We start from the raw sequence: 52,605 nt of genomic DNA on the forward strand, positions 1-52,605 counted from the left end.
TTTAATCTACCAATTATTACCAACAATAATTACCAATAGCTAAGACCCAAATTTATTTAATTTTGTGCCTTTGATTTATCATAAACATTTTAAAATATTTTAAATCTAATGTTTTGATTAAGTTATATTTTTACCTAACTTAAAAAATAAGTAAACATATATATTGGCACTTATAATAACCCCTGGAAATCCTTTTCCCGTGATTGTCTTTACCCTCAATTGTTTCTTCTTTTGTGGTCATATTTATACTATTTGGTAATTAAAATGTCCTCTCAGATAACACTTCTCGTCGATTAACATTTATTGATTTAATCTTTTGCTATAAACAAGGTTCGAATTTTCAGTGTTTTAAATATTGTACTAAATTGTCTATATTATAACCAAAAATTAAATGGGAAAAATTTCAAATACCTACTTACATATTTTTGTATTTATAATAAACTATTATAACAACTAGTGATGCACAACGATATTAAACCAATTTCACCAATATCGATGTGACTAATTTATCGAAAATACATCGACGTTCAATATCATTTCATTAGAGTTTTCATTTTCTATATATTTAAGTTTTGACAATTAATCAATAGCAAAAAATGATAAACACTAACAATAAGCAATACTTCTTTGAGTTATTTAATAATAATTAATAACTTATAGTTTACTCGATAATATAACTATAATTTTAATTAAATATTTAATTTTTCTACTTTTCCGTCAATAATTTTTATGCTTTTCTTGTTTACCTATAGTAAGTAATTTAATATGAAAACTTTTTTTTAATGTCTATAATTCCAAAAGAAATGCGTTAAAACAATTATAGTATTATATTGTTTTTAGTTTTATAAATTATATGGATATCGTTTGTTATTCGATATCAATAATTGAAAACATATCGTTGTGCAACACTAATAACAACTACCTTATTAGAATTTATAAACAAAGAAAAATGTAAAAGTCAAATTACGTTATTTTAATTATAAAAAAAAATTAAATTAAAAAAAATAATAATAATAAGGAATCATTTTCGAACCTTATTATTATAATTTATTTTTAGTCAAAAAATGAATTAAATAATTTAATTGATATTATTTTTGTAACTACCTATTCTACTTTTTATGTATAATTTATAAATCAATTCAAAACAATGATTTAACACACGCACACGTTTGAAAAAACCTACGACTAAATTAAAAATATTTTGGTGATCTGTTTACAAGCTACAATACAAGGCAAATTTTCAAAGTACCTTAGTAGTAATTTTAGTATTAAATAGTCATTTTATATTAATTCATAAAACAAATTTAAACGTTTTAATAATTTTTAAATAATTATTTGTAAGTTGTAAAAATAAGAAATTATGGTGATATATTGATTTTTAACTTTTAATTTATTGGTACGTAATAGTTTAGGATAATCACAATTCACAATAGTCAGAATATCAGATAAAAATATTATAGTGAAACATAAGTTTTATGAGAAAATTATCAATTTGATTATGAACCTATTATCAAATTGCATGTCTATTATTTTAATATGATATGCTTTGTAAGTACTTTGCCCTGTATTATGAGTAAACAGCTAAAATGTGAGAATAAAATAAATGGTTTATCAATAACAAATAGAATTCAGATATGAAATGTAAATATAACCTATGTAGTAACGAATTCTACCAAACAATGCATTTATCGACAGGATTCATTCGAGATCCAGGCGCACATTTATATGCTTTGGCAAAGTCATCGGAATTCGACAAGGGACCCCAAACTCGTGTGGGCCCAGGCGAATGTACGGAGGATCTGACTTTTGTCAGTGCGTCTTCTGGTCGCATTGAACCACACCAAATTTGTGCGTAATTTAAAAAAAACAGTTGGTCGTGTGACATTGCAATGCCAGGAAGTAATGGTTCTTCTCCATGTTTGGACACCCATTTCTTATAAGCCTGAAAATAATGTATTGTTTTTGTAAGTTTTCCAGTACACGAGTATCTAAGATATGAACGTTCATTGTGTAAAGACCGTCAACTCACTTTTTGATAATAATTTTTATATTATACATTAAGATTTTAAAAATTTAAACGTTTTATTATTGTCTTCTGAAAAGATTTCGGTCTTGACACTCAATACACAACAACCGTCCTTATTATAAAATACGAATTGTAAATTTTTATCGCTTCAGGTAGGTACTACTTATGAGTTATGTTTAATATACGCTCATCGTAGTATATATTTATATTATATCATTTTCATCATTTATATACTTATATAACGGGTTAACATAATAATTATAAAGTTTATAATTATATATACCCGGAATGACTGTTTAAGTCCACCGTTGTCAGCTATGTTTTCGCCTTGTGTCATGCGTCCATTAACGTGTAAATTTACTTCTTGCATTTTGTACTTTGAATATTGATCCACCATACACTGAGCTTTTTCCCTGAACGTATATATTGTTTTAGAATCCCACCACTCGATCATATTACCATTTTTATCAAACTGTCGACCTATAAACGGTAATTTAAGTTGTGTTAAAATATTTGAGTAATATTAATCATCTACAAACGAAATATACTTAAGTATGAGGTACTTACCTTTATCGTCGAATCCGTGAGTAATCTCGTGACCGATTACTACACCAATCCCACCATAATTTAAAGATTTAGGAAAATGTTGACTATAAAATAAAGGTTGAAGAATACCAGCAGGGATGACTAATAAATTAAAATCCAATTTATTATTTATCATATATTTACATATGTTGTAACTATTTACTATATGATTTAAACTTACCAATATGATTTTTATTCGGATTATAAAATGCATTAACCACTGCAGGTTCTGTTGACCATTTATCTTTGTCAACGGGTTTTCTTAGTCTTTCTAAATTTTGATAAGCATCAAACTTTAGCACATTAAATACATTAAGAATAAATTGATTTTCCGTTACATTCAACTAAAAAATAAACAAAAATTTGAAATAACAAGAAAGATAATTCTAAAACGACTAAAATACTTAAAACTTACCATAGTATATTCTTTTTCCAACTCGTCTGGATCTGTTAATACTTCTGGATATCCAATTCGTTCTTTCATAGCATCCGCCTTTGCTTTAGCCACTATTCTTGTTTGTTCGTCCATCCAATGGTTTTCATTTAAAAGTTCATTGAATGCTTCTCGAATTGATTGTATCATATCCATAGCAGTCACCTTATCAAAAAATATATAATAAAACACTGTATATTTTCTACTTCATACTGTAAAATACATTTTAATTTAATTTTTGAAAACGTTTATGTTTTAATCGTACTTTACTCTCTAAGCTGAAATTATCTCTTATAAATAAAGCGCCAACTGCCATTCCAAGTCGCTTGTTAGTCCAATCTACACAATCTCTCCATCTACTTCGTTCATTGAGAATTCCCAATAATATTTTCTTAAAATTTAGTCTTTTATACTGAAAATCATCAATCATATGCGGAAGTACAGTGCTTTGAACTAGTCTCCAGATAATGTAATTATGAATAACCCTATATAAAAAAAAAAAAAAAATGTTTAAATATTTAATAGTATGTTTTAATGAACCAAAATATAGTAGTAGCACATTAATTTTTAAGTTATTTATTTACCTTCTATCAGTTTTTTTTATAAGATAACCGAGTTGTGTAAAGTATGACATAGCATAACTAACTACAGGTTCCTGATCGGAAAGTTTAATTTGCAAAATAGTTTTCAGATATAATTGCCAATCAAATTCTGGAACTTGCTTTTGTAAATCTTTCAATGGAAGTTTTAAATATGTGCCAGTTGTGTCATGCCGATCGGTTTCCGTTTGAGTAATCTAAATATTATAATAATTAAACATTAAACCATTTTACAACATAAAATTATAAATATTAAATGTACTCACATTTGCTATTTCAATTTCAAATTCAATAATTTTTAATAGTTCAAAAGGCGCTGTTGACTTATTTGCCCCTAATAACACAGCTACTTCAGACATATATTTATGATAAGCTTGTAATGCTTCAGCACTACTGTCTTTTAAAAAATAATCTCTGCTCGGTAATCCCAATTGCATTTGATCCAACTAAATTTTATAAAAAAAAAATAAAAAAGATAGTAATTACAGAAGTAATAATATGTTTTAATTAACACTTGTTAAATAAATGCATAAATGTATAAGCCAACACGTCAATCATATTATATTATTTTCTACTTGTTTGTTCTTACTATGTAGATGCGACTACATTAATGTCTTACTTTTTTCGCACCTGAAGGATGTTTACAGAAGAGTTTTTATCATCTGGCCCAACCCATGGTTCAATTATGATTCCTTCATTGAATTCTTTTTTTAATCGACCAAGCAAAACTTCAATACTATAATCAGGTGGTCGCCAATTTGTTTCGATCACCGGCCAGCCTCCAATTGACTTTAAGAGCTCACGGATAGGTAAGTCTCCGATATATCTGATTTGAGCTAAATTCAAGTAGGTTATGTTTAAATTGAATATCTATTTAGAATCCGCTAAAACAATTTAGTTAAGTACTTACTAATATTCATGCATGATTTATAAAATAGTTTTGCTTTAATTGTTGCTGAACTGTCAAGTCTATTTACTGATTCTTCTAGAAGTCCTAAACAAAAACAATACGTTTAAAGATACATATATATGAAAATATTTAATACCTATATGACTATATTAAGTATATACTCTACGTTTTAATATACTACTCAAATCATTGTATCTTAATAAATATCCATAAATTAATTACATATAAAGTTATTTATTTTTTCTTTATATATTAAAATTTGAATTTCAAATTTCTATAAAAAAAAATATTGTTCTATGTATTTTATTTTAGATATTTTTAAATGCTTTTAAAAAACTAACCTTTTAAAATAACTTGTAATCGATCAGCAAGCACTTCAAATGTATTGATACTGCTTTTATCTTCAGGAATTAAATGCCTTTTATCCCAGGTACCACAAGCAAATTGATAAAAATCATCACAAGGATCTGCAGTTGGATCCATCGCTGACAATAATGAAGCAGCTATAAAAATAAATATTGATTAAAAAATATATACCTAATGTTAACACATTATATATCATGTATTTTTTAATTTAAAAAATAATAATGTGGCACAATAAATAATGAAATAAAATAAAGTATTATAGGTACCTTACATAAAGATAATAACATGAAAGTACATTTTTTTAGAACAAAAATATTTTAAAAGTTATTTTTTTTTTTTTGTCGCTATATAATTAAATACAATTAACACAATATATTATAAATCATATATTTTCATATAGATGCTGAATACCTATCATATTAAATAGGTAAAATGTAATCAATTAAACTACTCACATTAATTTGCTAATAATAGTATAATACAGCTTACATATTAAGGTATCTACTATTATCTACCAGTTACTACATATTACACTATATGCAAAATCCGTTATGTAACGTAGTTATGTAGTACTGCAATAAGGGTATATTATTATCATGGGGTTTTGAAATGGACACAATATTATTCCATTATCGTATGCAGAATAAATAAATTAAATTTTTAATACTATTATATATGGTAATTATTTTATATTTTAATATCACAGTTTCCAATTATACGTATTTTTTAACGATTTATAATACTTAAAAAATATGTAACTTTTTTAATTTTATGGTAGAGTACATTCGTAATTACCTGCATCATAGTTATTTATTTTATACCTTAATTGGCATAGTATTAATTATATTATTACTTAGAAAAATAAGAGTACTTACTTGAAATTTAAGATACTATAATTTTATTTTATATGCATTTAATTTTATTATTAAATTTTAATTGAAGAAGTAAAAGCGTAAGACAGCAACTGTAAAATATTAAAATTATTTAAAACAATGAATATGATTACATTTTTAAAAAACCAAATCTACAAAATGTACATCTGTACAATTTAATAATATAATAAGTATAAAAATTAAATTAGTGATTTTCCACAGTTAAATTTCTGAAAATATGCATTGTAATATTGTATAATTAAAATTATTAAATACTTGAAATAAAAAAATCGTCTTGTCAATTGACTTTGAAAATTAAAGTAACTTAAACTATTTAAGAATTCGTTTTAAAAGTATATCAAAAATAATAAAATTTAATTGTAGGTAAATTATAAACTAAATTTTGTTAAAATACTAACTCAATGAATTTGAAAAAAAACATTAACGATTATACGACATTTGATACAATTTATAATAGTTACAAAATAACTAATAACACAGGTTTTTAAAATGTATTTATTTTATTTTTTTTTTAATGATCAAATTAGATATACGATTTGTCTAATAAACAACGTATATTATATAATAATTACCTGTCTTAACGCATTCTTCTTTCATACATACACCAGGTTCATTATTTGAGAACCAGTTACCTAGAATAATTAAACAATTATACACATATCTTATAAATATTATTTAAATAATTATAATAATTAGTATAAGATGTCGTTGTTATTGAAAATTGATTGATGATTGTTTTATTGTTAATATTAATAGTGTCAAGGTCGATTAAAACCGGTCGCATTGATGTCCTATAGGCATTTTTAATGATTAAAAGTTGTACAAGTCATAATATTATGAAAGATTTTGACAAATAATGTTCATTTTATGCACTTGATACTTGTTTTTTCGAACAATTGTCAACATTGTCTGTTTTGATTTAATACTTTATAGATATGTATCAGTATAACCTTATAGGTTATAGCTATTTGTGGTTATGCTTTTGTAATTTTTGACACTGGAGCCTGGAAGCAAGGTTTCTTTATGTCGTTTATAGTAATATATTTTAAGTACGAATCGGGGGATAATCATTTTTAACGCTGAATTATAAATGAAGGTTATTTTATTTACTTCCGTTAAAATTGTTTGAATATTATAAACAAAATGTAGACATGCTATACACTGCTATAGGAGCGACCATAAGGGTTGTAACAGTAAGCCTTTTTTGTCATGATAACTTTTGAAGCAATTATTATCGCATCACAAAAACTAATAAATTGTAAACATGTATATTAAATTTTAATTTTAAAATATATAAGTTTAGCTCAAATTATATTAATTTTATTCTCACATGTTCAAAATCACAATTTTATTTTTGTTACATAATATTTAATTAATAGAAAAACTGTAAATAATGATAAAAAAATTATACAGATATTTCCTTTAGCTTTCATTCAAAATTTGGAATTAGAATTAGAAAAAATTTACTGTGATAAATTATTATATATTTTTACTGATGAAATAACTTAATTTATTAGTTTTTATTTTGTCAATTGTACGTATATTGAACGATTAAGTTAATTGGTTAATTGATTATAACATGTATACTAACTTTTACATTTTTGATCTTTAGCTCCAAATATGCATTCTATTTTCACAAAGAAATATACTAGCGAGGCAAGTAAGGTGAAAAACACAGTAAGACAAACGAAAAGTACTAGTTTTTCCGTATTTGTTTCGGGAACTAATATCCGGTAACATGTAGAGCTTGTTTTATGCCTAGGCACTTGCATAGGACTAACGTTGCGGACACGGAACTTGCTCTTGGATGGTCGTTCGTCAGCTGATGAAATCCGTACATCTGGTAAAAGTGCTTTTTGATACTGTCTCCCGAAATATCCATTGTTTGTAACCTCATTGCCTTTTGTGTTTCCAACCTCTAAATCATCATTACATGGTCTGAGAGGAGACCCTTCTTTGCACGTTGTATTCGTAGGAGAATTATTCGGCATCATGATTTTTTTCAATTTATAAAAATCCCATTTCGTAATTTATCCAACAATTAATTTCCATGTATGAAACATTCATTTTAATTGATTACGTGTTATTTTCGTGTTTTCATAATCCGTTTTCTAAAAAAAAAAAAATATATATATTTGAAATAATATTCAATACTACAACGGTAGTATAATTTTAAATTTAACTTGATCAAAGAATTGAAAAATGATTATTTACCCTCTTTGGATCATTAAGTAATTAATGTACTTATCTTGTTGAAAAAAATTTAAAACAAATTGTATAGGAATTATAACTATCAATAAACGTTTGCATAGAATATTAAAAAATCTTAAAAAGGGCCATGCAACAACTTATAAATTTAAAATGGGTTATACGTATACCTTACCAAATAATAATTAATTTGAACGTTAAAAAACATAGAAAAAAATGTATTCTAACTTAATTATTTATTAATAAACGTCCATAACCAATCTATATTTTACTGATTTTTTTCAAAATTCATACACAAGTTAACATTAAATGATTTCTTCAATACTGAATAATTAATTAGCTAGGTATGTTAATAGTTTAGTTTCTTAAATAACAAAACGTAGTACAGGATTAAAGTAAACCAAAGGTTTATGAATGTTTTCAATTTAAAATTATTGACACATTATTGCATTTGCAAAACAATTTTAAGCAGAGATAAGTTTACCAAAAATTAGCTAAGATCTTATGAGATTCAGTTCTCAAAAACTTCAAAAATCAAATATTGTAAATTATTTGATCAAACATTTTTTTTTTTGATTTTTTTTCGACCCTGTAATCTCACTAGTATTATTATTTATCATTCTATTACGCGCGCGCACACATACAGGCACACATGTATACATGTATAAAGTAATGTCCTTGGCCAAAAATTTGAAATAAAAATGTATTTTGGTAATACAAGCGAATATAAGAATTATATTTTTAACTGATTAATTAATTATTTATTTTTTTTATGCAAACCAAATATAAAACAGTATTATATAATAAAATAAAAATAATAAATTATGTTTCTAATATTTAAACTAAATTATTCAATAATATTTTAATTTCAGTTAATTAAAATAAACAAAATGTAATATTTAAGTATAATATTTTTACAATAATAATAAACATACACAGAAAGGAAAATCACAATTTTTAATTGCTCGAATAAAATAAATTATAAATTATAAATTTGAATCTTCAAATATCATAAAATAAATAGGTAAGCCGTAAAATAACTAACTTAACTTAAGTATTATACACTAATATGCAGGTATATATTTTTGAAATATAAAATTGTATGCATATCATATAGGAACTTAAAAATGTTCAAAAGTTAATTTGTATATTATATTCTAAAGTATGAAAACTTTAATAATAATATTTTCATTTTTCATAAAATATCGAAAATAGTCCAAATATCTCTAGAAATATTTTATAATTATTTTATAAAATATTATGTAAATTTTAAATAATTTTAACAAACTATCTTTCTTAACACTGGGTATTTTTAGCTCATGAATAATGTGTAAATACTTGTACATAAATTAAATATATGATATTATTAATGACATTTTTAAAAACTTACTTCACACTGTTAATAGTCGTCTAAAATATATGCACACAATTAGTTTACAAGTAGGTAAGTGTCTTATTTACAAGTATCAGCTTTTTGATATCTTACATAAATTTTTAACAAAAATTAAACACTCTCCAAGCGGGTAAAGAAACCGTCGAGAACCTATAACTACACTAGTATCCGTTTAAAGAGACGAACTGCTTTATATACGAGTAAACTTGATGAAAAAATAACACAATACTATACCTAAGTATATTATCATTCGACAACCTTCGACTACTTTCGCCACGGGCACGCGCTTCCTTTTTCGCGCTGATTCTTTCTCACGGGTGCCAATCAATGCCTACTTTCCTGAGAAACACACAAATTAGTATAATTGATCAACAGCTTCCGAAAGACTTCACACCACCATACAAATAGAAAATACGACATAAACATTCGTTTACACGATATAAATTTATTAAATGTATAGATTTAATCGATTCATTCAATACATTCAATTAACATGACACAACAAACAAAACAAAAACTACAATGTTAAAATAATGGGCGTTTTATAAAAATTTGAAACAGGTAGCATGAAAAAAAAAATGAAACCAGGATGCTGCACTGTGTCCGGCGACAAGGATATGCAATCAATAAACACCACAAGAGCTAGTACGTAGTTTCGCTGTATGATACTAGATAGGGCTAAAATTATAGAAACAAAATATGCAGAAAATGAATATTAAATAATTAAAAAATTATAGTAGTTACATTTGAGTACATTTTGGTACATTCAACTGTTGATACATTTAAACGTCCAACTAAAATATATTATATTACAAACTTATATATTTAATACCTATATATAATATACATGTATATAATATATAATATAACATATATAAATATAAAATATTTATAATATATAATATACATGTACATAACTAAATAACTTACACAACTTATCAAACATAAATATTATATTTATTTATTTAGCTAAAAATAGAGACAATAATAAAAACCTCTATACCTATTATGATTATATAAATCTTATTATTCCAATCATAAATTGGTAAATAACTAAAAATAGTTTTAAAAAATACTCATTATTTAATATTAATATTTTTTTCTTTTACTCACAATATTAATAATATCTATTATTTACAGCAATATAGCAATATCATTGATTTTTCTCATTTACACCACATGCAACACACTTTTACTTAGTCTTTGTAATTATAATGAACTAATCACTAAAAAAAATATTAAATATATCGTCAACCGTCGTAGCTCGGTCGTATACCTGTAGGTTGATTTTTATAATTTTATGTATAATCACGTACGTAATAATTAATAATCAAAAAATTGTTTTTGTTATCCATAAACACGTTACATATTAAAACAAGGAAATATATGCAATTTTGTTGCATATTGTGTTTTAAGAACCAAGGTTTAAAAAAATTGTCAATTATAAACTGCAAAATAATCACTTGTTATCTATTCATTATATGAATCAAACTAAAATAATGCCATGTGTCATAAGTCATAACCCACATGTTCGTAAAGTCATAATTTTATAGATTGAAAATTGTAATTATATTTTAGTTCTTACACTTGATACATTTTATTATTTTAAAAAATTCCTGTTTAAAATTCTGAAATTGTTTTGTTTTATTTAATTTTAAGGTAATTTAATTTTTTTAACAGCATAAATAAAAGTAAATATTTCATAATCATCACTTGAAATATAAATCTTATAACTTGGGGATGGACTATACAAGTGACAAAAGACATATGTATACCAAAATTGTATATAAATGTACATTATAATTTACGTAGTGGAATACGCTGACGAACACGACTCATATTACACCTGATAATAAATTTGGCATATGAAACGTTACGGAAAACACCAAGTATACTGTATAACTTTAACTCCGGTGTTATAAACAGACTTATAATAACATAATACATAATATTTGGCTATTAATTACTGTGGAAAATCTATCAAAGATATACTTATATTATAAGTGTTTATCTTTTTGCGTTTTCTATCTACAATTGTTATAAGTACTTACTTTATACATTTTTGTATTGTACATTTAATTATGTTAAATTGATATTCTGTACCTACTTTGGGCAGCGCTCAAAATGAATTTAAATTTTTAAATTTTAAGGTTTTTCCGTTTTGCCAGCTACTTACAGGTCATTGCTTGTCCTCGTGATTACTCTCTTGTTCCCACTAATTTTGGTTTAGCTGCTTTTGCTGATCGCCGACGTTATTTTGGTAATAAATTTTTAAAAGACCTACTGACTGGTATTATAGATTCTCCTTCTTTACTTTCCCTATTTATATTTAAAGTTCCACAACCATCCTCCCGCTCTACTGCTATGTTTCATATACCTTTTAGTGCCACCAATTACATGAAAAATAACCTATAAGACTTTGATGTCGCATGCCACCGCAGACCGTACCTATAACTTTCTAAATGTTTAATTGTACACACACTTAAAATGTATTTCTATTGTTTTGTATTTAATATCATCATGTAATAATTGTAATTTTTTTTTTTTTTTTTGTATATCTACTTAATTTTATAAAGCGCTCAGCCCGTTTAATTCATAATAAATAAATAAATAATACCTAACCGTAAAAGACATTACCCACCATAAACAATCTTTATCAAACCTTCCATCATTATTATCACAAGCTAACAAATATTTCATAAATTATTTACTTTAAAATGTTTCGGCTATAAATATGCGTAGGTACCAGGTGGTAGGGAAATTACCCGTTTCCGCCATCGCCCGTTTCCGCCAATCTACCTGCTATGGAATAATTATTTTAATATATTCCATATTTTTGGTAAAAAATAAAAATCTTTATAGTTCACAAATCCTAAATTATATAATAAAAAATATATATGCATCGTTGACTTTTACTTTATTATTGTATTTATTATAACTATGACAAAATATTATGTATTTATTATTTACTTTATTAGTTATAAATATATTTTTCAATATTTAATGTCATCATATAAACCCTGTACAATTATTTCAAGTTAAAACTTAAGTATATCGTAAAAATTAATACAAATTATTATAATTTTACCATAGCAGGTAGATTGGTGGAAACGGAAATCAAACCTTTTTTAAATTGGCGGAATCGGTCATTTCAAATTTTGGCGGAAACAATACATGCCCGGTGGTAGACTTTTGTAAAAAATGCAGGTAATAGGTACACTTATTTGTTTTAATTTAATCGATAATAAAGCGTGGTTTTAAATATTTTTATTAAGTTAGTTATTTTATTATTTATAATATATTATATTTTCCTATAAACATATTACATATAATAGTATTTTTGTCTAAAATCAATTCTAAATTCTAATTATTATAAGATAAGTACATGTAAGGACTGAGTAACACCGTAGGCTATGCCAAATGACTAACATTTCAATAAAATCAACAAAATACATTAAACATTGTAGCAAATATTTTTTTATTGATCTTCATCTGTTAAACTCCAAGAAATTTGATATAATAGTTGAAATATATCCTCCCCTCCTCAAAAGTCAAACATTGATATATAACTGATACAAATGTATTATGTATCTATAAATACATTATTTTATTGAAAACCTCCAGAAGAGTAACTAAAAGCTCATTCTTAAAACATACCTAATATTAAATATTTATAATAAAACTATTTAAATATAATTATTAGATAAATTAAGTTTAAATGTTGCTAAAGACAAAATACAGAGATAATACATTATACGTTTATACATATTAGTATATTACATATATAATTATATGAAGTGTGACATTCTTTTATAGTAATTTTATATTAAATATTTCTCATTGTAAAAATAATAGGAATATTGTTGTGGATTGATTATATTGAGTATAGAATACAGATAATCCTTTTTTTATAGCGTTTTGAAATATAAAGATAGTTTTTGAGGTCTGTATATTATTATAATGATCAATTGTATTTCTATTTTTTAGTACGGCTGACTCAAAATATAGTGATTTTATTGAAGTGATAAACTAGTAATACATATATAGGTAAGCTAATTATAATTTACATATAAATTATATCCACGAATAAAATTATGGTATTAAAAATTTACAAATATTTTATAAAACTTTTCTGATTAGAGTAATAATATGCTATCCTATAATATTAATACTATTATCAGTATTATCGGATGTCAAACAGTTATTGTAGATAAGTGAATTGTTCATAATCCACATTTATTTAAAGATACATATTTGCAATTATAATTATGAAATTCTTTGATTTATTAGTAGAAATAATTTATAGTTATCTTAAGAAGATGTCGCCGAAGTATATAACGTTGTACGTTTCGATTTTACTAACAATGTTAACTTTACGTTCAGAACAATACTTTTTTGTCTATTATTTTTGAAATTAGAGTGAATTGACATATTATAAAGTTTAAATTTAAAAATTAGAATATTAAGTATTATGATTAATAGACATGTTAAATTTTCCTATTTATAATTCTCATAACTTACTTATAGATTAAAACATAAAAAGCATATTTGGGGCTATGGGTACTATTCTTACATTTAAATTTCATAATAGGTCAACTCACTCCAATATAACAGAGGTAAATAGATTTTTCTGAACATAAAATTGCTATTATAGTGGCACAGAGACACACATTCGAAATACGATGTCCTCTAAATGGTACTTTGTACGGTTACATAGAAAAATAAAAAGCATAGATAGTTTAGATAGACATATAGTGTTTGTACTATTTCAGAAACAATTTTATAGTTTTCCATAATTTTTACCTATTCTAAATTTAAATTTAGGTTAAATAGGTAGGTACATCCGTACGGGTGCTGGATAATAATATAGTATAATTATAGAAATCAAACATAAATAAATAGTCATTAATATCATTGCTTATAATATTATGTATATTATACATATATACTTAAAAATATTGATTTTTATAAATTATGAATTATATTATAGAATTTCAAGTTTAACGTTAAATGTATGGCAAAATGTTTCAACTGTTTCAAGTAATCGTTGATTAGTTATTATTTATTTTCGTTATGTGTATACTGTGTACAGGCTCTCGCACATGTTTAAAAAAAAATTATGTTTTAATTTCGTGATTTTAAATTTTAAAACTATTCATAGTGTGTGTATGAAATATGAATAGTGTACCTACTCTGGTTATACTCTCAAATGTCACCAAACTAATACTGGTCGCAGCGATTACAATAACTGTAAACCCACGCGGTTGATCTTAACTCGTAAGTTTTGGATTATCTAATCTCATCTCTAAATATATATTTCCCAGTTTATTTTTACCGTACAAAGTGGTCAAGGTATGAAAAACAAACAATATATAATAGTGATAATACCAAGTGCTCGCTTAACCCAATAAATATATTGTCTATTTGTCTTAAAATAATATAATATATTAATGTATATTTATAAGTACCTACTATATACTTCCTAATACGGTTATCGATTGGCGATGTATGCTATGTACATAAAATGTGGGACATAGGTAGTATAAACGTAAAAACATTAAGTTAAAACAAAATCAAAACATTAATTTAAATAAAACAATCAGTTGACCAAAAAATAAAGAGAAAAAAATTTATTATTTAAATAAATAATAAATTAATATAAATTAAAATCGTAAGTAATTTCCAATGAATTTTAATTATTTTAAAATACTATTTTTTCCTGTATTAACACAATAATTACGATTTTGGAATATCTTATGGATAATTTTACGTTTATAAAATTATGATATAATTATTATTTTCTATTCGAGTCGCAATGGCATTTCTGTACAGTTATACCAAGACCTTTCAACCAGATACAGTTACCACACTTGTATTAATAAAAAATTATGGATGATTCTCTTACTCCAGTCAAAGGTTCGGCGGGGTTTACAGAGGGGATGACTCTACACCTCTACCAATCCCACCCTCGGTTATGTACATACATTTTCATTAAAAACCAAGACTGAGCGATCGATAATCTGTACAGGAGCATCTGCCTTTGCTCTCTTGGCCTCTTTTTTATTTTGTATCATGAGCTATTTCGTTTAATCATAACTCTTATGAGTATAAAATTGATTCCATTTTTAAAAATATACTAACCCAATATTTATACATATTGATACAATATATTAGTATAATAATAGATAAGTAATCAATTTGATTTCAAATAAAAATAAAAAATAAAATAAAATAAATAATAATTAATAGTTAAATAAATTCAAATAAATAAAAAAATAGTCGTAATAAGACGATTTCAGTTTAAAAAAAACCACATAATTACCTACATTATTTTGAAATTTTCCAAGTTTTAAACTGTGTATTAAATCACATTTATTTTTTAAAACATATGATACACAATTACATTTATAATTTCAATACCTAAAATATTTAATAAATCTATTAAATTCCATTTTAAATTGTTATTAAAATAAAACAATCAACTAACAATTAATAAAATTAATATAATAATTACAGTATATTTTTTCGATATTTTAAAGTAATTAAATAAAACTTTTTTTACAATAAAAACTACACGGTTTTATTATTTAAATGGATAAATATATTTTAATATTCAAATTACAAATATTACCACCATTATTGTCAACGAATTATTGTTAAATATTTTAAATTATATATTATATAATTATATATAATATATATACATATTATATAGTATTTACAACTTATACAACGATGTTCTTTTCTATCTTCCTTAGTAGGACTTACTATATAATACCAATATTTAACTGATTTAAAACAGTAAAACTGTTACTTTCATAGCTTTCTGTATTATACTATTTATACTAAATTATAGAATTCATAAAATAAAACGAATACAAAATAATTGGAGCTTACGTGCCATATTTTTGATTTCAGTTTAAAAAATATCTAATAACCGTGGATATAAAAATTGCAAACTATTTAAGTAACATACCATAGTACTAAAAATATACATATTTTTTATATAATCGTGTCACTTTTCAAACTAAAAAAATGGCGAAACCAGATTCATTTGATGACACAAATTTATTATCTATAGTGTTATATAGAAATTTGTGGTTAATCTATATTTAAATATAAAACCGATAAATAAAATTATTATATAACAGATAATATCATAAATTACATAAATTCATTAGCTTTATAAATAAAATGTGTGGGATAAATTCCACCCAACAATGAAATCCTTGCTTTGTATACTTGCAAATTTGCGTCTTTTCCAATAAGTCCTGTTTCGGCAGAATATATAGTTTTTCTACTTTTCACGTTTCAGATTTCTAATAGAATAAACTAAATCTAACCTGGTTAGTTCAAACCGACAGAATTGGTTTTATCACTTCATATGCGCAAGGATAATGATAGATGATATAAATATTTTAATAATAATTTTAAATTTTAATTGTATATTTGTATTTAAGATTAAGCAGTATTTATTATTTTATATAATTCTGGAGTTAATGATACTCGCAATTAAATAAATAAATAAATCAGAGTCATTGCTTGTGGACAATTGGGGTTACAGGGGTCACGTACTCACGTGCCACCTAGGAAATCTTTTTTTTTAATTATTGGATATTTAAATTATGATAACTAATATTAACATTATTAACAGTTATAAATATGATAAATTATCATCTCGATTCTCGGCCACAAGTATATATTATATTTTCTTTGCCAGATGTTGTAATAAAAAGTTTAATCAATTAAATTGAATTTTAATAAATTTTTGATTAGGTAGGTACCTTATTACTATATAATAAATTTATAAACACAATAAAAAAATGAACTTCCTACAGTTCTCAGAATAGTGAGAACTTAAAATCACAAAGCTAATTATAATACTATTAATAATGTTTGTTCCACTTACTACAGTATTATCATTTTTTTTTATACATATTTAGACGAATTACTTTTTTTTTAGTGAAACGTTTAAATATAGTAAAACAAAATCACTAATCAGACATTTTAACTTCACTATCTTGCCTGTTACCTTCTAAACTTCTAAAGTATACTTTCGTAATATAGTAGATACTATATTATCTTACTTTTTATACAGATGAATAGATTATTTAAATAAAATTGTGTATACATCCTACATATTATACGTATTTAAAAGAGAATTTGAGTTATTGCGAATTAAATGGAATATAGAAAAAATAGAGCCATCTAACCATAGACAATAAGTTATATTTATATATTATCTATGCATCTAACCCACTTACCCACTGGATGCATTAATATAATATAGTACTATTATGTTGCCCTGAATATATCTTTCCTAATGTTATATTTTATTTTCACTAATAAACCAATTTTGATTATTATTTTAAATTTGAAAATAAAATTACATTAAGTACTTAGATATATCGTTTAACATTTTAAAAATTAATATTAATTATAAAACTAAATAATCCCGAACAAAAAAAATCTGATAATGGCCCTGATATAATTATAACGATATACCTATGTATCGTATGTTATACTTATTTCTTCATAATTTTCTCAGTCATATATCGTCATTCCATCACACTATTTCACTCTTCAGTGTTCCTATTTACTTCTACTCCCTTAAATAAGCTTAAAATCCGACGCTGAAATTATCTCAATTTTTTATCGCTAAATTGTGTGTTTAAACAATTTTTAGGACGAAAAACAGAATAACATTATTTCGTATCACCTACGTGGTATTCTTTGTTACACTCAAAATCTAAATATTGATTTGAATGAGTTTTGATACTTGGTAAAATTCGTTGCAGTACTCATAATAAAATATGCTTCTGTATTAATTACATTAAATAAATATGTACCAATAAATGGCTAAATCACCATAATGTTAGTTCAATAAATGGGAAATATTATATTGCTTTATATAAGCTATACATAATATAATACTAAATAAACTATAAGTCTATAAATATATACTATATTATATGTATTATTATTTATTACTTATTAGTTAAATTATAGAACCTACAAAAGTTTTTACTTTTTATTGTGTTAAAATATCTCTAAGTCTTAAGTATTTTAGCCACAGTGCCACCTCAACAATCTTTTAAAGTTTCAAATGACCACAAGTTCATGATGACAAAAATAAGATAATAAAAATAAAAAATTTTTATAAATCATCATAACAATATAAACATTTGCAAACTAAAGTATTAATACATAGTGTACATCGCGCATATAATTATATTATATTTTAATAGAATAAATTAATAGTTATTGTTAGTTAAATATATCGTTATGAATTTCAGTATTAAGTTTAATATTTATTTCAAATTACCATATTAAGGAAAATATAAAATAACTAATTTAATAAGTTTTAAAAGTTAACAAGCTAAAATAATAATTAAATGGGTCAGTTGCGTGTTTAGAATTGTGCGTGTATGGTGGAGAGGGGAATAAATTATACTATAGTTCGCCAAAACTCATTGGCTATAGAGGTGGAATCTGCCCTACTCGCCCTTAAAGTTGCTTTAAAACTATGATAATTCAACATTATAAACTCAAAATATATTTCCTAAATTATATAAAGCCCGTTAAACGAAAGGTTAAATACTTTTTATTAGAACAAAATAGTATACTACCTATTACAAAATATATGTTACTAATTTGCAAATTTGAACATTATGAATTTTATTATATATTTATATTATGTAAACATAGTCATATTCATTAACATTCATAATATAAAATCCTAATTTCAATTTTTAGATTCTGAGCAAAATATTGAGTGTATTGATTTTATAAGATGTGTTTTTTTCTGTTTGTCATCATTCATCACCTTTTGAGGCAATAAAATAGCTTGGATATTAAAAACGGAAATGGTTTCTGCCACTTTCTGGTACCAGATTAGATCTAATTGATATTTTAAGGATTAAAAGTAAAAATTACAAACTATTTTGTAGTTAAAAATGCATAAAAACTTTTTGTTTTTTATGTAAGTTTTGAAAAATGAATACAAGATTCTTCATAAGTACCTAGTTCATACTGAAAACATAAAATCTAAAAAATATATAAAGACAATTATATTTATAGACGTTTAAATTTCAAATTTGGATGAAATAATTTATAAAAACAATAAATAACGATTTTAATTATTTTGTTAAAATTTAAAAATATTATTCGTGGCAACTTAAGACTTTTACGTATTTATAGTTTATTATTATAAATTTTACTACACGCAATAATATTTTTTTATTTATTTTAAGATATTAATATATTATCTATTTATACCTATTAATCTATTTTTACTATTTTATGGTATTTACAGAAAACTGTTATTACATAATACATTTTGAATTATATAAGTTGATATGATTTGATGTAAATATTTATTATTATAATAAATTCAATGTTTTCGGAAAAAAAATAAATCGACCTTAATACTAAAATTAAAATAAATTATTTAAATAACTATTTAAAAAAAAAAAACATATTATCGTGAAATATATTTGGTCAGAACGTTTCCATTCAGGTTAGATTTTTCGTGTGCAACGATATATTGTTGAATTCAAATTTAACACACCCATAACTATTACAGTGACCCACTGGACACCTTATGTACAAAAAAGTTGTACCCGCTTATTTACCTGTTTAAACTTTTCTCACGAATAAGTCATTCATTTGGTATAATTTTGATATTCTAGTGACATACGACATACCAATATAAAGCAAAGGCAAGTGGCTACCATTTTTAATACATTTTCCCCTATACTCTATAGGCGGGGTCGTTTGATCAATTGCAAGGCTATAGCCTACATTCAGTTATTATAATTATACTTTATTATGTGGTACCTTTGTACCTATAAATGTAGCAGTGATGGGCTGAAGCCGGATTTTTAAAAGAAAGCATGCGTTAAGTCTAGTATTGCAGACGTTGGTCGGCTTCAAAAGACACCATAAGGATAACCAGTAACGGCAGTAACTGACCAAGAATGATATAAGGACTGATGGTTTGTAAATCAGCACATGTCCTGTGGCTCCTGTATACCTTCGTAAAAAAAAACACATATGTAACGCCTTGTATTCCCACTGGGAGCTCTGGAATCTGCCAGGTTAGTAATCTCTGCGATGAACGGAGTCTCCAGTCTCCTCACTCCTGTGTGTACCACAATAATTGTTGTATTTTCGATTATTTTGATAAACGATGCTGCATAGCTGCAACTGTCAACTGTGCAAACCGATAAACGGATAGTTTGTACTGTCTGTTGTTTGATTTGCATACCACGACACTTTGTATGGTTATAAATTTATAATTAGCTAATAATAATTTATCTCGGACAATTTATACGTTAAAAATAAACTGGGTACTACATTTTTTTTAAAGAGGTACGATTAAATTACTCAAAACTTAATCAAACTCGCGTAATCAATCACGATTGCAATTCATATTAATTAGGTGACATTTATAAGAAAACACTATGGACACTTTTAAAACCACAAAATAAAAATGCAGGGTTGTTTTGTCCGTTTGTGTCACTGCTGTCAGTCTACATGGCGATAAATACAATATCTATAAGGATTTTTATAGGACTATCCATAATGTTTAAGAAAATTCACAAATTGTAAATAAAGGGGTATAAAATTATAAACATCCTTGGCGTTTTTATCAGTTGACGGAATATTTAATAAAATAGTTATATATTCAATTTTTTCTCAAGATCTGCATCCCTTGATTTCTTATTTTGATAATTTTATTCTATATAATATGTTAACTGAATAAATGTCCGCGTTTTTTATTTTTTCTGTATGACCGTATAAAGTATCTAACAACCGTACAAACACTACAAAACTCGTGAAAACAGTTCACCCCCGGGCCCGGGTAATGGGGTAATGGTTTCTAACGTGAAAAAGTATTTATACATGTAAATTTAGAATATCCTATGTTTGTTTTTTCAGACGTTAAGCATATGGGCATTACCTAATAAGTTATTATTATCTTTAACATTTTGTCTATAAAATATCGCCAAGTACTACAGACTAGTGTTTTTTCTACATGATAAAAACATTCATCTGTATTACGAATACAATAAATTTTAAAAAGGTCGATGATGAATATAAACGAATAATACTGAGTTAAATAATAATAATAATAAAATTACTTATATATTTTTCTTATCGCGCTTCATACGGGCGAAATTCTCTTAATTTGTGTTCTGCCCATTGCATCAGCGTTTAATTTATATTATTAGGTACTGGGCCTGAATACCACTACAATGATTTATGTGTTTTTAGTGTTTTTACCCAGATTAGTTTTAAGAAATATAAATATAAATCTATTATAGGTATTCTCTATATTTATTGATATGTACATTATAACTATAACAAACAACAATTTAAATATAGTGTAATCAGGTTAGGTTTAGTTACCTATATAAAAGTAATACGTTTCTAAAATTAGGACACTGTATGGATAATGCACACTATTTAATATTTATTCAAGAAACGAGTATCTCCTAACCATAAATAAGGCCATAACTATTAACTTATGAATTTATGATACATTAATACCACTATTCAAGTACCTATCTAGTAACCTATCTATATAAAAAAGACACGAGGGACCGGTGATGTGACATATGGTTTAAAATCGTCGGCCGATAATAAATTCTCGATTATGTTGAAATGTCAAATGATATGATTATCATCATGACGATTGACGAACACACATTATTAAAACGTGATTGCGAGATGGGGAATAACTTGGTATAAGTTACTCAGTGATATCGTCATAAAATACTATAATGTGTAGGTACCTATTTAATTTTTACATAAAATATATTCTGTACAATTTTTAGTATTTCCGAAAATACTATACTACACTATAGCAAAAGGTCTATGCCCTATGAGGTATCTATACAGGTAATCTTCCTGGCGATCGTAATAAAATACACGCGGAAACGCATGATAACGTAGGTATGCATTATTCACACGGTCTCTGATTATTCAAAATACAAAATAATTTGTATTTTTGTATGTTATACCTAGTTGTTATTGGCGCTGTCGTCGATGCAGGCGCTCATTAGAATTTAGCGAGAATCCACAATAATATCACTACGATAGCGTTATAGCAATATGGCATGTCCGACCCGCGCGCATTCCTTCCAAATCGAGTCGTATCCGCAGGCTGCAGTTGGACTGCGACGATATTATTAGGTGTCGCGTTTTAATGTAAAAAATGAATACCGAATAACGGACAACGAAATCGTTTTGTGCGTAACTCGGCGGCGACAGGACCTTGGTTTTCTATATTTCCATAAACAATATTTTGTGGACGAATACCTATGACGGTTGTTGTATCACGCCACCGCAGCGATAAAATAAAAACGTTATGTTACATTATTATTATTATTATTATGTACACAGCGTATAGAGACGTCGATCCTACCGAACGCAATGATAATAATCGTGACTAAAGAAGTTTATTTAGTCACGATATTATTATTAATAATAATAATAATGAATGCGATGCGATCCCGACTCGTAACATCGCCCGGATCGGGAGCGCGAACCATCGGCCGGAGCAATGGCATGAACATTGAGCACGATATTAAAAAAAAATCTTATACGCGATTCCCTTCCTTTTTTCCTTGGTTATTTATTTTTTTTTTTTTTTCAGTCTCTTTTCCCCGTAATAATTTTTCCCTGTTCCCCACCACCGACGCCGCCACCGCCATTTGCCGCTCGCCCACCATCGCGTTGCTCGTGAGTTCGCGTACAACGACGGTGTACGGTGTAGCTAAAGAGTAAAGAGTCGACACAAACAACACCGCCGCGCCGCCGAACCGCTCCCCCGCGCGCCTTGCCACCGCGATCAGTCTGGTCTTGGACGCGGTCGTTCCGAAATCGTCCACCACCCGAAACCGCGGCGCTGTTTTCCACGAGCGCGCCGCCGTCCAGAGCGCAGGCGCACAAACGCCGATCGCGTTTTTCCCCCCGTGTGCGTACACCAAAGACAATAACCAAACAACGCGAACCGTCTACACCGCGATATTACGCTTATATCGTTTATTATTATTATTATTATTAATTTTTTTTCGTTTCGTGTTTTCCGTTTTCGGCGTCCACCGCCGTTCGCCGCCAACGGCTGTCGCGTCGCCTTACGACAACGATAACGACGACGACGACAACAACAACAACGGCGATAAACCACAACAAACCGACAACGACGGTGCGCGTGTTGTTCCGAGTACGACCGCACGGCATTCGCTGTTCCGTCCGTCCGTCGCGGTGTCCGCGTCCGATGGTGATATCAAACGTGCACAGCGGCGGCCAGTAGATCACCGGCAAACGCGATGGCATCGGACGAAGAAGTCGAGGAGTCTTTCACCGGTAATAATGCCCGGCGCGTACTCGGCCCTGCCGACGACGGCGGTTTTTTTCGCCGCCGGTGTCGTCGTCCCCGCGGCGCGCGCGTACCGTCCGCCACCGGTCCGTCTCGTCGTCCCCCCGCCCGCCCCCGCCCGTTTATAATCGGCTCATTAGGGCCATCGGTTTCGCGAATGGGGCCAACCGTAAACAAAATGGTGGAACGGTGCCGCCGCTGGATTTTTCAATACCGCGGTCGATATTGATAAATAAAAATAATAATTACATAGATCCATTTCCGATATCATTTACGTTACCCGGTACCCGCAAGGTTCGCCTCGTTACCTTTCCGATGCCCTCCTACCGCCTAAAACGCTCAATTTTTTTTCTTCACTGCTGACGTTTTGGTTTCAAAGTTTATAAACTCACACGAGTGGAGGATTAAGTCGAGGGATCGTTTTTACTTTGGCTCTCTCGCGAACCGGTGCATTTTTTGTCCAAATGCTTATCAATTCATCATTGTTGGCTGACAAATCCATTACCCAACTCTATAGTTTGATATCATTATTTTGCTTATGACTGTGCACATAATTTTTGTATTCTTGTTTAATTGGTTATTTACCTACTCGAACATTATTCTTGTTAGCTATAAGACATCAAGGAATAAATTATATTCAGATTTTATTTTGACTGATAAAATCATTTTTAATTTCACTATTTATAAATAATAGTGGTAATTTTCAGTGATGTATAAAAACACCTAACTATATATTTATGTTTATGTAAAGAAGTACCTAGCTTAATCAAAATATACTTAATGCCTATGCCCTTTAGTCTATACTTTAATTACTTAAGTACAGGCGCGGATCTAGAAATGAAATAAGTGGGGGAAGCTAAATAAAAACATGTTCTTCAAGCACATTAAAGCATAGATATTAAGCATACATTTTGAAATATTTTAAGTAGTTACCTAATACCTAAGGGAAAAACTTCACCTCCCAAAGCCCCCTCCCCTTTGTATCTGCGCCTCCTTTGACAATATTACTAACATAAAATTAAAGTTAGGATACCTAACTTAGATAGGTATTTATGTTGTTTATCACTTGATATTAAATAAAATTCATTTTATTTTTAGAAGAATATGATGAACCATCGAGTCGGGTAGAAAACTCATTTGATTCTGAGGAAGAAAAACGTGTAGAGGTTAGTATTATCAATTAATAATTTCCAATACATTTACTTTTAAATAAGTTCATACATTTTTAAATAGATACTTTATATTTATATATTAATTATTTAATTTGTTTAGGAGGAGGATGATGAATATGATCCTGATGGTCGCAAAAAGAAACGAGGTAAAAAGCGTAAAGCAAAAAGTGATTCTAAAAAAGAAAAGAAAAGGAAGAAAAGAAAAAGGGGTGGAGATAGTGCTGAGGTATTTGTTTTATTAAATATTAAATTTTAACCTAAGTTAATAATTGAATATATTTATTTTTATAGGAAAGTGACTTTGGTAATTTTGAAGAAGAAACTACTGCAGCTAACGATTCAGATTATTCAAATCGCAAGTCTAAGAAATCAAAAAATTCATCTTCTAAGCATCATCAGCCTAGTACATCACAAGATAATAATGGCAGTACGGTTTAATTTAATTTTAATTTTGTAAAATATTAGATAAAAGTTATTAAAAACTACTTTTTTTTTTACTAATTTTAGCTGGAATGCCATCAGTTGAAGAAGTCTGTCAAACATTTGGTTTACAGGATGTTTCAATTGATTACACTGATGCAGACTATCAAAACTTAACCACTTACAAATTATTTCAGCAACATGTTAGGCCTATTCTTGCAAAAGAAAATCCTAAGGTAAGAAATTTAATATTATCTCCGATTTAGAAAAGTATTATAACTGTTTTCCTTTAGGTTGTGATAGCTAAAATGATGATGTTAGTTGCTGCAAAATGGCGTGACTTCTGTCAACAAAACCCACATCAAGAACAGCCAGAATTTGAAGCTAATGAAGAACCTGAGTATCAGCCTAAAAGTTCAACTTCCAGACACAAGGTATGTGTAGTGTATATAAAAAAAATGTAATTATAGTTTTAAACTAAAAGTAAATATAACTACAATATCCATGTTCAAATATGTACACTTAGGAACAAAAAAGATTATGGTACTTTTAGTTATTAAGTTTCATAATATGGCTTATTTTATTTTTCAGTCAAGATCAGTGGATGAACTAGATGAATTAGAAGAAGAAGAAGAAGTAGAAGAAAAAAAGAGCAAAAAACGAAGTAATCGTGCTAAACGCAGTGGTGGTGGTAATAAGAGAAATTCACAAGGATCTACATCTAAAGTTCCCACATTGAAAATTAGGCTTGGAAAACGCAAACAAGCAAGTTCTGTTAGTTAAAATTAAAATTAATTTCTGTGGAAATTATGTCACTTATATTTAGATGATATGTTTATAATTTATAATTTATTGTTTAGGATGATGATGCAGAAGGTGTAGGAACTGGAGACACTCAAGGTGATTCTGATGCTGAATTTGAGCAAATGCTGCAAGAAGCTGAAGAAGGTGCTGCTGCAGAAGCTGAAGTGCCAGAAAAAAAAGTTGAAGATCCTGATGCTCCTAAAAAGAAAGCAAAAACTAAAATTGGTAATAAGTCCAAAAAGAAGAAAAAGACTAAAATGACTTCCAAATTCCCAGATGGTAGTGGTGATGGGGAAGAAGGATATGAAGTAAGTTCATAATTCTATATTGTTATTTAAGTGTCACTACTTTTTTTTTTTAAATATTAGACAAAACATTAACATATTTAATAATTTTTACATTAGCAAACAGATCATCAAGATTACTGTGAGGTCTGCCAACAAGGAGGAGAGATTATCTTATGTGATACTTGTCCAAGAGCATACCATCTTGTATGTTTGGATCCAGAGTTAGAAGATACTCCTGAAGGAAAATGGTCATGTCCACACTGTGAAAGCGAAGGTGGACAAGAACAAGAAGAAGATGAACATCAAGAATTTTGCAGGTAAATAATCCTAGCCACTTAAAAAATGAAAACTTCTTGATAAACTTTTAATTAATACATTATATACTATTAAAATAGAGTATGTAAAGATGGAGGTGAACTTTTATGCTGTGATTCATGTCCAGCTGCTTATCATACATTCTGTTTGAGTCCACCTATTACAGATGTACCTGATGGTGATTGGAAGTGCCCTCGATGTTCGGTAAAGATGAATTAAAATCAATTAACTTATTTAAACAATTCATATTAATAACTTATTTTTAATATGCAAAATCATTAGGCAAAACCATTACCTGGAAAAGTATCAAAAATCTTGACTTGGCGTTGGAAACCATTACCAGAAGACCCTAATAAACCAGCTGATGAACAAACTGAAAAGGTTAACAGACGACGAAATAAGCAACAAAGACAACGTGAATACTTTGTGAAATGGCAAGATCAGAGTTACTGGAAATGTGACTGGGTGTCTGAAGTTCAAGTAAATATTCCTCATAATATTGAAATTTATTATTTTAATATTTAACAATCAAATGTCTTATACAGATGGAAGTTTTTCATCCAATTACTATTCGAAGTTATATGCGAAAGTATGATATGGATGAACCGCCTAAATTAGAAGAACCATTAGATGAATTGGACAACCGATGGAAAAGACTTCGTGAAGTTGGCGGTGATCAATCTGCATTAGAAGAAAAATTCTACAGGTATTACCATTAAATTTGATACAATTTTGTTAATTGTTCATTCTATAAATATGTATTTTTGTATTTTAGATATGGTGTAAAACCAGAATGGCTGTTAGTCCATAGGATTTTAAATCATAAGCATTTAAGAGATGCACGTATGATGTATTTAGTTAAATGGCGAGACTTGCCATATAGCTTAGCTACATGGGAACACGAAAATCCTGAATATACCGATTTAAAATCATTCATTGATTATTATTGGGTAAATTTTATTATAAAAATTATATATTTATAAATAGGTAATTATTGATTTTAAATAGGAACTGAGAGCATCATGTGATACATCAAAGAAAACCAAAAAAGTGAAAGGGAAAAAGGGCAGTAGCAAAAAAGATTCAGTTGAAGATGAAGAAACACCTAAAGCAACAATGGGACTTACTTGGTATGTTATTTAATATTTATTATGAATAAAGGGCTGATGTTATTGCATTTATTAAGTTTATGTACATGTTTTACTTTAAGTTATGTTTTGTTGTTTAAGTGAATTCAATTTTATTTAAAAAAAAACTTAATGAATTTACTTGATTATTAAAATTTAATTTTCTTATTATAAACTATAAGATGAGTATTTAAGTAATATGAAAATATCTACATTTTTTTTTTTTTTTTAATTGAGTTTAATTGTTAATAATTGTTAAAATGAATATCAAATGTTACCTATTAAATATACTAATAGTAATCAATTTTTTTATTTTTTATTTTTTTAACATGTATTTTCAAGTTATATAATTTAATATCATATCTTTATTATATTTATTTTTAGTCGCAAATTTGTGGCAGCTCCTGATAAGCCAGTATCAGATTTAAAAAAGAAATATGAAAAGCAACCTGATTATGTAGTAGATACTGGTATGGAATTGCATCCTTATCAGTTAGAAGGTTTGAACTGGTTAAGATATTCTTGGGGTCAGGGCATTGATACAATATTAGCTGATGAAATGGGTCTTGGCAAAACTATTCAAACTATAACATTTTTATATTCTCTTTATAAAGAAGGACATTGCAAAGGTCCATTTTTGGTAAGTAGTACAAGAATATGTAACATATTTTTATTGTATTATTTATTTTAATTAAATTTTAGGTGAGTGTGCCACTATCGACACTTATTAATTGGGAACGTGAATTTGAAACATGGGCACCAGACTTTTATGTTGTCTCTTATGTAGGAGACAAAGACTCTAGAGTAACAATTAGAGAAAATGAATTTTCATTTGATGATACTCGTTCTGGTGTACGTTGTAATAAAATAAAAGGCGTAGTTAAATTCCACGTATTACTTACAAGCTACGAACTTATTTCAATAGACGCCCCATTGTTAGGATCAATTGAATGGGCTGTGTTAGTTGTGGATGAGGCTCACAGACTCAAAAGCAACCAGTCAAAAGTAATTAAATAAAATATATACATACCTAAATTGATATTATTAAATTTACTTTACATTATTGTTGTATACAGTTTTTTAGACTTTTGGCTGGCTACAATATTCGTAATAAGCTACTATTAACTGGTACTCCTCTGCAAAACAATCTAGAAGAGTTATTCCATTTATTAAATTTTTTGACGCCCGAGAAATTTAATGATCTAACAGTTTTTCAAAATGAATTTGCTGATATTTCAAAAGAAGAGCAAGTCAAACGTCTTCATGAAATGTTAGGACCTCACATGCTTAGAAGATTAAAAGCTGATGTGTTAAAGGTATATTTTTGTTTTATTTGTAAGAAACATATATTATTAATTACTATTAATACAATTTTAGAATATGCCTTCAAAATCAGAGTTTATTGTACGTGTTGAATTATCTCCAATGCAAAAGAAATATTATAAATATATATTAACAAGAAACTTTGAAGCTCTAAATCCAAGAGGTGGAGGACAACAGGTGTCCTTGTTAAATATTATGATGGATTTAAAAAAGTGTTGTAATCATCCATACTTATTCCCTGCTGCTGCTCAAGAAGCTCCAACAGCTATCAATGGAAGTTATGAAATAGGCGCTCTGACTAGAGCAGCTGGAAAACTAGTTTTATTATCTAAGATGCTTAAAAAACTCCAAGAAACAAATCACCGGTAAATTAAATATACTGAACATTATTTATTATACATGACTATTAATTTGTTATTCGCATCACTAATGTGAGCTTAAAGTAATAAAATTAATATTTAAACTCGTCTAAGTTGTTTAGTATTCTAATGTCAGAAATAATTTATGTATAAATTAAGTAATTGTAACATTAATTTAATCAAAAATATTTTCAGAGTTTTGATATTTTCTCAAATGACAAAAATGTTAGATATTCTTGAAGATTATCTTGAAGGAGAAGGTTATAAATATGAACGAATTGATGGTTCTATAACAGGAAATCAAAGACAAGAAGCAATTGACAGATTTAACGCTCCTGGTGCTCAACAATTTGTATTCTTGCTTTCAACCAGGTATTTTATAAAAATACAAGTTAAAAATAACTTAAAAAATGTATATTGTACTATATTGTCAGTATAGTATTGTTTTACCTAACAAATTTTTAATTGAATTAATTGAATGGATAGTTTGAAACAAGATAAAATGTTTTTAACATTTTATTAGAGCTTGTAAATATTTACTTATGAATAATTACAAATTAATGTTGTATGTGAGTATTAAATTTAATATTATTTTTAAAGGGCTGGTGGTTTAGGAATTAACTTGGCAACTGCTGATACGGTTATAATTTATGATTCTGATTGGAATCCTCACAATGATATACAAGCTTTTTCAAGAGCTCATCGTATTGGTCAAGCAAATAAGGTAATAATTTATTTTATACATGTATTTTAATTTTTCTAATAATTTCAGTATTATTATTAAATTGTATTTATTAAACCTAAATTATATATATATTTTTATTTTAGGTTATGATATATCGTTTTGTAACAAGAAATTCAGTTGAAGAACGAGTTACCCAAGTAGCCAAAAGAAAAATGATGTTAACTCACTTGGTTGTTAGACCTGGTATGGGAGGAAAACAGACTAATTTTACTAAACAAGAATTAGACGATATATTACGATTTGGAACTGAAGAACTATTTAAAGAAGAAGAGGTATTTATTATTAATTTTTATATAAAAAAAAAAAAAAAAAAAATTAAACCATTATTTTAAATACTAGGGTAAAGAAGAAGAAGCTATTCATTATGATGACAAAGCAGTTGAAGAATTATTAGACCGTTCCAAAATTGGTATTGAACAAAAAGAAAATTGGTCAAATGAATATTTGTCATCATTCAAAGTGGCTAGTTATGTTACTAAAGAAGAAGACGAAGAAGAAGAAGCTAATACAGAAGTAATAAAACAGGAAGCAGAAAATACTGATCCTGCGTATTGGGTTAAATTGCTTCGTCATCATTATGAGCAACACCAAGAAGATATTTCCAGAACATTAGGCAAAGGAAAACGTGTCCGCAAACAAGTTAATTACAATGATGGTGGTGGTGTTGTAGATTCAACACGTGAAGATACTACCTGGCAAGAAAATCTGTCTGATTATAACTCTGACTTTTCTGCTCCATCAGGTATGATTTCTGAAATAGGAAACCTTTTTTTTGTTTTTGATATTTTCTAATTTAAAGATGATGACAAAGAAGATGACGACTTTGATGAAAAGGATGGGGAAGCTGGTAAAAAACTCAAGCGTAAACCTGAAAGAAAAGAAGAGAGAGATCGACCTTTGCCTCCATTATTGGCTAGAGTGGGTGGAAATATTGAAGTAAGTAGCAATTTCATGCAAATATTTTGATTTTAATCCAAACATGGAATAAACAAACATTTAGAGATTATAAAATGTTGTGTTTGCCTAATTGGAAAATTAAAGGAAATAGATTTAGAATATTAGCATAATAAGTAATCTGTGCTTTTATTAAAGGCCTTTTTCTACATATCAAAATAAATGTTTTTTTTTCTATTATTTAAAAGAGGTGATACCTAAATTTGTTGCCTCTACGTTATTAAGATATAACTGTAAAACAAGTGCGTTGAGAGTAATTTATAAGACCACAGTTGCAAGTAAAAAGAGATTGGGTTCAGTGTGATCTTGTGCGAGATATTTTTCACAAAACTCTTTATATATAACATTTTTATTATCCACTCATTTCTTCTCTGAATGCCCTGAAATAGTACCTACTAGATTTAGGAATGTATCAAATGATTAACTTAGTGTTTCTCCACCTGTGTGTCGCCGGGTAAGTCCAAACGTGTCACGGTAAGTACTAATATTAAGTGTACAAACCTTGTTTACACTATACTCTGGCCCACAAAAGACCACTTCTGGGCGGTGACCAAAATTCATCCGTTCTCGCGCATTCCCACGTATTTACGGCAAAACTAAGTGGGAGAAATGTGAGTACGAAACAGCGGAGCTCAATCATTTGTATGCGCGAAGGAGTAGTGCTCTCTCGTGGGCTGGAGTATATATTTACAAAAATTAATAAGTATTTTTCTTTTTTTTTTTATTGTGTGTTGCCATAATACAAAGGTTGAGAAACACTGGATTAACTAATATCAAATTTAAAGTTTATAACATATTTATTCTATCGGAGGTTTTTTTAAATGGTTAACCCGTTGTTGGTACATATATAGTTTGTAACATGATTGCTACACTGTGAGCGTGGTGCTCACATTTTACTTTTTATATTATTATTAATTGATTAATTAACTTAAAAATCAAACCATACCTAGAAATATGTATATTTTTATCCTTTACAAAAAAGTAAATAAACACTTTTTATGTACAGTTCAAATTTTATAAAATAAAAATAAAAAAACTACAATCTTATTTCAAAAAATTATTTTTACTTTATATATGCTCGACGCATACTCCTTACATATTGACACAGTCAATTAATTGGTATTGTCAACTTTATCTAACGATAATTGATAGGAAACAGTAAATAGCACAATAATTTATTTTTATAAATATTTATAGACATGTTATTTGAAAGTATTTATAGTATCAGATTAATTCGATAATATGTATACGAATAATACTTGAAGTACTATCTGTGTGTGTAGCGCGTTCACATGTGCACCAACAACGGGTTAAGGTTTAAAACAAAGTATAAGAATTGTTTTGATGAAAATTAGTTTCATACAGTTAAGATTTATTTAATTAATTCTCTTTGGTAAAATATTATTTATTTAACTATGAATTTTTTTTATTATTCTAAGGTACTTGGATTTAATGCTCGACAAAGAAAGGCTTTCTTAAATGCAATTATGAGGTATGGAATGCCACCTCAAGATGCGTTTAACTCTCAATGGTAATATTGGATTTACATTATTATTATTATTTGTATCAATTATTAATTAATAATTTATTTTTTTCAATTTTTGAATAATTTAACTAGGCTTGTAAGAGATTTAAGAGGAAAATCAGAAAAAAATTTCAAAGCATATGTTTCATTATTTATGCGTCACTTATGTGAACCTGGAGCTGATAATTCTGAAAATTTTGCTGATGGTGTACCACGTGAAGGCTTGAGTCGGCAACATGTACTCACAAGAATTGGTGTTATGTCACTAATTCGTAAAAAAGTAAGCATTATATTATAGAGCAGTGGTCCTCACTAGGATTGTAGAAAAGGCCAAATGTAATTTTTTTAAATTACTTTCTGGCTGCATACATTTTTAATGATAATAATTAAAAATATAAAAATTTACAACTATTAACTTAATTTCGTGGGGAATAATAAAATGAAACTGGATATTTTGCTAAGGAAGGAAGGATATTGTAGGAAAAGTTCATTAATGACACATCAATTTATAGAATTTTATATTTTAGAATAATAAATTTAGTTGTAGTGCGGGCCACACTAAATTTGTTAAAGGGCCACGTAGTGGGGATCGCTGATATAGAGCAAGTGTCTCCAAACTTTGACCTGCGAATGTGGGCAATTTAAAAATGTAAAATATCCCTAATCATTTTTAAATGTACTCCTCTTCATATATCGCATGTTGAACATATTATCCATATAGTTTGATTTAAATTTTACAATTAAAAATGACATATGTTATGAATATAATCTATAAAATAAAATAAAAAAGTTACAAGACATCTTGCAGTGTATATTATTTAAATTTTATAAATACTTTTTTTTTTAATTGAAGGTTCAAGAGTTTGAAGAAATAAATGGTTTCTACAGTATGCCTGAGCTTATTCGTAAGCCAATTCAAACTATCAAAGCTGCTGATGCATCTACTAGTTCAACTCCTGTGCCGCGTTCCGAAGCTTCAACGCCAACAACTACTGTTTCAGAAAAAACTGAAATTGAAACAGAAAATAAACCAAAAGTAAACATTTAATAAATTACTTAAAATATTATGTTATAAATTATTATTAATTTATTATTATTTTCAAGGATCTTGAGGAGAAATTAAAAGAAACGCCAGCAACTACTGATGATAAACCAATAGAAATTAAATCTGAAGAAAGCACTGACAAACCTCTTGTTAAAATAGAAAATGAATTATCTGCTAAAGTTGACACACCAGAAGAAACAACTGTGAGTAAAATTGTCATAATAAATCTATTTTAAATTAATCAGAATTAATGTAAAACTGCTGTCATACAATGAATAGTTTTGATGCTTTTGCCAGATAATTTTTGATCAACAATTGACAGTACAATAATAATTTATGCTGTAAGGTTTATTTATTTAAAAATAAATATAATTATTTAAATCAAGTTCCACCATAATGTAATAATGTTGAATGATGTAACTTTTCAAAGTCTTAGATAAATATATTAGACTGGTATGAAGGTACTCAGGGCAACAGTATTAAAAATAGATACATCTGAAAATAAGTATCCACTTTTATGTTGCATCCTCTCCTTTAGCTAGATCACTGGATATGTATTATCAAACTTACCTTCTCATCCTAATAATATTTTTATTTTTTCCCCTCAAAACATCATGTTCTCTTAGTAAATGTATGTCATGTATTGTTTATTATTGTAACATATTTATTGATTTTAATACCTAATTCAGATGATAAAAATCATATTTTTTTACTATTTAGATGGATACTAAATTGTTTTTTTATTTTTCTAATATGTTATAGGCTCTGATAATGCTACAAAAAAAAGCTGTGTATGTTATAGCTATGTTTATAATCTATAAAATACAATGATACATTTTAAAAAATATATAGAAAATTATAATTAAAACAATTTTACCAATTAGAAAAACATTAATAAATTATACTAAATTAAATTATTATTATTTAGTTATTTTTATTGCTGTAAAAGCAAATAATATAAACAATTATCTATAAAACTACCTTATAAGTCACTATAAAAAAAAATTATTATAATAGAACTAGAACTTTAAAAGTTATAATATGCTGCTTTTTAATTTTGTATTTTGAATGTTTGATACTTAAAACAAATGTATACCTTTATTTTGTTTATCTATATTTTATTATATTAAGCAAATACTATAAAATTCTGCACTGTTGATTGAATTGTGTGAAAAAAATGTTTAGGTCGTTGTTAAAGAAGAAGCTGAAGAAGCAGTGAATCTTCAAAAAGAAAAACCAACAGAAGAAAAAACACCAGAAAAAGAAAGCACCCAAGAAAGTGACACTGTTGTTAAGGTTGAACAGTCTGATGCTTCATCAACTGAACAAAAAGAAACTAACTCTGTAGCAACATCTGAAACTGTGAAGAAAGAAGAAGAAAAGGAAAAGGAATCTGAATCATCCACAGCTGATAAAAAAGAAGTATGTGCCAGTTTTTTTTTATCATTTCATTATTAACAATTTGTCAATTTCCAATATTGTAGGAAGAAAAGAAAGCTGCTGAAGCATCAGCAAAGGCACTGCAAGCTGATGATGAAGCTAAGAAAAAATTATTAGAAGAGGCTGAAAGAGCTAAAGTGGCAGCTGGCATTGGAACTGAAAACGATAAAGAAGATAAAATCACTAGGAAGTTCATGTTTAACATTGCTGATGGTGGTTTTACTGAACTTCATACATTATGGGTAAATGAAGAAAAAGCAGCAGTTCCTGGACGCGAATATGAAATCTGGCATAGGAGGTATGGGTTTTTTTTTCTGTCATGAGTATTACAGTAATTTTAAATGTTTACAATTTAAAATATAAAGTAATTATTAAAGTGTATTATATACATTATAATTTAGTTCCTACTTCACTATTATAATTTATATTTTGTATTATTTTATTTTTTTAAGACATGATTATTGGTTATTGGCTGGTATTGTAACACACGGTTATGGACGTTGGCAAGATATTCAAAATGACATCCGTTTTGCTATTATCAATGAACCTTTTAAAATGGATGTTGGTAAAGGAAACTTTTTAGAAATCAAGAACAAATTTTTGGCAAGAAGATTTAAATTATTGGAACAAGCACTTGTAATTGAGGAACAACTTAGGCGAGCTGCCTATTTGAACCTTACACAAGATCCAAATCATCCAGCAATGTCATTGAATGCTCGGTTTGCTGAAGTGGAGTGCTTGGCTGAATCACACCAACACTTGTCTAAAGAGAGTTTAGCTGGCAACAAACCAGCCAATGCTGTTCTTCACAAAGTATGATTAAAATGTTAAAATTATAGATTCAATTATTAAAGTTGTGCTCATCATTATTTTAGGTACTAAATCAATTGGAAGAACTTTTGTCAGACATGAAATCTGATGTAAGCAGATTGCCAGCAACATTGGCTCGTATACCTCCAGTTGCCCAGCGACTTCAGATGTCAGAGAGATCTATATTATCTCGTTTAGCTGCTACCACATCTTCAGCTACTTCTACTTCCCAACAACAATCTGGAGGTAAATATTATTTTTCTTATTTAAAATAGTTTCATTAATTTACATTATAATAATTAAAAAATGTTATCCTAGTAGGTACCATAAGCAATCAATATCCCAATGGTTTTCAAAATGGACAATTAAATGGTGCGTTTGGCAACACTAACTTCACCAATTTCAGACCCCAGTATTCAGTACCTGGGCAACAGACTTCATCATCTAGCACTGCTTAAGTGCCATTTTGTATTTTATATTCGTCAAAAACCTTTTTTATATTACTTTATTTCTAGATCTCTCCATCTAAAACAGAAAAAATTATATTTGAATTCATTACTACACTCTATTTGGGTTATAATATTGAGTTGGTAACCGATTATTTTTCATTTTCTTATTTATTACACAACAAAGGTTTGAGTTTCTATTGAATACCATTGTAAAAATTAATTAAAAAATGTACTTTTATCTTGAAAATTAGTGACCAATTATTTTTCCACTGTATAGTGTATATGCAGTGTCTAAATGTCTCGTAAACATTGTACATACATTTTATTATCAACAAAATGGAAAATTACATTAGCTTAAATGTATTTACTTAATAACTTTTTTATGATATTTATTTTATTATTATTATTTTTTTTTTCTAAGGGTTTTAGATTGTAATATAAGGACATTTTTTCATTACATATTTGATGATAAGTAAAACAATAAAACAACTGATATGTCAGATGTACATTTATTTTATTATTTATTGTGTTAAATAATTGAAAAAACTGAATATTTATACTATTAAAATACAATTTTAGCTACCATTATTATACTAAAAATTTACCTGAAAGGAGTCATTAAATTAAGGCTTTATCACCGAGGGTGATTCAAATACCCAAACATTGTATAGGCATGAGTATTTTTTTAAGGTGCTACTTACTCTTTTATTATGTATTTTTCAATATACAATTAACGTAATTGCAATCTTCATGGATCAAAATATTTTTTTATTTTGTCAAATATTGGTGAATGTTGATACATTATCAACATATTGATAATATTAATTTTAAACGCTCAACTATATAATAACAAGTTAGTTAGAACTGATTGTTAAGAACTAAGAAGCTACCAACTTTTTCACTTGCCGATAAGTATTATAACATATCCTGATACTGTATATCATCAATCATAATACTAGTAAAGAGTATTATTAAAAATTTAAATACTTAACATTTTTTCATAAGCTACCAAAATTCTACTATTTCCACCACCAATGAACAAAATAATGAACATTTAAAACATAAATGTTCAACTCAAAATTTTTCCAGAATAAATGATATTTATCATATTGCATTAAGTTTAGTACCAAAATGTTTGTCTTGATGTGGACTATAAATACATTATTGTAAAGTTACTCCTGAAAAATCATGACCTTATTACGATATAAACAATACATCTATTATTACAGATTTAAACAGTCTTTCCCGCCTTCTCGGTTATGGCTAATAATAATAAATTACAATCAATGAAATAAAAATTATTCCATGATAAATACATAGTAATTCATTAAACATTCTTGTCACCGTTATCACCATTAATGATCATAATAAGACCACAGAATAATTCTGTGATAAGACTGATCTTAAGAATTTGTTGTACTGCTTAGAAGTATCCTTTGGCGAAACAAACTTCTATTTTTCAAAAGAGAACCTCCTTCTATAATGTAAATGAAAATATGAATATTTTTTTTTTTTTTGAATATCGAAGTATCCACTAGTCACTTACCTATCTGATTCAAAATTCAAACTCGCTAATTTCTCGGTTGTTAACATATTGATATTAAGGATAATATAACCGTTATAAATATTTTAACAAAACTACAAAATATATGAAATGTAAAATATATTATATTTATGTGAACTTCAAAGAAAATAAACTTGTAAATGTTAAAATCATTGTAAAAATAAAAAAATTTTGAAATAATTTATTTAATAAACTAATAAATTTTTAAAAAAGTACCTATATTAATTTATTATACTTGGGCTATTTATATAAATTATCAATGCTGATTTATTAATTATAAATACTAGAATTTTCAATTATTCACCAGGCTCCCATATATTTTTATACTTAAATATTTTTTACATTTTTCTTGAAAGGATATTAGGCACCGACCGTTTTTAAAGAGTTCAATATCAATGTAGATAATTTATATTATATGGGTCATGTTAATGTGTGCATAGTAAGTGATCATTTTTTAATTTTCATATTCAATTAACATATTTTAATGTTTTTAAAAATTGTTCATTTTACTTTTGTTCTCTTTTTCCCTGTTATTTTTTCCGTGTTCTTTTTTACCTTGGTCTTTTTTTTCGGGATTCGTTGTAGGTACTTATTGGTTAAAACGATATTTTTGATAGGTCATCACAATTGAGCATAACAAATTTGCGGTGTTGCCATTTTTTATATTAAAACAATAACTATGAAATATATTGTATAAAAAATATTTATTTCAACAATTACAATAATACAATATATATATATATATATATATATATATATATCTGTAGATGGTATAAATTAAAAAAATATCACGGTTTTATGGTCATATGCGACGTTTGAATCTTGATGACCTATTGATACCAAATAAATAATAATCAGACGTCTAGATTACTGCCTATTTTTTAAATGATTGAACTATTGAAGTATTGAACACGCTATTTAAACTGAATAATTTGAAAACAACATCTAAACAACTTTGATACCAACCCCAATGAGATTTGCGAATGTTTAACCAATTCAAATCGGTATTTAAATGAATTCGTCTCGTTTGTAACGGTCAATGCCCATTGCCCACTGGTCAGTATCGTGGATAAAAGTATAAGACCCACAAATATATAGAATAAATTCTATATATATATCTGTGATAAAACCACAAATTAGAATGATAACTATAATATCTTAATTCGTGGATAAAATTATCAGAATGATAATTTCAACGGAAGTTGTATTACCTATTATTATTATTTATTTATAAATAGATAACAAATTGTGTAACTGATGAGTGTGAGTTCGTGAAGGTCGTTAGATAATATACCATACTGTGTATAATAATATCTTGCCGTACAATAATGTAAGTACAGCATAAGTAAACATTCGGTTATATGTAACAACATCGCTTAAATATTCCATGCTCAATCGCGTTTTACCGTTTTTTTGTATTCTGTTATTATAAAACTTAAATAAAAGTAATAAGTATATTAATAATAATATAATATGTTGGATACAATTAATGGAGACAATAATCCATTTCTTTTCTTATAATACATTGGTTCAAATTCTGGTTTTTTAATTTTATATGTATAAAATATTATACTTCTAAAGACTACACATTCAAATTCTTAAGATTTTTTGTACTACTTGAGGAGTGTCCTGTATTCCTGTGGCGATATAAACTTCTGTTTTCAAATAAGAACCCCATTTTTCGATATAACTAAATACAAACTGAATACTTTTTCAGTTTTTTAAATATTTATTTTAAGGATACTAGACCTTAACAATGATTTTAAAAAAAAATTATAAAATAGATGTAATCGGATCTAGTAATAATTATATATTAGTATTTTATTCGAATCATTTTTATAAATTATATGGAATATATAGATAGGTACTAAATAGATTAATATAATATACGTTAATGAAATGTTCTAGCCCCATATCTCTCTAATCCATTATCGAAGACCTATTATCTTTAGTATACTAAGTTAAATAATTCAAAAATTATTCATACGAACACATAACCATTTTCAAAAAAAATATCCACTCAATAATTTATTGTATAAAATGGGTTATTTTTATTCGAATTATTGAATTTGTATTTCCACTGGATATTCCTATAGTAGCACAAAAAATCTAAAGAACTGATAAATGTCAAATACTGTAATATAAATTAATGAGTAGGTATATTTAAAAAATACAAAATACAGATTTTGAATAACTACATTATTCAAGAAGAAAAAAAGGGGATGAGTATATTTGGTTATCACCTAGTATGTATTATATGTAGGTAATATAGGTACCCCATCGTGTATAAAATAAATTTAGCCTTACATAACACGATATTTTATTTTGCATATAAATTGGACATATTTTGTTTGAGCAATAAAATGTATCTGTAGAACACAAAAGGTTGAGTAAAAAAAATAAAAAATTGAAATTTTTAATATGAAATTTAAAATTTTAGTGACTATTATTATTTGGTAACCGTAGTATTAATACGATACATTTTTTTACATTACTCATTTATCAAATATAATAAATCGTGATTGATAAATAATTCAGTAGACTGAACGTAAATTATCGTTAATTTTTATAATTTTATTCCTATATTAGATGTCATTATAATTTCATTTTTTAATTCTTAATTCTAACGAAGTAATGACTAAATAACTGGATAATAAATTAACTTTGAATTTCCTATAAGCACATTAAATATAATATATACATTATATATATTTTGATTTTTGATTGTTGTTCCAATATTTAAGTATAATTTTTAAGTTTTAAGATTTAATTTTTTCTATAAAGTATACTATATAATTTATAAGTAATTTTGTAAATAATTAATTATTCTATAAATCAAGAAGAAAATAAATAATTAAAATTAAAATAAATAAATCATTTTATTTTTTTCTTGTAAAAGTAAAGTATTTTAGGGGAAAAAATACGATAGAATATTTCCTGAAATTTTAAATGCATAAAAATAACTTTTTTTATCTTTTATCGGGACATAAAAATAACTTATTTTATCTTTTATCGGGACATAAAAATATGGTCTTTATTACTTATGATGATATAGGTATTGATATTCTATCTATTATTATCGGAGACGCCGGCCAATTGCTAGTTGTGTCCGCCTACCTACATAATAGGACGTATAGCGTTTGAAATATTATTTATTTATCCGCGAAACCAGTCTAGATAAGCGACGATAATGGCCTTTTGGCTTGGCGATCAGTCTGCACTCACTGGCCACTGCTCAGTAGTCGGTACCTACTCAGTACTCAAGGTTACTAGGCAAGATAAGTGCGACCGCCGAATGGAATAATGTCCGAGGTAAGTGTAAAATTATTAAATAATTAGAAAATATTTTATAATTAATACAAATAATTCTCCGTATGTCTTGTATAAGTTTCACGACTAATATCGTTGTAACGTTTTTATTAAGTCGGTTCTCGTTACACCGTCTCCGTGTCTTTTATTAAACTTGTAGACTGTAGTTAACGTTGCTAGCATAATATTACGAACATTTTCTCACCTACGTAGAATTAAGTTTCTTAACAATTCTAAATAAAACATGTTTTACCGTGAATGTGGTTAACGTGGTTCTCATATTTCGATTGTTATTTCTACACATAACATCTTGTATCGTGTAAAGATTTACACTAAATTAAAGTGATCAATAATTATTAAATTTTTGAAAAAACGTGTTTTCTATACTTTGTTTTTGTTTGATTACACTATTACAGTATTCAATATACATTTCTGATATATTTTTTTGTGTTATTGAATTTATACTATCTTAAAAAGTTTTTATTATGAAATATAAGTATAATAAGCTGAATATTTTTATCTAAACGACAATGCGAGAAAAAAATAAATAACTAGACAGTTACACTTTGATACTTTGTAATAACGATGGGATTGATTACAGTTTAAATAGAATAGATTTTATTTTTATAAATTTTTTTTAATTATGTAATAATTAAAATTATTATCTTCTCCGTGTATAATGCACTAAAATTATTTAAATTATGTCATTTGTATTTATTAATGTGTTATTAAAATACTAAGTTCTAAAGTTACTGTAAGATGAATTGTAGATTTCAAATTTAAATAATTTACTAGGTTCATTTAATCCAACAATGTGGTGGTTTATAGTATTCAGATAATTATTATAGTTGTGTGAAGCTTACTTTTATATGGTTAGCAGTTATATGTATCACAATTGCATAGGGTATTTCCAGGCACTTTATACTTATCTAAACATAAAATGCTTTTATGATAATAATAATATTTAACCAATGTATAAATATATTATAATTGATTATTATTAGTATAATATTTCATATGATTATTTTCTCGTTTATCGTGAAAACTATAAATAAATAAAAATACAAATTACAATATAATATTTAATATGTTCATTGATAGAAATTTGTACAGGTTTTGAGTAAATAAAACAATTAGATATATAAATAATTATATATTTATATGATGTAATATAGGTATAAAAGTAAGTAGTATTGTAACTTTTAAGCATAGACTTGGTTTATAGGTCTATGTTTTTAACTCATTTAAGTATAGAGAAAAAAATAAAATAAATGAATATTATAGACAAAACAAGAAATAAACTGAAGATACAATATTATTTTTCTCTTTACTATAATTATAGTAAGATTTTTAATATAAATTTTATTATTAACAATAGCGTTTTAGTATAGATTTTCAATATTGAGGGTGGTTTTGAATAGGAAATTGGATTAAGTTTGTATTTAGAAGAAGTCAAATTTGTTTTAAACTATAACAGTGTTGTCAGAAAAATCGGGAAAACAAACAAAATTTTAATGAAAGATGAATTTTACGCAAAACGAGTTTTTTGCAAAATCAATTTCGTTTTATTTTTGTTATTCTAAAACTCATCACCATAAATATTTGAAATTTTCACCAAATAAAATTTGAAAATATTTCAACTAAATTATTTATAGACATTTTCAGTTTTAGTTTTACATATTTCTATGTCACTACAAAAATGTTCATTTGGTTAAAAATATTGAAAATTTAATACAAGATCTCACCTCACATTGTTACATGTGTTGTTATAAATATATAAAAATATTTAAAATGCATTGACACAATTCACTTTTATAATCATTTAAAGTTTAAATTTTGCAAATGTTTTTGTTGTTGAAAATTTTAATGGATCACGAAAAAAAAATGCTTTTCTCTAAATTATAATTTATATTTTATTGCAAACTGTCTATATTTTTCTGTTGAGAAATTTTTAGTACTAGATTTGTGGGTGTGCGTGTCTGACGTCTGTGTAAAAATGATTGACTTCTTATATCTTTATATACACGGTGTCTCTGTGATATTTTATACTATAGAGCTTGTCTGTGGTACTATTAAGATAAAAATGTACCTATACGGACTATAGATAGTACTATACGTTATTCATTACATTATTGTATTTAATACATTTTTATGTAATGATTAGAAAAATTACGTATACGTGATATGCAATATAATAGGTACTATATAAGAATGATAATGACCTAAATGCACTATGATAAACAAAATAAATCATAAAATACATAATATCGTATAACAATCAATAGTTTGTATTGAATAAAGAAGTTTATTTTTATTAAAATTTGGTTATTAACAACCTTTTTTTGGGGGGACACCAAATTAAATACAGATTTCCTTATGAGTAGTTCAGATTTAGACGAAATAACACATTTAAACTATATAAAACGTTACAATAACAAATTCAAATTTACAGAAAGCTTAGATATGTGATGTGAGAAGTCATCTATTAATGACACTCACGTAAGGAATTGTAATATACCAACAAAAAAAAAAAAATGTAGTAACTATGTATGATTATAATATATTTGCTATTTGATATATTTTTTTTTAAGACAAATGTAAACGCGCGAATATAATTTTGGACCACTTACCTGTAGCGGTTAGCAAATTTTTTATGACTCATGATTTCCCCGTACATAAAACAAAATACATAACGTATTAACGTATGTGTTATTTAATATTATATAAGATGGATTATTAACTACTGATATATTTTTATTTTATATCAATCACAATAATACAAAATAAATATGAGTGTATCTATAATATAATATACGTTATAAATAATAAAACCGTATACAAATAATACCAATATAGTTCTTATAGTTATACGAGTAGGTAAAATACCAATAAAAAGTATTATATTTCTAAAAATGTTCTTTCTTAGATATATTTATATGTCGTATGACTATATTCTAATTATAATAATAATGATAAAATAATCACATAAGTAAAATAGCATTAGTTTTATATTATGTTGAAATTTTTCAATAGATTGAATTAAATGATCATTTTATAAAAAAATACAAATTTGATTATTTATTTAATATAGCTTATGTATGTCAAATGTGTGAATTAATGAATCACCTATTGCACTTCAATCAATATTGATAATATTTAATAAATTATTATTTGTTTTAACAGCAAAAATTACTAATTAATAATTATACATATTTAGATATGATTTAAATTAAATGGAATTAAAAAAAAAATAGGAAATCCCAAGTACCTAAATATTTAATTTTTATAAATACAACTGAAATATTTATTCTGTTTACAGATAATGCCAATAAAGAGCATACCACAGGTTGTTGTACAGTACATACAGCGTTTAGAAGTACCTGTTTGAATGGCGAACACCTGACAGTGTGTATAATATATAAAATATGTAACGTATATAAACCCAATATCATGCGGCTTCACTTGCAGTCACTATATATAATATCATATATGTATACTAACTATATACAATTGAATTTTTCGTGGTGAATTAATGTAGTAGGGCGTAGGTTCATGTATTGGTATTTGGTACCTACGACCTACCATAAAATATCCATATAATAATATAATAAATACTTACGCGCGTAATAAAAGATACCTCTTTTTTGCATTTTACATTCTTTAAAATATTTTATAAATTGTATACTGTAAACATCATGATATTAAATTTTCTACCGATTTGAAAATTTTAAATATATTTTCTAGTTAGAATAATACATTTTAATATATTTAAAAAAAACACAATTGACGAATTTATGTAGTTTTGATGAGAACGATCTTAAGTATATTATATTAATGGTTAACTTTTAATATTCACTGTTTACTGTGTATTATCGTTAAACAAAACTAATAGAAACATTAAATTAACTTGCGCCTATGCCCTATATTTTTTATACTTGATATCTTACTGATATCATTGCAATTTAAAACCATTCAAACTTTAAAGTGCGTATTTAATTATATAGATGCATCAATGAGACATACAATAATTGATATTGAAAAAACACTTATCAGTTATACCGTAATTAAAATTAAAATCGGTATTAAGATTTAAGACATTAGGCGTGTATTTGGCTTAAAATTCACATATTAAACTGCAAGTTAAATTGTTAATGATAAACATTTAAATATTATAAATTAACCTATAAAATTTCTCACGAAAATTATAATTAGGTATCAATCAACTCTTAAAACGTACGTTGTTGAATTTCAATGATCTAACCGAAGTATTGAAGAGACAGCATTTCAAAAAACCGTGCGTCTATAAACTATAAAGTCATACAATTTTTAAATTTGAATTTTTGCACGGTGTTTAGCAGACAACAATGTTCGAAAACAAAAAATAATTTTTTGATAACTACACGTAAATAATGTGGATGAAATATTGAAATTTATATTATAAATTAAAACATAAATATATACAACATCATGTAAACGTGTGTTACACGTTTATTATATCGACGTGGTTTATATATAATATAATATAAAATTATTGAGTAGTAAGAACCATAATATTATATTGAACATAATGCCATGTTATCGTGTTTGTAAAACCACATGATTTCGTTTTCGACATATTTCAGTGGAATCGAATGAAATCGCCCTGAAAACGGCCATTGGCGCAAGCAGGTAGCTGGTATAGCCGGTGTAGCATCATCATCCCTTCTGCTCGACTGACCTTCTACGCACAATACAAAGGCTAAACGCGCGCCCACGTTCTTTCTGCGTTAGGGTCAGTATGAGATCGTGTTTTGAACTGTAGAAACCGATTGTTAATACGAGTGTTGAGAGACGAGTTAAATAAATATCACGAATTGGCCACTACGGGAATCGTTGAGGTAATTTTAATTATTCATATATTATAGTATATACTATTTTTTTTCTCGATATATTAATGTTTATTGTAAATAAAAAAAATCTATTTATTTAGACTGTTGTAGTAGTAGTTTATATTGTATTGTAACAACAATTAAAAATATATATATATATAGAGGTGACTATCGACTGTTAGTATAACTCTTAGTAACATTGATTTTTAAAATTGTGACTAGAGTTTATACTACTGATTGATGGTAACTACAGTATTTGTAACAATTATGTGTATGTATATATTATTTAATTTTATATCATAAATACAATTGTATTTAGTATAGTTAACCATTAGATTACATATTTTTATTTTACGTATGAATGTACAATTTCAATACATAATTATTCAAACCAAATTTGTTTTATACTCTTGCATTATATTATTGAATTGAAATTGAAACATTTAGCAATTTTAATATCGTCATTTTACTGTCTTACAAATTATAATCGATTTAAATACCTATATACACGTATAAGTCACAATATAGTTAATATTTAATTTTTTTTGTATTTAAATGTTGTATAAAATATGCAGGCACGCATAGCTGCAGTTATGAGCAATCATTCGGGTAGTCTAAACATCTTTCGCTAGTAACAAATCATATTCTGCTAAAGATGTTTACTACTCTATGATGCATCATGTAAGCAACGGATTGGCTGAAACGATTTATAATTTTTACTTTTTGAAGTTTTTATTGGATTCGCGGTAACGGAATACGAGTTTTCTGTGGGATTAGCTTGTTATAAATATCCCAAGAGAATTCTGTATCTACTACCCAATACCTTGGATATTTTGTGAAAACTCGACTACACGTACTACATGGACACATCAGGGTTTAGTATTCTTTGGGATTTAATAGAGCCGGTTAAAATTGTTACGTATACCGGCTATCTTAAATTTCGGAATACTAGGCTCTGATAAAGCTTCGTCCGGAGGTATATTTATTATTTATGAAAGATTCCTCTTGGTAACACATACGTCTTTAGCCTTATTGTGGAAACCTAAAGACGTACATGTTACCTACGGAATTTCATAAGAAAACTTCAATATTTATCACTCGTGCTATATAAAAGCATTATTTTATCATATGTTTGTTTTTATATGAATCAAAACACGATTTCGTGTTTGTAATTTATTTAATGTAGTATAATTAGTAATAGTTTTAATAATGTTTATTTTACTGTTTTCCTTTGCCGTTAAATATCTTATAGAACTTTATACTTTTTTTTAATTCTATTTTCTTATGCTAGCTCATGTTATTTGTTTTGCCATACATCAAGGTAACTTATTCACTGTGCGAGTGTTGTGTTTGAAAATCCCACAGTTGAACAAGGTACCATAATGTATGATGAAAAAAGATCGTCGAACCAATTATTATAATAATTTAATATTCTTACTATATACATTAATAAGTATCATTTATCATGACAGTATTATTGTATATTTGTATTGTAAACAATTTGAATCTTTTAATATTTCTTTCTTGCAGTTATTTAAAGGTTTTTTAAAAAAAAAATTATATTTTTAGTTATATTATTTTAGTTCCATAATATATGCAATTACCTGTTGGCTATTAGAATTTTGCGTGTGCACATATCATAACTAAAATCAGAATTTTTCAAAGCATATTATTGGTTTGTCTGTAAGTAATTGTGATCTATTTAAATGAAATAACATATTTAAATATTTTTATCCGTTCTAATTAGATAATAAATTGTATAATGCGTATAGTTTTTATGCGATTCACTATACTGTGAGTGGCGGGAATTGCCAAACATCGACTGTGAACGATGTTTCAAAATCGATTCCGCTTTGTGAAAGTTTATTATTATATACTCTGTAAGTACTTAACTAATCATCGTGACTGTTGTCAACTGTAGTTTTACGTTATGTCTCATCCTAGGAAAAGTATATTCTCCATAGATATTTTTATCAAAAAAAAAAAAAAAATGTTTGGCTACCCCTGTATTATACAATCTATATATTACACGCATATGATGGGTATGGCACACAGTTTGGGCACCGCGAATACAGCATAAAAACACATCCGGTTTGTTCTCGGACGTGTATTATATAACGTAATAATGTTATATTATAGGTACGTCTTCTATCTTTGGTAAGATATAAAATATTATTATATTTGATATACTCTCTGCTGGCAATAAATAATACATTTCAAATTTTCAATATACAATGAAAAGTGGTTGTATATAGGTGAAACTACCTGTATTGTATATAGTATATACGGGCAGTACACTACTCTGTATATACAGTCGGAATTCCAAGAACTGGCCGATATAATAGATACATTGAAAAGAAACCAATACAATACTGTAGCATAAATGTATAATACACACACGTGTGTTGTTACTTGTTACAACCCCACACAAAATCACCAGTAAGGCAATAATACGCTGAAAAAAATATACTGCGTTTTACGAAAGGTCTCCACGATTGTACTGTGGCTGTATAGTTGACCGTAACAAATTTTTTTAAACGATAAATTCCCGGTCCATTGAAAATGTGTTGGTCTTTAAAACGTTTAATAATAAGTAAATCCTTAGTATAATAGGTACGTACAACTTTGTCACGGTAAACGGACTGTTTATCCCTGTTAAATATTGAGATGGGACATATTATTATGTTCACCAAACATTATTATAGCTACAGGACATCTTTAGTATCTGGCATTGGTTGATCGTAGGAGTTAAGTTATTCTTCCAGTATTGTAAATCATTGGTTAATGTCTATATACACAAATTCAATATTAGTTCATTATTTCTTGGTTGAAAACATGTTTTTAAAATCATTTAATTTTTATAATATATATACAATATACAATCACTATGATAACTTAAGAGTTAAATAACTCGCAATGAACGTAAAAACAAAACGTGTTTGTACATTTTTAATACTTTTAATTCTCGATGTTTTATATATATATATATATATTAATAATGTATATTGTGATAAGGGACAACAGACGTTGTAACCCATTAATGTGTCTGCCATGTACAAGCGTGCATCGTAATAGTTAAAGTATGATTATGATTAAGAATTGTGTTTTACTTAAATAACCTAATCAATTATAAAGGTAGCGACAGAACACTATGGTTTCGACTGGGTAAGGGAAGGATTTTTTTTATATATATTTATACTATCCTAACGGCTAACTGTCAAAATCATTAATAACAATTAGGAAAATGATATATTATCGTAAGATAATGTAATTTCCCTTAACATATGGAAATATATATATATATTGCACGGTCATTGACGTAAAATAAATCTATCAAAGCTGATAGGCAAAATGGGCATACGTGAACTGCGCCCATATTGTTATCTATGTTCAAAAGGTATAATGTAAGCTGGGCCTCGTTTGTAAATTATACAAAACTTTTAACTTATTAATGTAAATCTATGATTGTGTACTTTTTTGATCAAAGTGTATTTTTGTCCAAAACCATAGTATTTATATAAATACCAATACGTTATCAAATAACTATTGTGGTATACGATAATTGATGATAAATATTATTCGTTTTATCGTATTCACTTTAATCAGTAAAGTCACAATGGCCGAACAATTCGTATCGCAGCGCGTAAAGAGCTTAAAAATAATTTCAAAATTTAAATTTCGTAAAATAAATCGGTCTCTAGTTCAGGTGAGGTTAAGTGACTATGTACAGTCAAAGCTTACACAGCGTTTTTAAAAATGGTGATGACGATACTGCGATAGAATCTCTGAACAAAATTTAAACCATAACCACGAATCATTAAATGACCAAAACCTTCAGAACCAATTAGTGACTGGTATCGTGAAACGCAAGGCAACCGAAGGTATATGCACTAAATTTTATTTTATTAACTATTTATATTATACTATGGCTTATGGCTATAATGAACCAAGTATAAATTAGTTAATTAGAAATTGTATTTTTTTTTACTTTTGCAAAAATATAGCTCTTTATTTTTTAAATTTTATCATGGCGGAGTTAACATTTCACCATTTTATACTTGATAAAAACTCGGGCGCAGTTTACAATCGCCGGGCAAAACGGCCAGCGGAAATATACCTACATTTCTTATCGTCCAGTTAGTGGTGGACTGACCACTAGGTCGAGCCTAGGGAGGCAACTTATAGGGTGTGGTAAATGTTTTATGTTATTTTATTTTTATTTTCAAAAAAGAGGGGCGGTAAACATTGACCGTGTTGAGGTTATCTGTCACTGTGTCCAGCTGTAGGGTATTAAAATATGAATTATGAATATTATGATATTATAATGGTAAAATTTATAATTTCATTAGCAGCATCATATTCAGGTTATATATTTTCACAGTGCATGTTTATTTATACATTTGATTATGAGTAAAAAAGTTATAGGTACTGTAGTTTCTCGTAAGTTGTTCATCAAACTGCAGTTAAAAAGTACCGAATAGATACAAAATCACGTATATTTGCAAATAATTTTATAATTTTAACACCTTTAAGGTTTAATAATTTAATATAATAGATTCCCCGAGATCAAGAATATCATCGTTTATTTTATTTAATGTACAAACTATTAGATATACAATTAAGCATAATGCAAATTGTAATTTGTTCAACTCTTCAACAATTATTAAAACATAATAATTATAATAAAAATATTTGAATCAAACTTTTATTTATAACTCAGTAAAAAGTAATCTAAAACGTCGACATGTTAAATAATTGTTTGCTGAAATAATTAATTAAAATGAAAAAAAAACTAGAGAACTAATCAATTTAAAATTATGGAGTAAATATTCACTTATTTTTACGTTGTAATATACAAAATTGATTATAATACAATTTAAAATCACGCATCTGTTTAAACAAAAAATTGTATAATCGTATTTTTTAATTATCTAAGTACACAGTTCCATACAACTGTTCAAACCATGTATTTTAGTCATTGGAAATCCGAGATCATGATTATATAGCATATTATACTATGGATTCATTTTTGTTTCAATTAAAGCTAATTGCCAAACAATTGTCGTTAAATAAAATCAAATTATGTCGAATTATCTTTCGTTATTTTCGATGATCTTAATTTTCCAAGGACAATGCTTTTACGGCATTCACGGAGAAGATCAACCAATTACTAATGTAATGTATTGTTAAATTAATTTTATGTTATTTTGAAGTGTAGGTAAGTACGCCAAGTAAAATTCTCTTTTGAGTTATTTCTTTCAAAATGATTATTCAATAAACACTTAATAATTATAAAAATAATTATAGTTCTTTTAATTTTTTCTCTACTATCTAAAAATCTAATAATCTTGGCATTTGTTATTTTTTTAGATCACTGGCATGTGGTATGCAGTTATGGCGTCTCCCTGTTCCGACGGCAAAGACTGTAATATTTTCTCGAGTACGGTTTTGTTCAACACATTAAACATATCCTTAATATTATATAACCTAATACTTGAAAACAGTGTGATTTATATATTTATTTATTTATTTCAAGGCTACTTACCTTTGGGGTTTAGGCCTTGGGAAGACTGAGGCATTTACAGTTTTATTTTAAACAATAATATGGGTATTTTCTTTTTTTATTTACAAATCAATACAGCTGTTTAGATTTAAGCTTTACTTTTTCTAGTGGAACAGGAACTATTGTTACCGAGGGAATAAATTCATATATCGCATAGTTGTTCAGAAATAATAGTAGTGGGTCAAAAACGTTGAATAAAAGTATTGAATATCTAAATTTAATTTGATGACTTATTTTCTACCTAATAAGTACATAACAATAGGCTAACATAAGAATTATCGAAGTAGACAAAATTTCGATGATAGATATGGTAATTAACAAGCTCTCATGTATTTTTTTCTTTTTTAACAATTACAATAAAATTCAACTGTAGTATTTATCATTTTATATTCATTATAATATGATATTAGGATATAGTTCCTATGGAAATAGTATTAAATATACGAGGCGTGTCCTGAAAGTAAGTGTACTGAGGCTCTCACGGCCATAGGGAATATTTTTCTACTATGTTGGCTACACTGCCGTATAGCTTTACTCCTCTTCTTTATAACAAGACCATAACAAGTTCAGCACGTTGAAAACTGTGGTCACAAGAATTTTTCTTGTGAATAATGTCGATCGAGTCTGCCGCCACCTCCTTTGTCCACTTCTCGACCGCCCCTTCACCTCCTCGTAAGTAAACAATTTTTTTCCACCCGTGTGCTTCTTCAGGGAAGTGAACAAA

At 27.0% G+C, this 52,605-nt stretch overlaps 3 protein-coding genes across 9 annotated transcripts in view; 2 read left to right on the forward strand and 1 right to left on the reverse strand.

Moving 5' to 3' along the window:
- Positions 1 to 1,164: 1,164 nt before the first annotated feature.
- Positions 1,165 to 9,961, reverse strand: LOC113559347 (neprilysin-1-like). Of its 3 annotated transcripts, none has more exons than XM_026965049.1 (14): positions 9,648 to 9,961; positions 7,404 to 7,923; positions 6,385 to 6,444; positions 4,895 to 5,056; positions 4,554 to 4,637; positions 4,274 to 4,479; positions 3,910 to 4,089; positions 3,629 to 3,840; positions 3,310 to 3,529; positions 3,027 to 3,209; positions 2,793 to 2,955; positions 2,594 to 2,713; positions 2,310 to 2,506; positions 1,670 to 1,942 (listed from the first exon to the last, which is right to left on the reverse strand). In XM_026965049.1, exons 2-14 carry the CDS (start codon positions 7,804 to 7,806, stop codon positions 1,670 to 1,672), a joined length of 2,463 nt encoding a protein of 820 aa, XP_026820850.1. In that variant the 5' UTR covers positions 7,807 to 7,923; positions 9,648 to 9,961. The 3 variants fall into 3 exon arrangements, with proteins under 3 accessions (XP_026820851.1, XP_026820850.1, XP_026820849.1); XM_026965048.1 differs by lacking the exon at positions 9,648 to 9,961 and adding an exon at positions 9,411 to 9,633; XM_026965050.1 differs by lacking the exon at positions 9,648 to 9,961 and having other exon boundaries at positions 1,165 to 1,942; positions 7,404 to 7,806.
- A 13,385-nt stretch (positions 9,962 to 23,346) lies between these two features.
- Positions 23,347 to 36,694, forward strand: LOC113559158 (chromodomain-helicase-DNA-binding protein Mi-2 homolog). 5 transcript variants are annotated; one of them, XM_026964775.1, is made up of 32 exons: positions 23,347 to 23,789; positions 24,901 to 24,968; positions 25,075 to 25,200; positions 25,266 to 25,401; positions 25,482 to 25,630; positions 25,688 to 25,828; positions 25,986 to 26,168; positions 26,255 to 26,506; positions 26,603 to 26,802; positions 26,881 to 27,004; positions 27,083 to 27,280; positions 27,346 to 27,506; positions 27,576 to 27,750; positions 27,809 to 27,930; positions 28,312 to 28,567; positions 28,630 to 28,932; positions 29,004 to 29,243; positions 29,305 to 29,615; positions 29,805 to 29,981; positions 30,210 to 30,333; positions 30,438 to 30,626; positions 30,694 to 31,096; positions 31,154 to 31,290; positions 32,748 to 32,839; positions 32,927 to 33,113; positions 33,687 to 33,869; positions 33,938 to 34,081; positions 35,064 to 35,300; positions 35,363 to 35,616; positions 35,771 to 36,131; positions 36,194 to 36,374; positions 36,447 to 36,694. In XM_026964775.1, the coding sequence occupies exons 1-32, from the start codon at positions 23,753 to 23,755 to the stop codon at positions 36,584 to 36,586; spliced, it is 5,991 nt and encodes a 1,996-aa protein (XP_026820576.1). In that variant the 5' UTR covers positions 23,347 to 23,752; the 3' UTR covers positions 36,587 to 36,694. The 5 variants fall into 5 exon arrangements, with proteins under 5 accessions (XP_026820576.1, XP_026820577.1, XP_026820579.1 ...); XM_026964776.1 differs by having other exon boundaries at positions 36,450 to 36,694; XM_026964778.1 differs by having other exon boundaries at positions 31,166 to 31,290.
- Positions 36,695 to 51,275: 14,581 nt separating this feature from the next.
- Positions 51,276 to 52,605, forward strand: part of LOC113556753 — a 4,456-nt gene continuing 3,126 nt past the window's right edge. Inside the window, exons 1-2 of the mRNA XM_026961881.1 lie at positions 51,276 to 51,493; positions 51,689 to 51,758. Coding sequence (XP_026817682.1) covers positions 51,401 to 51,493; positions 51,689 to 51,758 — 163 coding nt within the window. The 5' untranslated portion in view covers positions 51,276 to 51,400. The remainder of the gene's footprint in view (positions 51,494 to 51,688; positions 51,759 to 52,605) is intronic.

This window comes from Rhopalosiphum maidis, chromosome 1 (genome assembly GCF_003676215.2).
Source record: "Rhopalosiphum maidis isolate BTI-1 chromosome 1, ASM367621v3, whole genome shotgun sequence".
In the NCBI taxonomy this organism is placed as follows: Eukaryota; Metazoa; Arthropoda; class Insecta; order Hemiptera; family Aphididae; genus Rhopalosiphum; species Rhopalosiphum maidis.

Excerpts from the sequence above, each read along its gene's own strand:
- LOC113559158 (XM_026964775.1), top strand. The coding sequence starts at position 23,753 with ATGGCATCGGACGAAGAAGTCGAGGAGTCTTTCACCG. Across the intron at positions 25,829-25,985 it reads GTTCAACTTCCAGACACAAG|TCAAGATCAGTGGATGAACT; the intron begins GTATGTGTAGTG and ends TTTATTTTTCAG. Across the intron at positions 30,334-30,437 it reads GTATTGGTCAAGCAAATAAG|GTTATGATATATCGTTTTGT; the intron begins GTAATAATTTAT and ends TTTTTATTTTAG.
- LOC113559347 (XM_026965050.1), bottom strand. The coding sequence starts at position 7,806 with ATGATGCCGAATAATTCTCCTACGAATACAACGTGCAAAGAAGGGTCT. Across the intron at positions 4,090-4,273 it reads CTTCTGTAAACATCCTTCAG|TTGGATCAAATGCAATTGGG; the intron begins GTGCGAAAAAAG and ends TATAAAATTTAG. Across the intron at positions 3,841-3,909 it reads TTGAAATTGAAATAGCAAAT|ATTACTCAAACGGAAACCGA; the intron begins GTGAGTACATTT and ends TATAATATTTAG.